Below are 72,089 nucleotides of genomic sequence, written 5' to 3' on the forward strand. Positions count from 1 at the left end.
TAGTACCATGGATGTTTCAAATTAAGTAGAGTAAGGCACATTCGAAGTGATGGCATGCTTTATTTTGATGAGTTGATTTTGAATTTCCTGGGGAAAAAAAACACAAAATTTATCAAAATCACATGGAACAGAAATTATCAAAATTTTCTCTCAATCACATCGATTCATCAATTCAGAGTCACAAGTTCATCAACTCCTTCCTAGGCAGTTTCAGACTACTATAACGTAGTTACCCATTAGACTCTATGCCCCACGAGCGCATATATACCACTTATTTATATTTTCTTTTCTTTACATTTATAAATTATCTTCGGGTCTCTTTTTTTTTTTAAAGAGAATTATTTTTTTTACCAGCATTTTTTTGACAGCATTTTTTAAAGAGAATTAAATAAAATAAAATTACAAAAATATTATTAAATATCTTACAAGTGACTTATAACAATGAAACTCAGTACTAATTAATCTTGTTAATATTGATATTAATGAATTAATTAATATAATTATAAAGGTTCCACTCAAAGACTAAACACAAAGTGGAGGCTGTTGAATAATTAGTGGTGGATTGGGTACATACCAACCGTGCAACGTCATCACATTTACGTTCACATACGTATTACAAATGCATGAATGCTAGTCCAAATCTTATATCATACTCCTCCGGTCCTTAATATAAGACCCGTTTAACTAATTTGATTAGATTAAGGAGTTAGGTAAGTTAATTATAAGAAAAGTGACACATTTTTCCTAAAACACCATAATCATATTTCTTAATACCCCTCTCTCTCTCTACTTGATTATAGTTGAGGGAGTATCCATAAGGTAATTTTAGAGAAAATTGATAAATATGAGAAATGTTTCTTATATTTAGAACCAAAATTAACTCAAAAATTGAGTTTATATTAAGGACTGAGGAGTATTTTACCTTGTGCAGCTTAAAAAAAAAAGGATAGTTACCATAAAGCTTCTTAAATTGTTAATATATCAAGACCTGTTGTTATTTTCTGCGCTATATCTTGTCATTTTGGTACTACCTAACTGTTGTCGTTTTTTTTTGATTGATTAGATTCTCTTCTCAAAACCTCCTACTAATATTTTCTTTTAAAAAAAACCAATTTTAAAATGCTTCTTTTCTCTTGATGCTCTTCTAAGAAAATTTATGGTTATTTCCATTTTATTGGATTTTTTTTTTTTTTGCATTACAAAGAAACTTAGCCAGTAAGTTGCATTATTCTTAGTTTCAAATTTTTAAAAAAATAAATATAAGGTGTGAAAATTGAGGTTGAATGGGAATTGACGATGCTTTGTTTTGCATATATGAATGCAAAGTACAGAGTTGTCACATGCACACGAGTAAGATGTGGTGGTGATAAATTATAACTCACATCAATCAGTTTAGGGTAGGGTGATTACGTGTTGACGTGGATGACATTTATTGGCCAGAGCTTTCCAAGCATGGCGTTGGTTGGCCAATGAAGCCACCCCAAGGAGGTACCGCCCCCATATTAATTATACCTCTTAATTCATGTGGTGCGGCTCTCCTTTTTACACGTGGCTTCAAATCGTTCGTCTCCAGAGTTAGCTTACCATGTCATCCCCTTCTGTTCGATCCACCCAATCTGACTTTTCTTCTTCTTAATTAATTATCATTGAAAAGTACTACTAATATATTAATTTTTGTTTTCCAAATATAATATTTTAGTCTTTAATATAAAACCTATTTAATTAATTTAATTGTATAAAAAAATTAAATAAGTTAATTAATTATAAAAAATATAACATGTTTTTCTTAAAACACCATAATTATCTTTGTTAATATTTTTCTTCTCTCACTTACTTGATTATGTTGAGAGAGTATCTTAAGACTAATTTAAAAAAAATTGATAAATATGAAAACTAACTCTTATATTTAGAACTAAAATTAACTTAATAATTAAGTTTTATATTAAGAATCGGAGAAGAAGTATACTCCTATTTCCCTTCTTGTTTTTGTTTTTTGTTTTTTTTTTTGGCGATACAAGAGAAAACAGAAACTTAAACTATAACTCTACAAGATGCAGTGACCCCATTTAATCCTATTTCCCTTCTAATTACAGTGTAAAATTAACTAATTTTATGATGGTTAAGAAATAGTAGCAGTTAGTATTCTTAAACTTAGATTTTCAAAAAAATTTCAATTTTTCCCTTTAATTTATTTTATTAAATCAGTGAACTTTATTAGAGTTAAAAACATGCTTATAACTTGTTGCAATTAAAAATGGAAAGTGATGGTAAAAAGAATTAAAAACAGGTAAGATTAAAAAAACTTTAACCATCAGATTTTTGCCCGATATTTAGGACACCAGGTACCAGTATGGCTTTAAAATTTTGCCCGACTGAAAGGAGTATAATTACTGCAATTATTTTTTCGAGCTTATTAATACTATTAATTAAATCATATTTGAATTCCAAAATTTATTACAAAAATATATATATAGATAACTTTACTCGTATATCGTTTATTGAATTTGCCCCAGAAATATACTAATAAGTATGAATTTGTCATTGTCAACTTGTTAAATTATGGGAACATTGTTGGAAATGATTTTATTTTTATTTTAAAAATTTAAATGGTTTTAAATATATTGATAGAGTCCGTATATTAAAAATTAATAAGGTGAAATATTCTCTTCATCATTTGAGCTGTCTCGTCTGCACTATTTATATTTTATTATCTTTTAGAGGAAAAATAATATAAAACTAACCATGTGAACCCAAAACATCCAATTGGTTGAATGTGATTTTCATAAAATCCAAGTTCCTAATTGATCCAACCTTTAAATGTTTTCTGGATAAAGTCATAGATCTGTATAAAAAGGAAAGTCATAAATTTATCTGGGAATTGAAAATTTAAATAACCTTACGGACAAAATACTTTTACATAATCAATTAGTAGTTGGGTCTAACAAAACAAGCTAGTCTCTTACAGCATGATGAACCAAGATTTGAATCTCATCTGAGAAAAATATCCATAATTGGTGTCTGACAGTATCTCAAATAGAATTATCCAGTGCTTAGGGGGAAAAAAAAGACTTCTGCCATAAATTTTCTTCTGAGCTTATGCTGTTAAATTTTTTATTCATCCTTATATGATTTTAAAAATTTAAAATTAAAAATTTTTATATAAACATTTATGATTATGTTTTTTTATTTCTAATTATGCTCTATGTAATCTTTCCTTCATGCAATGCCAATCACTGTTAAACTCTGCATTATTAGTGGGGCTATTATTCATTACATAAGGATTGAAGTGTTAGCTTACCTAACTCTTTAGCACATATCTCGAAAACTCATTGATATATTATATATATATATATATATAGATATTTGTATAGCTTTTGTAATCTAATTCAATTTGTGTTTGAAAATTTTTGAAGCAACATATGGTTGTTAAAATGTTGTTGTCCTTCGCTATCTTGTTTGATTATGTTGGAACTTGTGAGTTTGGTAAATTAATTAGTAGGGGAAAAGAAAAATAATTAAGATATTAGTGTTTGGTTTCAATGAGAAATTTTTTAACATGTTGCTTGTTTTAACTTTAGCATCAATATGTGTAAATTATAATGACGATAACTGGCAAAAAAATATATAATAACGAAAATGTAAAAAGAATTGACGTAGAGTCCCGGATGGCTTTTGAATAATTAGTTTTTAAAGGTATTATTTTTATTAGGTCAATTATCTTATAATAACCATTTTTTTCGTGTCAAAAAATAACCAATTAACCATTTGTATGTAGTTGAAATATTTTATATATAAAAATATAATATGGATAAAGATAAATGATCTCCCCCCCCTCTCTCTCACGCACACCAATCATTTTTATTAACCTAGTAATTTAGGAAACCTCGAAGGAATCAAATGTAAATCATTAAAAAAGTGACATCTCTTAATTATCAATTTAGCTAACCTCTATATTCTTATATCCATACGATTTTCTTTATTGTGCAATATTTAATTTTTTTCTTTCCATAACTAAAGCTTGCTTCATTGAACCCTTAGGTTAAACACACCAACCTAGTGAACCCAACTATTTTGAGCTTTCGATCAAGATTCTACGAAAAATTGTTTATATATGTAATTATTTAATTTTTTTGAATGATAAATTAATATGTAAAAAAATATATATATAATCAAAACAAACTATTTCTGACTCTTAATATAAAAATTAGATAACTAATTTACAGATATTAAAAAATAATTAAGTTAGTTATTGTAATAATTGAATAAGTGTTGGAGGCAAAGTAGATTTTTTTTCTACCTAATGACACAAGGAGATTGAGGATATTTATGGCCAAAACATTTTTTCCCCTCAAATTAATGGGCTAAGCACTTCCTGAGCTTATAAACCCTACAACTTCCTATTTATAGGAAAGTATTAATGCTACCAAGCTACGACGCTTCTGATACCTAATTGAATATTTAACTAGAAAAATAGCATACTTTATTGATTTTTTGTAACTTGTAGCGAAGAATAATTTATAAGTTATTTTAGACTTTTTTATTACGAGGTTTATCATGACTATGATTTTTATGATTCAACTTATCTATTTTTTTGGAAAAGAAAATATTTTATTCTTCATAATTATAGACTCCCTGGGTTAAGGTCCATATAATTTTTTTCATGAAAAATCAATCCTTAGAGTTGTGTTTAATTTTAACTTGGTCAAAATTTATACTATTATTACTAAGCATTGTTATCATACTCTTCCGGTCCTTAATATAAGACCTATTTAACTAATTTGATTAGATTAAGGAAGTTATGTAAGTTAGTTAATTATAAACAATGTGACACATTTTTCCTAAAACACCATATTCATCTTTTTTGATACCCCATCTCCCTCTTCTACTTGATTATAGTTGAGGGAGTATCCATAGGAGTAAGTTAGAGAAAATTGATAAATATGAGAAATAGGTCTTATATTTAAGATTAAAACTAACTTAATAATTAGGTCATATATTAAGAACCGGAAGAGTATTAGCAACATGCCACATATAGGATTCTGCCTAAGTTGATTATATCCCTACCATATATTCTTAAATGAAAAAAAAACTACAAGAATCTTTTATAATAAATAAGTTGAATACAACTCCGCTGCAAAAAAGAAAGTTGAATACAACTCTATGAATTAAAAACTACTTTTTTTTTTCCTGGACAGAAGTAATTTTGTTTTATTGAATAAAATCAAAGATCAAAGATCATCAACGTAAAGTGTGAACAAAAACAAAAGCACTTAATTTGCTTATCAGCGAAGTATGAGATTACCATTCTTTAATGACTGAAGAGAAAATTCAAAATCACAAATATGACCTCATTAATGTTCTTCATTATTTTTCTGATTTTAAGTATGTGAACTAGTTAGAGGGTTAATTTCATATTAAAAATAAGACTTCAATCTATTTAATCTGTATTAATTATTTTGGAGTGACCAGATCACACTTGTTATAATTAAATAATTAATCTCGATTTCTAAATATATAAATTTGTGAGGTTTTTTAATGTATATAAATTAGTTAAATAGTTATTATATTAAAGTTAGGATAAGAAAAAAAAAAGTTTGCTTTCCCCCCAAGTTTTATTTGGTGTCAATTTCATTCAAATTGAAAATTGGATATAGAAAAAAAAAAAATAGGGCCTCAATTCGTGATGCATCACATTCCACTGAATCCATATGAGATTCTTAACCATAAACTTTATATTGCAATTTCAATCCATTTTCATTCGTTGCTTCTCACAACGAAACCTCACATCAACTTTAAGATATGCAAATTTACGTTTGTTGTCATTTGCTTTGTTTCTTCTTAGAAGCTTAAGAGTTAAGATATAAATAAATTGCATTAATGCAAATACACTAAAGTAGTAAAATGTGTTTAAATTAAACATTATTATCACTAATACTGCCTCTTTAAATAAGCAGTGAAAGGCAGTTAAAAATAATTATCTTCAGAAGTCAAAAGTAATTGTAAAATCTAAAAAAATTACCGTTTCGATGATTTTGATAAATTATGATCAATTGGAGTTTTGTCTTCTTATTGCATATTTAGCAAGTGTGAATGATAAGAAGATTCTTGTGAGTATCAAAAGTTATAATGAGTTGTACACTATTTTTTTTTTTTAACACCTCTCCTATCGCTTTTTCTGGCATTAAATTATTCATTTTAGTATATGTTTTATTTGAATATGAAGCCTTTCATTTAATATATGCATTTTACATGAAAATAATGATTTTTCTTCCAAATTATATTTTATAGCTATGAAAGTTAAATATTAATAATTATGAAAAGTTGCAGACCTCTATACAAATTATATTCATTTTAGAAATTATATATTTAAAAGTGATTTTGATTAATGCGAGTGAAACAGATTCAACTCTTTAAAAGACATCTTTAGAAGAAAAAGTTTTTTCCAAACAAAAGTTACAGTTAATCATAATCACTTGAAATCAAAACTACTCCGAACAATCTCAATTATTCAAAATCTCATTGGCATAAATCTAGCTAAATAAAAAGGACTTTTTTTTGTTGCAAAATTGATAATTTGAACCTTGAAAAAAAATTATGGTAAACAAATGTTTTCAATTGGGATCCTTTTTTTTTTTGTGGTCCAAAATTTCAATTGGGTTCAACAATATTTAAATCTAAGTAAATAACATCAAGCATTAATAATAATTGTACATAGAAGGAATAATAATGAAAATAGCAATGTATCAAGGTTTTGGTTTAGTTGCTGGCAATAATCAAATTTTATTCCTCTCCAATAATGATCACTGAAACTATTGGAGAAATAGGTTATATTATAAGGCTTAACAATAAGATAGCACATAATTATATATTGATTTGATTATTTATATAAGAGTTATTTAACTAATTTTAGTAATCTAAATAAATTACTTAATTCCAAATAAACTACACTAAAAATTATATCTTATATTTGGGAGAAAAGGTAACATATCAATTTATAAGTTAAACAAATTATTAACTTGGAAAACTGATAAATATAAAAGATAAAATATATTATAACTTTACATGCAGGACTAAAACTAATTTTCGAATTAGCTCATATATTTGGCCAAAATAAAAGTTAGCTCCTATATTTATAATTGGATAATATATATATATATATATATATAAGAAAATGAGAATATTTTCTATTTGGGTCGAGATGTTGATTTCATTTTTTTAATGCATAAGATTTTGGGTAGCAAATTAAAGAACAATAGATTGCTAATTGTAAAATGGTTTTACTTTTGATTAGTTGATAGCGTAACATGAGGGCAAGTCCTTTTGAGTTGGCTCCACGAGGGAAGCTGGTCTATTTTAAGCAAACTTTCTCAAAACATCCCTCCTTAAGCTATCACATTCATCTTAAGTCCTCACCCTCTTAAAATTTCTTAAATATCTTTAATTATATACTACCTTCACATCTTAATATAAAAACTAAATAATTAATTTATGAATATTAAAAGAATTAGTTAAATTAATTATTGTAATAAATAGATTTCATCTTTTCTAAAATACCTTTACATGTGTATTTGAATTAACCTCTAATAATAATGATTGTTACCAAAGAATATCATTTGAAACTAGTGATGATAATATCAGAGGATTGGAAAAAATATTTTTTTAAAATTAAGTGATCAAATTAAAATTTTATATAAAATTAGAAGACCAAAGATCTATTTTTGGCTTTTAAGAAATATTTTTATAAAAAAATATCACAAACTCTCTACCTTAGCTATAATAAGAAAAATTACTATGACGTTAAAAAAAAGATAATTAACAAAGTCTCACAACAAGCAAAAAATTTGAAATACTATCTCTACTTCTAATTATAAGAGCTAGTTGACTAATTTGAAAAGATTAAGGAAAGAAATTAAATTAGTTATTTATAATAAATATGTGTTGTCTTTCCTAAAATATTCCTACTAAACAAGTGTATTGGCTAGAACTATCATTGTTAGAAGGATTATTTTGAGAAAAAATACATAAATATAAAAAACAAAGTGGATTGAGGTCTTATATTTAGGATCAAAATAAAAATAAAATAAGATCTTATATTAAGAACCGGAGACAGTAATAAGTTTCATAACAAGTTTTTACCTTAAGTCCTCATTATAACTTTTCCATTATAATAACAATGTTAATTTTTTTAAAAAAATTATGAACATTTAGGACGGAATATTTGTCCAAAATTTTTCCATGGTAACAATTCTGACTTAATATAATCAAGGGTTAAAATTAGTAACCAAATATCCCACAAAACTTGGCGTCAAATTAGATTATATACAAGAAGAACTAGTTAATGAATTTAAATAAATTAAAAAAAATATTAAATTAGTTATTTATAATTAAAAATATTATTTTTTTAAATATCATTACTAATTAAGTTTCAACTATTATTATTATATAAACTACTTAAAATAAATAAATAAATATAAAAAACAAAATAATAGATTAGAGTTTTATATTTAATTCTTTAACACTCCAATTTTGATGCGCAATCCTTGGCTACGTGGCTCTTGCCAAGCAAACCATTCCGATGAAGACCTAGTAAAGTCAGTACATCCAAAACTGGGTTCTGATTAAATTTTAGAGTCATTGACTCGTCTACGCGTGTTACTGTTTAGTGTGTTTCCATTCCAATCAATGCCTTCTTCATCAATGGCACAATCTTTCCCCGCCATGACGGCGCATCTCTCGTCCATCGATATTCAATCGCCTGCATTAATTTTATTCATCTTATTTTTTTAATTAATTTCCACTGAAAAAGAAAAAAAAACCTTTCCGTCTCCTTCGATTGTCACTCTTGCATGTCTTCTTCTGCTTTCCGGAGTTCTATGCTCACTGTAATGAAGGTTTTTTTTTTTTTACCTGGAAGAAGACAAAGTCTGAATTGTACAGTGTTTTTTTTTGTTTTGCAATTTTTTTTACCGGTTTTTATTTTTATGGGGTTAGATACAGATTGGAAAAAAAAAAGTGATACTTTTTTTTTTTAAAATTTAAATTCTTCTTCTGTACTATGGTGTGTGAAGTTTCTTGGAGAGAGAGTCTTCTCGGTTATAGTCACCCCCTTGAAGACTTCCGTCTCCATCGCTTTCCCGCGAATTGGAGAAAGTAATACCTTACCCTGCTTACTTATGTTATCTCTTCCGTAGCTATTCTGCAACTGTGTTTGACAATTTTCATCAGGACAAAAAAATCAAATTATCCGTATTCTCAGTCGCCGGCGTGTGATTTTGTTCGTTATCGTCACCTGCCTTCTGGGAAACTAGTCCAATTTGAGTTGTCACGCTCAAAATGGAATGCGCGTTTTCTGTGAACTCGGAATGCGAGATCCAATTCACAGCTTCTTCCAAAGCTTCAAATCTCTTCCCCCATCGTTGCAGATTCTCTCACATCTCCGATTTAGTCGTTCCTTGTTTTGGGCTCCGCACTGGGCTTCGCAGAACTTCCTGTTATTGAGCAAAAAATCTTGTCTTCTAAACTCTGAGGTGTGCCTGCTGTGTATTTTTCTCCTTTGGGACGCAGATTCTGCATTGTTGCCAACAAGAGTATATTAAAGAGGATTTTGCAGGCCTGGGTCTTTCTGTTTTTGGTTGTACGTATCGCTTGTTTTGTCTGCACTTGCGTCATCTTTTGTTGATCAAGATTATTCTCTTAATTTTTACTTATTTTTGGTCATTCATAGCTGGTTTAATAAATTACTCATCTTTTGATCTTCTGGTGTGGAACCTTCCTGTGGTTCTGTATTCATAACCTATACAGCTTTTATTCTTTTCTTTCTGGGCATTTGTGTTCTGAAGTTTCGGGTGCTTGTGTGTGATTCTAGGTGTTTCTAAAGAAGCTGTGCATTGAGGATTTTGGCCTGCGAAAAATAGCTACTTTAATTCAAATATTCTAGTTGGTGGGCTTGCTCTGAAATTCGGGAGGGTCGGAGTTGGCTTTGGAGGTAATCTCCTCGGAAGGGCAAGCAATCGGAACTTCATCTTACTGGTTCCCTTGCCTCGTTGATATTGGATTAATTTGGTAAAGTGGGGGAAAAAATGAAGGGTGGAAAAAGAAGGAAGCTGCATTTCAGCAAGATCTACTCATTCGCATGCGGGAGACAATCATTTGAGGAAGACCATTCACAGATTGGGGGACGAGGTTATTCCAGGGTGGTCTTCTGCAACGAACCAGACATCCTTGAGGCTGAAAATCGGGATTATGCTGATAACTCTGTGAGGTCTACAAAATATACTCTTGCTACTTTCTTGCCTAAATCACTGTTTGAGCAGTTCAGGAGGGTGGCTAATTTCTATTTCTTAGTTACCGGAACCTTAGCCTTCACCCCTCTTGCTCCCTACATAGCTGTTAGCGCTATCGTTCCTCTGATCATCGTTGTTGGGGCATCCATGATCAAAGAAGGCATTGAAGATTGGCGGCGGAAGAAGCAGGTACTGTATTTTGCCTGCTCCTTTATTTTGTTGTCCATGACATTCATTTTATGAACTTGCCTACTTCCCGCCATGCTGCAAGCGTAATGGAACCAAAATGGATCTGATTGGTCCTTGCCTCATAATTGGTTTGCAGTGTTCTATTTTATTTTATTTTTTAATTGCCTTCATAATTCTCAGAAGGCCTAAATAATTTATGGGGCTAGAGGGGTCTTCCTTAGACTTGAATAGATTTGCTGTTATGCGGTCCTTTTACAAGTTCTCTATGGAAGAGTTTAATTATAGACACCGGTTCATCTTTGATGTAAGCCTTATCAAGATTGTGGACAGAAAAGGCATTATTCATGATTCGTGATTCATGGAAGACAACTTGTGAAAGAATCTAACTTTTCATCTGGATTTCTGGTATGTGTTAACAGGATGAACTGCAAGCAGGATAAAGTGCAACTACTAAGTTCTTTGTTCATGCAGTTTTAATATTTGCTAATGTTATTTCTCAGATTCTAATAATTGATTTATTAATAGATTTTGAGGTTCTTGATGACTTGTAAAAATTGACAATATGGTCAGAAGCAGGAATTTCCAAAATGAGTCCATATATATACATAATTTGCTACACTATTTCCTAAATTTTAGGTTGTGAACATCTTGCAATGGTTATCTGTATATGTGAAAAAAAATTCTCATATATATAGCATAGTCTAGTTGGGGGCAGAAAGTGGGCTAATTAGCAAAGAAAAGAATTATTGGCCTTTATTGCAAGATGCCAAGTCAATATAAAATTTTGCTTTTGGAATTCTTTTTCAGGATATTGAGGTGAACAATAGACTGGTTAAAGTGCATAAAGGTGATGGTGTATTTGAATTTACTGCATGGAAGAATCTGAAGGTGGGAGATATAGTGAAGGTAGTGAAGGATGAATTTTTTCCGGCAGACCTACTATTGCTTTCATCCAGTTATGAGGATGCTGTCTGCTATGTTGAGACCATGAATTTGGACGGGGAGACAAATTTAAAGCTGAAACAAGGGTTGGAGGTAACTTCTTCCATGCATGATGATCTCTACTTCCGTGATTTTAAAGCTACAGTTAAATGTGAAGACCCAAATGCCAACTTATACTCTTTTGTGGGGAGCACTGAGTTTGAAGGGAAACAATATCCCCTTTCTCATCGGCAACTTCTCCTGAGAGATTCTAAACTCCGTAATACAGACTTCATATTTGGAGCTGTCATTTTCACTGGTCATGACACCAAGGTTATTCAAAATTCTACTGACCCCCCTTCAAAGAGAAGCAAGGTTGAGAGGAAGATGGATAAAATAATCTATTTCTTGTTTTGTATTCTTTTTCTAATGGCATCTGTTGGATCTGTTTTCTTTGGAATTTCAACTAAAGATGACTTGGAAAATGGGTTGATGAAAAGATGGTACCTCAGACCAGATGATTCTACGATTTTCTTTGATCCAAAAAGATCACCATCTGCTGCAATTTTTCATTGTTTGACAGCCTTAATGTTGTATGGCTTCTTTATTCCAATCTCCCTGTATGTGTCAATAGAAATTGTTAAAGTCCTTCAGAGCATCTTCATCAATCAAGATATCCATATGTACTATGAGGAAGCTGACAAACCAGCACGTGCCCGTACTTCAAATTTGAATGAAGAACTTGGCCAAGTTGATACAATACTTTCTGATAAAACTGGAACTTTGACCTGCAACTCAATGGAGTTCATCAAATGTTCTATTGCTGGGGTACCTTATGGTCGTGGTGTTACAGAGGTGGAAAAAGCTATGAATAAAAGAAGTAGTTCACCACTGATTCATGAGCAAGATAGTGGATCAGATGACGTCAGGGATTCTACTGTCACAAAAGCCCCCATCAAAGGTTTTAATTTTACAGATGAAAGGATAATGAATGGAAACTGGGTTAATGAGCCTCATGCGGAGGTTATCCAGAAGTTTTTTCGCTTATTAGCAACCTGTCATACAGCCATCCCTGAAGTGGATGAAGACACCGGAAATATCTCATATGAAGCTGAGTCCCCAGATGAAGCAGCCTTTGTCATTGCGGCAAGAGAACTTGGCTTTGAATTCTACAAAAGAACTCAGACAAGTTTATCAATGTATGAGTTGGATCCTGTTTCTGGCAAAAAAGTCGAAAGGTCAGTTCTTTGATTTGCTTGTTTCTTCAGTAACAAGGGATTTTGATTGCTGCTTTTTATTTTTGTGAAAAATGATTGCTCTATTTTTCATAGCCAATGAAGAGAGAATTTGTTTTTTTTGGATTCTCAGACAAAAGGGCTCATGTAATGTAATTTAATAATAATTTATAATGAGAATAATATTTATATCATCACAAATTTGCTACAAGAACAGCATGGAATAGCCCAATCGATTCTGCCACTCATCTAACCATGAGCTGTGTGGGCATGTTGAGTTTAATAGAGACATTTTTTCCTTTCTGCCCTGATTTTCTGAACAAGTGGATTCTGGCAGCTGATGCTCAGAATGGGTGGGTTTTGCCCTTGGCTAACACCAGTGGACTCTAGTGTTTTAACTTGGAAGTTTACTCGATGGTTTGATGTCATTCTTTAATATCTAGAAGGTGTTGTGAAGTCACTTTTTCTTTGCTGTCGTTTTGTTTTTGATTGAGGACATGCCTTCCTTCATGGCTACTAATGCTTATCTAGTGACTTCAGAAATGCTACGTGCCTATTCACAGAAAAAGAAAAGAAAAGAAAAGAAAAGAAATGCTACGTGCCTGATTAGATTATTGATACATATACTGTATGTGGGGATTTAATGTCTTCATGTCAACCAATGCTTAGTGAGAAAGTCTTAATTCTGCAGGATGTATAAGCTCCTCAATGTTTTAGAATTCAACAGCTTGAGGAAGCGAATGTCAGTGATAGTGAAAGATGAAGAAGGCAAAATTTTTCTATTCTGTAAAGGGGCTGACAGGTTTGTGATAAATGGCCTCTAGCCTTTGATGATTTTAATTTAAAGTCCTTACCTTTACTTTTTTGCTATGTTGACCTGTTCTATATTTCCATGAAGTGTTATGCTTGAAAGGCTTGCCAAGAATGGGCGGGAGTTTGAAGAGAAAACCCTCGAACACGTGCAAGAGTATGCTGATGCAGGTCTAAGGACCTTGATATTGGCCTATTGTGAGCTTGATGAAGAAGCATACAGGGAGTTTGATGAAAAATTTTCTCTAGCCAAGAATTCAATTCGTGCAGATCGGGAAACACTGATTGATGAAGTATCAGATAAGATTGAGAGGAATCTAATCCTTCTTGGTGCCACTGCTGTAGAGGACAAACTCCAAAATGGGGTGGGTTAAAAGTAGTTCTTTCAGTTCCAAATTGATGGAGGTCAATGGGTTGGAACAGGGCTTAGTAATGGTTTCTTATTTTGTTAGGTTCCTGATTGTGTCGACAAGCTTGCCCAGGCAGGAATCAAGATTTGGGTTCTGACTGGGGATAAAATGGAGACTGCTATCAATATTGGGTATTAAATTGAAATCACAACTTTTCATGTTGGCTTCACCATGAGTGTTACTTTTTTAGATATCTGACAGAAGCATGCAATTTCAGTTATGCTTGTAGTTTGCTTAGACAAGGAATGAAGCAGATTATAATTCATCTGGATTCTCCAGATATTCAAGCATTAGAAAAGGCTGGAGAAAAGATTGCTATTGCCAAGGTAATATAAATTTTAGCCCTTCATATAATTGTGTCTACAGTAATGTAGTTTGCATGTTGAGTATTTTGTATTTTCAGCAAGCACTCTAAACTAAGTAGTTCTCTTGAGTCTTGGATATTGCAAGATCCTAATTAGATCCAATCACAAGGAGCTAGCATGTGAGCTGAACATGCATTAAATTGCTAGAAAAATGAACTCATATTACATGGATTCTCCCTTCCCAGTTTTGTCAATAAAACATCTTGGCAAAGAGACGTAAGAATTTCAATAACTTCGTTTGCCTAGCTTTCCTTAATTAATATTATTTCAAAATATACCTTGAGTTAGATGCTGCTGATCACGCTTCACCTGCATGCTGCAATATCTCCACGCAGTTCTCTTCCTTTTCATTTTTCCCTATTCAAATTTGTCGCCTTTTTGGGGCTTGGAAAAGGAGTTGATTGGTGCTTAAGAGAAGTTGCTGAGAATGAAATTAGAGTCCTGATGTTTTTATGCTGATTTATTGGTCAGGCATCAAGGGAAAATATCCAACGTCAGATATCTGAAGCTACTGCACAACTTTCTGTTTCCAGAGGGACTTGTCAGCAAGCATTTGCTCTGATCATTGACGGAAAATCACTTGCGTATGCTCTTGAGGATGACATGAAGAACATATTTCTGGAGCTTGCACTTAATTGCGCATCAGTTATCTGCTGTCGGTCGTCACCAAAGCAGAAAGCACTAGTATGTTTTCATCTATTCTGTAATTATTACCCTCTTTTGACATTGTGGCATATTTTTTATTTTTGGGATAATTCTTGGTAGATGTATGGGATAATTTTGATTGGTTCCTCTCTGAAAGGTTACCAGACTTGTTAAATCTGGAACTGGCAAAACAACACTAGCCATTGGTGATGGAGCCAATGATGTGGGAATGCTTCAAGAAGCAGATATAGGGATTGGAATTAGCGGTGTTGAAGGAATGCAGGTAATCATGTGTGTCATGTTTCATTTCAATTCACATCTATTTTTTTCTGTTTAAGGAATTCAGGTAACCACAAAATTTTACGTTTTATCTAATTGATTTTTTCTTCCATATTCTGTTATCTTATAGCTTTTATTTTCTCCTTCTTTCCCCTCTATTCTCTTAATCCATGCCCAGGCTGTTATGTCTAGCGATATTGCAATTGCCCAGTTCAGGTACTTGGAACGGTTACTCCTCGTGCATGGGCATTGGTGTTACCGGAGGATCTCGTCAATGGTATTGCTTTTCTTATACCTGCGATGTTACTTTCTAGTTCTAGAAGATAACAGATCCTTCTTTGTTCATTATAGCGACTAAGTCATTCTTCTGCTGGCAGATATGCTATTTTTTCTACAAGAACGTCACTTTTGGATTCACTCTCTTCCTGTATGAAGTGTATGCATCATTCTCTGGAACACCTGCATACAATGACTGGTTTTTGTCTCTCTACAATGTCTTCTTCTCATCTCTTCCTGTTATTGCTCTTGGCGTATTTGACCAGGATGTTTCTGCCCGGTATTGTCTCAAGGTAAACCTACTTCTAATTTGTGTTTATGTTTTAATGAAGAACATCAGGAGCCAGTATGCTGGCTAATTATGGATCAGGGGAAACTCACACGCAAAAATCCCATTAGAAGACAGTATATTCACATTAACTCTTATGGGGGCATCATATCTGCGTCACATCTCAATTTGATGAAAGAAATGTTGTGATTGAGAAAAGCTCAATTTTTTGGAGGATGAGAAGAATGACCGGGCCCAAAGGAAAAAAAGGCTGAGGGGACTAATCAGACTGAAAACAGAACAAAATAACAAAAATCCTAGAAAGTTTAATAATTGTAGAAGAGCAGTATTAGGAGACCTTTTGGCGGAGCTCAAAGAGAAACAGTAGACGCAATTCTATCCCTTAGCATATGTAAGGGCAAAGTTAGACCTTGTAAACTTGCTTTTTTTTTTTTTTTGGGGGGGGGGGGGGGGATGTTGTTATCTAGGAAGCCCACCTAAACACTGTTGGCAGAAATGGCCATCACCACCTTTATTAAATGCCAGAAATTCACTTTGCTCATTTGATTTGGCTGGGTACTGAGTATTTTCTAAAGGATTTTGAATCCACATTGTGATAAATTATTACATATTTTGTACTCTTTGCTCAGCTTGGACATACTGGCACATTCTGTTTCTTGAATTAATATCTTATGTTTAGCAATCATAGTTATGTTTTGCAACTTTTGAACTGACATCAAATGTTCAGTATTTATCTCAAAGCGTGGCACTAGACATAGGTCTTGGTTGACATATGTAAAATGGGTAGCTTGTTGCCTAAAACACGGCCACCACTTATGTCTTCTTCTGTACGAGGTGCTGGGGCCGTATTGCTTCTTACCTGAACGTTGGCACCTGAAGTTTGACATCATAAGCATTGGTTTACTTTATAGGAAATTCCTGGTTATTGCTTCTATAACGATCTCTTGCTTATTAGTTCTATTCAATGTGCAGTTTCCTCAGTTATATCAACAAGGAGTGCAGAATGTCCTCTTTAGCTGGCGCCGTATACTTACCTGGATGCTGAATGGATTCACAAGCGCAATCATAATTTTCTTCTTCTGCACAAAGGCAATGGAGCTTCAGGCCTTTGATGAGGAGGGAAGAACAGCCGGGAGGGATATACTGGGAGCAACCATGTATACCTGCGTTGTATGGGTTGTAAACTTGCAGATGGCACTTGCCATAAGTTACTTCACCTTGATTCAACATATTTTCATCTGGGGTACCATTGCTTTCTGGTATCTTTTCCTCCTGATATATGGGGCGATGCCTCCGGGATTTTCCAAGAATGCCTACTATGTGTTCATTGAAACGCTGGCCCCATCTCCCATGTTTTGGCTTGTGACCTTCTTCGTGGTGATCTCAACCTTGATACCTTACTTCTCTTACTCAGCACTCCAAATGAGGTTCTTTCCTATGTACCATGAAGCGATACAATGGTTAAGGTATGAGGGGAAGGCGAATGATCCAGAATATTGCGCCTTGGTGAGACAGAGATCATTGGGGCGAGTAACTGTCGGTTCAACAGCACGCTTAGAGGCTAAGAAGGCTAACCACAGTAAAAACAGAACTTCTAACCTTAAATGATCTTATTTTTAGGTTTATTGTTTAATTCTTATGAGGTTGTAGCTAGCTTGTTCATGTCAGCCTGGAATATCTATCTTGTTTGACCATAGTCTTGGAGTTGTTATTGGCTCCTCTCGGCCAGGGAAAAAGCATGTTTGCTTCCCATGAAAATGGTGCTTGGAACCACCATTTGGCTATGAAGTTCAAAAGAATAAATCTCTGTATATTTATTCTCTGGCCATTTGGGTCTGCATAGTGGTTCGTTTATTGTATCATAGAAGAGATTAGTGTATAGAGATGCCCAAGTTTTTTTTTCCCCTTTGGTAGGATTGGGTAGAGACTTGGAGTTGCTTTATCCAATTTATAGAAAATAGAACAGAGTTCCCCTGTTTCTGAGGCATTTCAGTTTGTATTTTATTTCAAGTCCTATCTACCTATCATTTCCTCCCCTATCTTCCTGCATCTCAAGTCTTAAAGAAAACAAAAAGACAAAACGCGCGAGCGCGCGCACACAAAAGACAAGCCACAGCAAGTTGAAAGACAGATAGCAAAAGAACCGAATAAGACAATATAAGAAATGGTTTATACACAAACACACACATACTGTTTCTGGTTCTTAATATAAAAGTTAGTTGACTAATTTGAGTAGATTAAAGAAGTTTGTTGAATTAGTTATTTATCATAATTAGGTACTGTCTTGTCTTCTGTAAAATATTCTTACTAATAATGTGTATTAGTTATAATTACCATTTGATTGAACTTTTAACATATGCAATTACTATAAGGATTATTTTTTTAAAAAAAGATAAATATGAAAAACAAAGTAGATTGGGATCTTATATTTAGAATTAAATTTAAAGTCAAATTAGTTCTTATATTAAGGATCGAAGATAATATAATTTAAAGTTTATGAAATATAAACAAAGATAATAGGGATTCATGAATGCATTACGTGATAAAGACAAACTTTGAAGATACCTAGTGAGGGAACATGTGAAATACAGAAAAGTCAGATTCATTTCTTCTGTTCAAACCAAATACCAAACGGAGTTATATATATAATCTACAAGCTGCATTAATCTGAATAATAAACTATCCTTCGTCATGTTGACCGGATCATATATTGAAAGAGGAAGTAGCAGGAAACAAATTAAACCCTAATCTGCTTCCATGAATCTCATTTGCGAACCAATCAAAATAAATAATTAATAACGCATTACCCTTAAAATGAGAACGAAATGTTCTTCCTTTTGTGGGGAAATATAATAAAGTTATGCAGAAATGATCAGATTCATTTCTTCCCTCAAAACCTGATAAACAAAATACCAAAATGAGTTCTTTCTGTATATAATTCACAAATAAATATACATTAAATCTTCATTTAATAAAAGAGATCATCAAATAAATTGTTAATTCTCGTCTACGCAACATACACACAAACAGAGATTGGGTAATACGCATTTGATCGATTTGCATGTTGCATTAATTTACAACTGACAATCTTTTTCCACCCTCAAGAGATCAACTTGATTAGAAAAGCGAAGGGTTTTAATTTATTTTTTCCTTGCATCTTTTATCCTAAGAAAGAAGAAGAAGAAGATAATATACACAGAAGTTAATCAAACCCTTAATAATTAATCTGGAAAATGAGAATTAATTAAGCTCCTAGGCGACCTTGAGGCCAAGAAAATCAGAGGCAGATCTGGCCATGATGTTTGCGAACTCATTGAAGCTTATGGCGCCGTCGCCATTGGTGTCGGCTTCGTTCATCAAGTCGGCGAGTTCTTGGTACGTCAAGGGATGGCCCATCTTGGCCATGGAGCCGGCGAGCTCGGCGGCGGTGATATAGCCGTTACCGTCACGGTCGAATGACCGGAAGACCTCGAGAAGCTGCTCCTGGGTCATGAGGATCTCCTCGCCTTGCAGGTCGGGGAGGATGGCCTTGGCAAGTTCATCAAACTCGATGTAGCCGTTACCGTTCTCGTCCATGTTGGACAGAAGGGCGTGGAGCTGGTCACCGTCCGGCTTGATTCCGAGCGACCGGAGGAGGGCGGCGAGCTCCAGAAGGGTGATGCTGCCATCGGCGTCCATGTCGAAGTGCCTGAATATCTCTCTCAACTGCTCCACCTGGTCGTCGTTTTGCAGCCTCGTCATGATTCTGCAACGTTAATATCACAGAGAAAAAAGAGAAAGAATCTCTCTCTCTCTCTCTCTCTCTTCGTTCTTCTCTGAAACGTAGGTTTTCTTCTGTGAATGATATTGTGAGGCTTACAAGTTGCTTGATTTTTTACGTCAAATTTGGTGTCCTGCGATCACAACGAGAAAATTATCTTCCAGACTGCACATACGAACCAAGTCATATGAATATATAAATGTCAAATTCTTCTTTTCCCTTTTTGTATCCCAAAATGTCTTAGTTTATAGGTTCAGAATTATTTCGAGGATTATAGACAGATTATGTCCAAGAAATGGCCGATGGGCTCGTGGGGTTATATATATATATATATATATATATATATATAGGCGAGAGGGTAATTGATTTGTGATGTTGGTGACGTGGAATTATATAGTTGGTTTTGTACATAATTAGGTTAATTGAGTCAAATTTGTTTCGAAGTTAGTTGATGATTGTTGACTTGACTTGGTTTTGTATAGGGTAATTAATAGATAGTAATGTTTTATTTATTATGAGTTAATTGTTTGACTTACACATGTTTGGCTCAATCCTAAAGAAATAAGAGAAGGGATTTTAATGAAGGAAAGGAGAGGGGAGGAAATGAGAAAGTAGCTACAGAGGGGAAGGTAGGGAAGAGGAAGGAAAGGGATTTTAATAATCTCTTGTTTGGATTGATCGGAAGGGAGGGAATGTGAGGAATTTTAACAATACCTTATTTTGTTCAAATAAAAAACTATTTTAATCTTAATAGATTTTTTCACATTTTTATTTTATCAAGGTATAAATATATATAATACAATTTACCAACTTTGACTTAAAAGACACCGTTACACTACACACATATAAGATATCAAGATAAAAAACAGTAAGTGATGGGTTTCAATTAAAGAAGAGGCATTGAAGGTGAAAGAAAACATCACATAAAACAATGAAATTAGAACAAAAGAAAAAAGGTCCAACACCGTTCACGAACTTTGGAAACAACTATCTCGACAACTTCTTACTAGTTATTCAAAGAAACTTTCTTGCTTAGAAATGTTTACAGGTGATCAAGGGTTAACAAAGCAAAAAGATATATGAAGCATTAAAGTATTTTAGTTAGGCTAATTTTAAAATTTAAAATTTTATCTCTCATTTCCCATCCCAAAAATCCCACCTTTAGAGGGGAGACTAGAAAGGAAAAGGAGGGGAGAAGAGCCTCTCCCTTTTTAAAGAAATATCTCAATCAAACAATAACCCCTCCCTTTCAAATACTTCACACCAAACATAGTGTATCTCATGCGTGTTATTTTTGATGATTCGTCACTTTAGTTGATTAGATTGATGCTTTTTTTTTTTTTTTACCAAAGATTAGATTGATGCTTTGATTTAGGAGAGTTGGCATTTTGCCCATTTTGTTCATTTTTTTTAAGGTAAACTTTGCATGATTCGTCACTTTAGTTGATTAGATTGATGCTTTTTTTTTTTTTTACCAAAGATTAGATTGATGCTTTGATTTAGGAGAGTTGGCATTTTGCCCATTTTGTTCATTTTTTTTAAGGTAAACTTTGCATTCAACACTTTGATTATTTTCTAAGTGCATTTAACATTTTAATCTTTTTGATTGTATATGGAGCACTTTATTTTTATTTGTAGTGCATCTAGCACTCTAATCTTTAGAGTGTGCTGAATACACTTGAGAAATAAAATCAGAATGTGGAATGTAACTTAACTTTATTACTTATTTTTCTATGTACTACTACCCTTCCTATTATAAGGTGGGAGTACTTTTTAGAAGGAACCAATTGGTAACTACTAAGTGGGTGCCATTATGCTGTATTTACAAGTTAGTTGTACAACAAACGTGCAAATCAAGAAATGCATTGAATTAATAATTTTTCTCCATTTGTCTTTATTAAAAAGTATTAAAAATATGTTTTATATTTTTTCTCACATCTCTTTTTGCATTTATTAAGTCAATAAGAATAAAATAAAAAAACTTATTCATTATTTTTTAAGTGATTTATAAATAGCAACATAGTGTTACTATCTCCGGTCCTTAATATAAGACCTCGTTTGACTTTTATTTTGATCCTAATTATAAGACCCCAATCTACTTTGTCTATTATATTTATGCATTTTTTTAAGATAGTCCCTCTAATAATAATAGTTCTAGCTAATAAACTTGATTAGTAAGGATATTTTAGGAAAGACAACACCTATTTATTACAAATAACTAACTTAACTTATTTTTTTAATCTCTTCAAATTAGTCAACTAGTTCTTATAATTAAGACAGGAGGTAGTATTAATTACTAATTCTTATTCTAATTATAAAATCTCATTTGTAGTTTATAAATAAGATTTTATAATTAGAATCAGAGACAGTATATTCTAGTAAGTTGCCGTTATCTCAAATTTTTGCGATTGGCCATCTCCCATCTAGACGCTTACCTGGTTTTCTCGTACAAAACTACAAATTGGTGGGGGGCCAAAACTATCTTTTGTTTTATTTGGACTTTTCTTTATTTGACGAGGAATCTGATTGCCCGGAGTCATTTTGCGATCGAATAATTTTATAATAAATAAATTTTTATACATAATATTATTAAAAAGAGGGGGGAAAAAACTGAAAAGGAGCTATGATTAGTCAACATAGACGGACAAACCGCTTTTCTTTTTCGTTTGATTTTTCAACATATAAAAAGTTTTAAATTATGTTACATTTTGTAATTAGATATGTTGAAAAACATAATTACAATATAAAGTTTTAATGAAGTTTAAAAGGGCGCTTATTCGAGATACCCACATTTAGTTCATGTTTGTGACTCAAACAAAATTATTTCTGAGGAATTATTTGTGAGCAATTAGAAAAGGCTGCTTATTATAAGTATTCCTAAGACTTTAACTAATTATAAATTTTATAACTGGTAACAAAACTCCTCCCAGTCTCCAACTAATACTCTTTCTGATCCTAAAAAGATACTACCTCCTCTCTTTAATATAAGATTTTGTTTGACTTTTATTTTGATTCTAAATATAAGACCCCAATCCACTTTGTTTCTCGTGTTTATGTATTTTTTTTCAAAGTAATCCTTCTAGTAATTATAATTCTAGCCAATAAACTTGATTAATAGGGATATTTTAGGAAAGACAACACCTATTTATTACAAATAACTAACTTAATTTCTTTTCTTAATCTTCTCAAATTAGTTAGCTAGCTCTTATAATTAGGACTGGAGTAGTATAATTTTTGGAGTGGTCTAGTCCTACCTATAATACACAATTAAAAAAGATGTACGAAATTTTAATAATCTTTTTATCATTTTTAATTTGCCTTGATTATCCCCTTGTTATATTATTTTGGGCAAAAAAAAAAACATGTTACATTATTGTATTAATTACTTCTCACATGCATCCTTTTCCTATTTATTATCTCCTCAACTCTCTCTACATACATAAAACTATTTTTAAAAAATAAAATTATTTTTTAACACATTTATTACTGTTAATTAATATTAAGCGACTTTTTGATGCATGCAATTTAGTTATGGATATCCTATATAAAAAAGTGAAGGGAGTGATTTTTATTGAGTATAATTTTGAGATTTTATGGGAAATAATTAATTTTAACTCAAATGGACTATTTAATTGTTGCTTATAAAAAGGATTAGAGGAAGCTATATTCATTTGTGTATATCTATAATAAATCATACTTAAATCCAGGTAATTATGAGGAACCAAATCCAAACTAGTATTACCTTCTATCCCTAATAAAAAAAACTCATTTAAATTTTATTTGATTTTAAATATAAGATCTCAATTTACTTTGCTTCTTATATTTATTTATTTTTTCTTAGAATAGTTCTTATAATAATAGTAGTTCTAGCCAATATATTTGATTAGTAAAAATATTTTAGGAAAGACAACACCTATTTATTACGAATAGCTAATTTAACTAATATTTTTAATCTAATCAAAAAAATCAATTAGTTCTTATATTAATAACGGAGGCAGCGCAACGAAGAATTTAACGAGCGAGAAGAAGAAAGAGAAAAAAAAGAAAAAAGTAAAGTCTAGCCATTTATGTTTTGCGCGATGAACCTGCCGTTTGGATTATTTGGTATTTTACAAAATGATCATCTCCTCCGTCTTCTACCTGCTCAATTTGACTCAGAGTACTCACATTAATGGCGGGAACAGAACAACCAGACTCTTCCCCTTCCCTTCCTCTACCCCAGAAGCTCCCAAACCCAAATTCTCCCTTCTCGTATAACTCCATCATCACCTTCTCTACTTCCTCTATACACTTCCCACACCTTTGACGCCCTTCATCTTCCTCGTCGCCTCCAAAACCGCTCTCCCTCCCCGCACCAACCCTAACACAGTGCTCTTCCTCCTCGATCTTCACAATCTCCCCCGATCTCCTCCCTCGATTAGCTTTCTCTTAACAAATTCTCTGGTTCTCTTCGCCAATTTGGCGGGAAGCCCGAGCAGAGCGAAGACCAGGACCTGCAAGATCAGGCACTGACAGCAGCAGCAGATGACGACGCAGTCGGCAGCGATCGTGTTCAGATCCTCCATGGCCGCGACTGCGAGGCGCCGATTCAGAGGAGGAAGAGGTAGAAGAAGCCATGGATGATGAGAGTATAAACAATTAGCTGATGGAGGTTCCTTGTCTTGTGAGGAGACGACGGAGGGGAAGAAGCAATGGAGAGCGAATGAGGAAAAGCAAAGCAAGAGGAATAATTGAATTCTCAATGATGAAGGGTGACGTACTGAACGCAAACTGTGGCTTGTGACCCAAGTAAGCTGCCCACATCACTCCATCAATTTCTAGTTTCCTGGATGCTATGCTACTCTTACCTCCAAACATTTCTCTCTAAGCTTCCCAATTACTAGCTCCGCTCCTAATTATAAGAGTCAGTTGATTAATTTGAGGAGATTAGGAAAAGAAGTTAAATTAGTTATTTGTAATAAATATGTGTTGTTTTTTTAAAATATCCTTACTAATCAACTATTTTAGTTGGAACTATAATTATTAGAAGATTACCTTAAGAAAAAAATGCATAAATATGAAAGACAAAGTGGATTGATGTCTTATATTTAGAACCAATAATAAAAATCAAACAGGATCTTATATTATATTAAGGACCGGAGGTAGTATTTCCATCAAATTCAAATCACATAAATTATTTTACTTTTATCAAATGATGCGAACCAAGGGAAGAAGGGAGATGGAGTGATGTTAGATGTAGCTGTGTTAAAACTTGGTCCTACACAATTTAATTCGGATTAATCGGTTGTTTGGATACCAATAATAAAACTCACAAAAAGCATTGGATACCAAGTGGCCCAAATGGTTGTAAAAAGAACAGAGAGATAAAGAATCCTTATATTACTTAAATTCATGTTCCAACAACAAATTGTTAAACTTGAACCATTACGTTTACTCTATTACCCATCCGTTGTAAATAGACCATCCATTTAACGAAGAGAGAAACTCTAGCCAATAAAAATGAGCTGCTCATATAGAGAACTTGTAAATAAAACAACTTCATATAATAAATTATTCCATTTTTTTCTTTTTTCTGAACTTCCAAGAAAAATGTTGATACTTCTTCAATAATATTCGAAAGGTTTAATTAATTGGTTGGTTGAAAAACACAAAAGTCTAGTCTAGGGAAATTGAGGGGTAGAACTAGCCAGAGTCAATCTCAGATACATTACAAATAGAATCCCCCCTTCTTTCATTTCATTTCATCGTATTTTTGTTGAAATACAATATTTACATAAGAAAATTGAAGTCGCTATCGAGGAAGTTTTCCCCCCTTAAAAAGGACTTGAATTGAACGAATGCAATTCATTCTTAATGGCTACAATTTTTTTTGACTAAAGTATACATTTAGTCTTTTAATTTTATACAAAGTTTCAATTTGATCTCTTAACTTTAAAAAGCATACATTTGGTCTTTAACCCTAAAATCATTAGTATTTGATGATGATTTTTTGTAACAATTATAGATGTTTTGAAAATTAAATTTAATATGTTAGCATTTGAGAATATTTTATCAATATTTAAGATCTTAATATTGCCATTTTTTTAAAAAAAATTGTAGGGTTAAAAGACTAAGTATATTTTTTAAAGTTAAGGGACTAAATTGAATCTTTATACAAAGTTAAAGAACTAAATGTATACTTTAGCTCTTTTTTTTTTTAAAAAAAAAAACTGTTTTGCATATAGTTGAATATAGGTTTAAATAAAGTTCAAGTACTCTTGGGCAATAAATATTTTAATGGGAATTTTCCACCTATTGACATTGTATTGGATATCTATATTAATAGGAATAAGAAAATTCACGTAGCCCTTATTAGGTTATCATAAAAGATGAAAACGAAACTAAGCTATTTGAGTCTTAACTCCTTAACTACATCAGAATCTCTGCAAGCAGCTCCGAGTCCCTTAGTATTCCTTTGGACCCTCTCTCATGGTTCAACCTTCTTTAAGCTTTAATTGTAACATATTGGTTCTGTCCCATTAATCATCTTAAAATTACTCTTTTTTTTTTTTTTTGCTTCCTCTTGGTCCTTGGTCAAAGAAAATTCATCGAGGTATTGAGGTATTGTTTTTGTTTTTATTATAGTGGTGATGTTTCCTCCAAATGTAGGACTGTACAGACTTCAGTGGCTCAATTGCTTTCCCTTAGAAGACATGAGATATGGACCATGAGGGAAGCTAGATTCATTCAAGATATGGATAACTCACTAATGTCCAAACTACGGAAAATAAAGTGCTTGATCGTTGAAAATCCAAATTCCAAAATTAGAATCAATATAATTAAGAAATCGACCCAAGACAACATCTTGAAAAGAACCATCTGCATCAATCAAAATTCATGTTCTGAACTAAACTAAGCAGGATATCAATCAATATTTAATGTTTAGAGACAAAAGAAGCAGGGCATCAAAGTTAAATATCAAAAGAAAAGACCAAATAATCATGATGATTGGATCAAGTGGAAAGGATTTAATTTGACCTAAGTAAAGTCAATGAGGTTCGAATAAAAGAGAAGAAGAATGTGAGACCAAACAATGAGAATCCAATGTAAAGTTTAGGGAATAAGAGGGCAGAAAGAGGTTAGGCCATGGGCTGTGCTCGAATCCTGTAGCCAAATGCGTTATCAGTAGAAAGGCAAGCAAATGAATACACTTTTTAGCGTAGCCTACTTCATGTTCATATGCTCATCCATGATTAACGGCTACGTACTCTGCTTCCCAAACTGCCTCAAAACTACTTAAAAATAACAGTGGCATAATTGTGGACTTCTCATATGCGAATTTCTTTTCTAAACTAGGTTTAACCATTCTGGCTCTCAAGGATCTGGGTAAGGTTCCAATTTGCATCAACATTTCAGTCTGTGCACAAAGCTGTCTATAATAGGAGTCACCTCACATTTGATTTCCTTCAATACGCAGTCTGTTTCTATCCTTTTTGTTCGTCGAGGTTGTCTACTTTATCTACCGCAGTTTTTTCATATCCCTTTTCAGAATAGAAATATAATGAAGACATATTATATTATATATACCTATATAGATATATACATAAATTGTTAGTCATTTTTAGTGCATATAACCCCAATGTTCCCGCAAAGTCCATCTCCCTTCTCTTCTAAGATGTAGCATCATGAGTCGCCAGGAAAAAATGTATCTTGGTTGTCACTTCTCATATAAAACCTCAGAGTATGTAAAGGTATCCAAGAGCAGCACAACCATTTTATGTGAAAAAATCAATCAATTAATATATAAATATAAATACATATTTATATTAGCTTATCGCGAGCGTCAGCAAACAACTTGCACATTTTTTTTTTAATTACAAAAGATACAAGAAATGCCACAAAAGAAAAGCTAATACTATGGGGGAATAAATGGAATATTACAAGAATCAAGGTTTTGAACCTGATGCCGTCAGTTCCAGGGAAGCATGTCAGCCTGAGCCACTGCAACTAACAAAACTCAGCTAAGGATCTCTACCCTTGGCTTTTCTTGACAAGATAGACTGGTCCAAAATGAATAATAACTCTGTAGTATGTACATAGCCTTCTATGTTGAATTCAAACTTGTCTGACTAAAAAAGTCTGTGCTGTAATCTTGGCTGCCAAATGCCATCCTCCGAAACATTCTTATTTCTGCAGATTGCTGTGCAGAGTTAAATGCTTCGCTTTCCCCTGGCCTCATCCCGTTGTTCAAATCTGAATTTATTAAGCTATCAAAAGCTCTAACAACCTGAGAAAGATTATCCATTTCAGGCCAAAGTGGGGGAGGAAAAAGATGATCCAGTGATATTATCATTATTGTTTTGTTTCTTGTTATGTCATTTTAATAAAAAATCACGATGAATTTATGCTGATAGTTAATGACATGTTTTAAAGATTTTCTGCCAATGAAATTTATTACCTGTCCCATTCGAGGTCTCTTGGCAGCCGAATGTCGCACACAAGTTGCAGCAATTTCAATCATGCGAAACATCTCACTTTCAACATAGTTTTTTTCAAGCCGAGGATCTGTTAAACCTTCAAATTCTTCATTATCAATTGCATGACTCAGCAGAGGTCGAGCCTGGAAAATACGGTGATATCCTTAATCAGGAAAAGATGAGCCATAGCACTGTTAAGGTAAAGATGTTGACTTATCCAAGACTTTTACTTATACGCACCGTCAAACGCAACCCCCCCCCCCCCCAAAAAAAAAACAAGAGGAAAAAAACAAAACAAAAACAAAAACAACAAGCATGATACAACAGCAAACTTTATAGTGCTGTCCTCCTTTCTTTTCTTTCTCCATAAGGTTTGAAGTTAAAGAACGACAAATTAAATATCTTATCAAGCACCCTAATACCTAGATAAAGTCGCAGACGGATCCAGCTATGCACACTAACCCTAAGAGGCTAAGACCAAAACATTAAACTCTTGATGAGAAAACAAGATAAACAAGCAGAAAATTTCTTGTCTCAAAACAATTTCAGTACGTTATCATCACAAAAAATAAAAATTCAGACATTCTAACGACGACCACAACAAGAACAAAAGCTCACATTAAACAGAGAGCAGGAAAGAAAAAATCATAAATAAGAACATTTTTTGGCCCCAAGGAATGCCCAGAGTTATTTGAGGTTTTTGTTCCTGGATCTTTGGATATATAACGTGTCACGCAGCAATCAAATCCATCAGTTAGATAAATAGATAAACACGGCAGAAGTGGAAAAACTGTGCAGCTATAGTTCTAATAACAGGTTCGCAAAATCATAAACATTTTTACATCCTATGCAAAACCGATTACGATTGAAAGAAGAAATTCAGAAAAGAGAGCAAAACCACAAAAAGTATAAATTAACGGCTTCAAAAAACCAAGAGTTGCAAAAGATGGCAGCAGTAGTAAAAGAGAGATCATAACAACACTAGCATCTAGGTTTACCCATTCAACTAGGCTCTCATCCCCCAAGGGTTGAGATGCATCTACAGGCTTTCGTCCGGTAATGAGCTCCAGAAGGACAACCCCAAAAGAGAATACGTCAGATTTCTCACTCAATCTGCCACTTGATGCATATTCAGGTGCAACATATCTTTAAAAGGAAAAAAATGGACATAGTTAATATAGCTTTTTAAAACAAGAAGAAACCTAATACCCGTGCCATGGTTAAAAATGAGTGGCCAACTCCCTCTCCCAAAATGAACAGAACCTCAGAAAGACAATATGTTAGACCAATCAAAGATTACCCACCCAAATGTTCCCATGACACGAGTGCTTATGTGTGAAACTGTATCAAGAGTTAATTTGGCTAGGCCAAAATCTGAGACCTGGAATGCGAAAAGTAGGAAGAGTAAGATAAAGAAAGAAACTAAACGATTAATATCAAACTTTGAAAGAGTAAAGCAGAACAAACTTGAGCATCAAAGTTGTAATCTAAAAGAATGTTTGAGGACTTGATATCCCTGTGAATGATCCGAGGATTACCTGAAACGTGCACAACAACCAACAGCATAAGTAGCTAGCTCTTGTTAATAACAACGAATATTTTTCAAAGACGTAGAACAAAAAAGTTGTAGTTTGAAAGAGTTCCATGCGTAATTCTGTTGCCTGTCCCACTTCCTTTTTTTCTTTTTACGTAGCAAAAAGAAAGCACAATAAACTTACTACTGTGCTTCCATGAGCATATTAGGCGAATAGAGAAGATTAAACAACTCTACACAAGAGAAGTTTCTTTTTTCTGGTAAAGGGTTAAGATTAAGATAAATTACTATCTTTGCCCCAATAAATTCGTCGTATGAAGCTTGGATTTATACATCCATTACTGCATATTCCAATTATATCTTCTTACATATCAAACTTACCATCACATATTTAGTAGAAACTACAGTCAAATGTTTAAGTGATAATTCATCCAAATTTTTAATGGAAGAGTATCTGATTTAATAAATGCAATCAGAGATTTTCAAATGCTTTAAAGGCATTTTACGTATTTGTTCAGAAGTGTACATGCATGAAAGCCAATCTAAAATAGTATTAAATTAGGGATTGGTAATTTACAATCTTCATGAAGGTAAGCAATTCCTCGAGCTGCACCAGCAGCAATCTTCACACGTCTTTCCCAGCTCAACACCGGCATACCTTCCCCTGCAAAATTCAACTAACATGTCAAAGTTAATCACAACATCGTGAGCCAGCCTTCACAGCCCATCAGTAATGTTACCATGAAGATGATGATATAGGGTTTTGTTGGGGACATAATCATAGACGAGGAGCCTTCTGCTGTCTAAAATGCAGTATCCCACCAAAGAGACTAAATGGCGATGATGAATGCGACTAATAATCTCCACTTCAGCTTTGAATTCCCTTTCACCCTGACCTCCCCCGGCTTTCAGCTGTTTGACTGCTACCTCTCTCCCATCTGGTAGGCATCCTTTGTATACAGAACCAAATCCACCCTCACCCAAAAGATTTTGAGGCGCAAAATTATTTGTAGCTTTGATTAGTTCTTCGTATGTAAACCATGTCCTTGAGTTGCCTAGTCCACCCGGCTCAGATGGTGTGTATACAGAGTCACTACCGGAACCACTTTGTACAAAAGGAGCTGAAGAGTGTGTCTTAAAAAAGGATGAATCTGGACAACGTTAGAGAATTTAATCAGTTTAATGGTTTAAAGCCTGCAAGGACTTTGTTTTAGATATTTGCAACCATGTCCAGAACAATTATTGAGGGTGTTTTCATATTATATTTCCAAAGCACCAAACCACCAAATCAAAAAGGACCTGATAAAGAAGGGATAGTAGGAGCCACTAAGCATATTAAAGAAATAAAGATCTTAAAGTTCACAAGTTTACCTGACTCGGGTAATGAACCAGAAGTGGATGGCATGACATAACCACCACTCTCAGGCCCCCGTTTCTTTTGCCTCCTTATCAGGCACCAGATAAGCATTCCAATTAAGGTAAGCGCTATAATCCCCCTGCCACACCAATAGCCACTGCAACGCCCGTACTGATGCCCTCATTTTTACCGGCGCTTGAACTTTCTGTTCCGCTTTCTGATGGTGGGGAGGAATTTTGAGAAGCTGGTGGTGACAAAAGTGAGGACGGAGGTGGAGCCATCCGAATTATGGGTGGCGGCGGAGATGAGTTGGGGGTGGAATTTGGAGGAGATGGACTTGGTTGAGAAGTGGGTGTACTCATCTGAGGCGCCTCAGGGGCGGGCAAATTTACAGGCGGTGCTGATGCTGGTGGTGTAGATGACCCTCGCGGTGGCACAGCCACCGGCGGAGGTGGTGAAATACTCGGTGGTGGCACAGATGATGGCGGTGAAGATGAATTCCCCGGGGGGCTTGCTGTCGGTGGTCGAGATGAGTTTACCGGAGGGTTGGACGATGGTGGAGGAGGCGTGGGCGAGTTTTGGGGAGGGTCTGACGATGGTGTCGGGGGTGGAGGTGAGTTTCTTGGCGGATTTGCCGAAGGCGCAGACGGCGAAGGCACCGGAGATGGGTTAGATGGCGGTGATTGGGATGAATTTGCTGGCGGAGGAGAACTCACCGGTGGAGACGTTGACTGTGGTGGTGGTGAGGGGGAACGTACAGGAGAAGTAGGCGGCGTAGCATTAGGCGGAGGTGGTGGTCGTGACGCAGGGGCAACAGATTGTGGAGGAGGAGACAATGGCGGTGGAGTGACAGACGGAGGGGGTGTCGATGCCTGAGGTGGCGGTGACTGTGCTGGCGGGGGCGACCGGACAGTGGGAGGAGGTGCAGACGGAGTCACCGGAGGCGGTGCTGATGATGGCGGAGGTGCCGAAGGCGGCGGCGAAGGGGAATTGCCTGGTGGTGCGGGTGAAGACGATTGTGGTGGCGGAGTGGTGGCAGGCGGCGGTGCACTACTATTGGTCGAGGGTGTTGGTGGTGGTGGTGGGGCGGTGGCTGCCGCCGGAGACGGTGACGCCACCGACATCGTAAGCAATAATAATACTCAACAATGGCGTTCTTTCTGGAAACTCTGACGTCACTCTCACATACAACACACACCAGAGTTGAAAATTTCAAAAATCAAACTCAAGTGCAAAATTTAGGCCTGAAGCTAAAACGCCTAAACCTAAGTTGAAAAACCTCACATGAAGATGAAAGCTGCTTGTACCAAACTCTACCAACCGAAACCAATGTCTGAACTCCCACAACAAGCTATATCGAATTTCACAGAAACCCAAACGTTTCAGTTTCGCTGAACTCGCTTCAGACCGAAACCCAGATCACAACACACGTTGAAGCAAAACCCGAACCAAACCAAAAAGATCGCCGTGGAATCAAAGCTCAACCAACATCAAGAACAATCAAGGGAGATCAAATTTCTATTGGAAAGTTCATCAACTTCAATCCATATAATCTAAGCCAATCACAGCAATGTCCGAAGCATGCAGATACCAGAAAGCATCACCGACTTTCAAAATTCTCAATCGAAGTATATGACAGGACCAACGAATTGACTCGAAAAGAAGACGCGATGTGATCAGACTTCAAAACATCAAGTAAATCCCCATCGAATCATCGAATAACCCAACGAACTCCTCGAATTCGTTCTTTTTTCCAATAGTACATAAATGAAAATCGCTTCCTTCCTATGACTCTGTTTTGAAAATACGCCTCTGCGTTGCTGAAGCTAAAGCTCAGGACTCGAAGAAGAAGAAGAAGAACACGGATTGTGGGGTCCCAAATCTGCGAGCCATGTGAAAGCGACTAGAATGCGTGTATAGCTCTGAGAAAATATATAGAAAAATGTCTTGTACCATTGTGAATGGGGGAATAAAGGACCATATTCATTCAAATGAAATGCGGCAAAATATTAAAAATTTGGAAAATCAATATATTTAATATTTAATTATTTATTTATTGCTTATTTTCTCCTATGTCTTATTACAACGCCAATGGGATTCGATTCAAACTTTGACAATTAATTAAATCATAATTAATCCTTTAATTAAAAAAGGTACTACGCAAAGTAACGGCGCCGGTGACATTTCAACGCTTTTTAGATATATTATTAGCATATAAAAATATTTTCTCTGTTTTTATTTATAATCTAATTATTTACTATAATAATGATAGAATTTTCTGTTAAAAAAATAATAACCAATAATTTTAAAAGAAATTTTTTTTAAAAAAATACCTCTAAAATTTTAAAATCTTAAATCAGAAATGAAGTGTTTTCATTTGCTTTTTAAATGTTATTAGTTATTATTAAAGTGTAACAAACAAAGTTGATTTGCAATTTTAAAACTTAAAAATATTTTTTTTTGAAATTTTCTTATTTTTAAAAGTTTTGATAGCAATAATTCTTCCGGACTAAAAAGACATAGTTATGATTCAGATTCTTAAAAAAAAAAAAAGTAATGATTCTTAACGAACTTATAATTTTCATATAAAAAATATTTTTATGTAACCTTGGCCGTGACTCGTGATGGCTTTTGTTTTTTTTGTGTCTAAAAACTGTCCATTTTCTGTCACTTTTCTTTAAATTTTTAATTATACAATATCCTAAAATATTTTTAAAATAAGATATTTTTATAATACAATTTATAATTTAAAGCCACCCTCACCAGCCATTGGAGCTCTGGGTGCTCGCTCGTTGCGTTGTTAGGATCCCACCCCCCCCGGCAGAAAGTTAGTTAAGGTGGGATTTGATCACACCATTTCTTGAATCTAGGACCATTCAAACAGTAATCATTTACCTCATTAGCTAAATACTATATTTTATTGGCTATTCACAGTGCCCATTTAGCAAATTCCATACTTGGATTATTTAACATAAAATGCCATTATTTTAAAATATGTATTACACTTCATTCACTATTCATTCTACTTATGTAGTACTCCTCTAATCTTATTATAAGATAAAAAGAATGTTTTATTAGTTCTATTTATAAGTCACTTCACTAAATTTTTAACATGAGTACATTATTTTGTTTTTTATTTATTATAATATAGATAGTTATTTTTTTTAAAGGTGTATATAATAAATAAGAGTAAAGTTGAACAGTTGTTATATTTTAATAGAAAATTAATACAATTTAAGATTTTTCTTGGTCTATATGAAATATGTTAAAAATATTTTATAAATAAGACCAGATGAGTAAATAACAACGCGTTCTAACAAACTTGATATTTTGATAATTTAATTAAAAATTTTATTATTCCATGATATTTACTTTATTAATTGTTTGCTACACTTTTTTTTACCCAAACTATTTACTATGCTTTACCAGTTCCTCCTTTTGATTTTTATTTTAAGTTTCAGATAACTAATTCATGAATAACAAATAACAACAATAACAAGCCTTATCCTACTAGGTAGGGTCGACTACATCAACCACACGACGCCAATGTGCTCTATCAACGATGCTAATGTTGTTGACCAGGAGGTTATGTTTAATGACTTCGTTGAGCGTTCTTCTTGACCTTCCTCTACCTCTTTTGTATAAGATTCCAAATTGTCTAATCTACACTTCTCATTGAGGCCTCACATAGCTTTCTCTGCACATACCAGAACCACCTCAAGTGATGTTCAACCATTTTCTCTTCGATTGGCGCCACACCTACTCTTGGTTGGATATTTTCATTTCGAATCTTATTTTTTTCTTGTGTAACCACATATCTATCTCAACATCCTTATTTCTGCTACCCCAATTTTATGCTCTTGTTTTTTTCTTTATCATCCAACATTCACTATCATACAATATAACTGGTCTGATTGCAGTCTGATAAAATTTTTTCTTAAGCTTCTTAGGTACGTTTTTATCACAAATAACTCCGGTTGCCTTTCTCCACTTTAACCAACAAGCTTGTATTATATGTGAAATATCACCTTCAATTTCACCATCCTTATGTATAAAGGATCCTAGATATTTGAATTTTGACACTTGAAAAATAATTTGACCTCCCATCTTCACCTCCAAATCACCATTTCCTTGTTCCCCCTAAAATTGCAATGCATATATTCCGTCTTACTCTATCTCAAGTGAAAACCTTTCGACTTCAAGGTCCTTCTCCATAATCCCAATCTATAGTTAATCTCTTCTTTTGATTCAGAAGACTATGTCATTTGTGAAAAGCATGCACTTAGGGATTTTTTCTTGAATAAGCTCAGTTAGAATGTTTAGAACAATATTAAACAAGTGAAAACTCAAAGAAGATCCCTGATATAGACCAATCTTAATGGAAAAGTCATTTGTCTCACCTCCATACATTCTTACCCTAGTAGTTACCCGCTTATACATATTTTGTATGGTTTTGATATAAGCAACCCGTACACGTTTCTTTTTCAAAGCCTTCCGAAGTACTTCTCTTAGCACATGATCATAAGTTTTTTTTCAAGTCAATAAAAACCATATGTAAATCCCTTCCTTTACTCCTATATCTTTCCATTAAACCCCCTTAATAAATAAATTGCTTCTGTTGTGGATCTCCCCAGCATAAATCCAAATTGGTTCTTCGAAATAGAAGTCTCTGATCTCAACCTATGTTCAATTACTTTTTCCCACAACTTCATCATATGGCTCATAAGTTTTATACCCCTGTAACTTGCACATTTTTTAATATCTCTTTTATTCTTGTAAATAGGAACTAAAGTACTTTTCCTCCATTCATCCGGTATATTCTTGGAGTGTAAAATTTCATTAAAAAGCTTGGTCAACCACCCTTCACCCTCCTCGCCTAAACATTTCCAAACTTCGATAGGAATACCATCAGGTCTAACGACTTTACCATTATCCATTTTCTTAAGAGCTGCCTTAACCTTTTCAATGTAGATCTTACAGGAAAAAAAAACCAAATTCTGATCATCTTCGCTAATTAGTAAGTCCTCCAAGTTTTGAGTCACACATTCGCTTTTCTCATTGAACAACTTGTAAAAAGTGAACCTCTCACCTATCCTTAATATCTCTACCAGTAACTAGAACTTTACCATTTTCATCTTTTATACACCTCACTTAGTCCAAATCTTTCTTTTTCCTCTTTCTTTGCTTTGTAATTTTGTAAATATTTCTTCCCCCAGTCTTTGTTCCTAACTCGTTATAAAACTCCTCATATGCTTTAAATGTGCTTCACTCACTACTCTTTTTGTCTTTTTTTTTGCGCCAAACGATACTTTTCGCAACTTTTCTCACTATTGCACAAATGTATAGCCTTAAAACAAATTCTTTTCTGCTTGACTTTCTCTTGTATACTCTTATCCCACTACCAACTCTCCTTATCTCTTTGACGACGACCTTTAGATTCTTCCAAAATTGCTTTAACAACCATAAGAACCTTCTTAGCCATCTCCATCCACATAATGTCAATATTTCCCTGCAACTCCAAGAGCCCCTCCTCCAGAAGGATTCTTTTGAAAAACTCCCTCTTCTCACCCTTTATTGCCACTACCTGACACTGAGACTTACCATTTGATGATACTTTTGTCTAATACTCTTAAAACGCACATCAAGGATAAGTATCTTATGATGGGCAGTCACCCCATCCCAGGGATCATTTTGCAATTAGTACAAAGTCTTTTGTTTGGATTTTTAACCAAAAAGAAATTAATTTGTGATTTAGAGGCTCCATTCTTGTATGTGATTAAATGCTCCTCTCTCTTTTTAAAACAAGTGTTAACAATCTTGAGGTTGTATTTTCATGAATAACAAACAATTAGTTAAAATAAGTTTAAAATAATAAATAGGTTAGAAATATACTTTTATTTTCAAATATGCTCTTATAATAAATGAGAAAAAAGATGAAAAAGAACGTATGGGGATGTGAAAAGGGAAGTTTTGACAAAGAAGAGAAAATGAATAATGAAAGACAAAATTAAAACAATACATTAAATATTAAGATAAATAACAAATTTGAAGGTTATAAATACAAGTATAGGACTGGAGGAAGCATTGACTATGCCTGTTTAGCAAATCACAACAAGCTCCGCCAACTTAGTAAGTGTGTCCTGAGATTGAAAATACACAAAAAAAAAAAGCTTAATGAACTGTAAATATCCTTAAATACTGGACTTTAAAATTAAATTATCCAAGCGTAAAATTTGCTAATAATATTGTTGTCGCTCACTAAATGTTATGGCAAATATCTAATGAACGGTCTCATCAAAAAATATCTAATGAACGGTAGTAAATAGTTAATGAAATGTTACAAATAAATGTTGTTTGAATGGTCAATATTATTATTAATAACAAAAATAGGCTTTTCTTGTTTTGGTTAGAGTAATGACATTTCGCTTAATTATTTGTTTAACCAATATGATCATTTTCGTGTTAATTAATTTATATGATTTAATTGAATGAGGGGATAAGTTATTTTAGTGAAAAAAATTGGAGGATGACATTGTTCAAACAAACTGTTCTTACCTAACTAGGAATAAAAAAAACAAATACAATTAAGTGAAGATTTATTTATTCATTTTGTTTTTTCCGGATGAGATTAAGAGTATCCACTTTCAACCACAGAATTTATTCTCTTTTAAAGTTTGGAAGGCCAATAATAAACGTCTCTAAATTAGATATATTATTATTAGCACTTGAGATGATGAAAAAAGACCAAGAAAAACTAAACAAAAGAAACAAGAAAATAACTAGAGATAGTTATGATAACATGTTGAGTTTTTGTTCAAGTTGTTGCCATGGTTCATTCAATAATTTATTTCCATAAAGATTGATGTTATAATTAATAATATAAAATTGTAATAATTAATATTAAGGTCATTGTATAAGCAACTAGAGATAGTTTTACAATTTGTCACTACTCATGACTTTTGGTTGAAGCCACATGTGTATTATATTTTGTTGTGTACATCAAATGAGATGTAATGTCATCAAGTTGATAAGAATTAATTTGATATTTTTTAATAAAAACGTGATTTTGAATTTTATTATTAACATGAAAATTTTATCAATAAGTTATTTTAAAAAAATTAATGCATTTTTAAAAAATTATTTTTAAAGGAAGTTTAAAAAATTGCCTTTGTCCAAACTCTAAACTGAATAAAAATATTTGGAAATAGAATATGATATCAATTGCATCATAATATTATTTATTTTTTAAATCCCGAATATTTTAAAAATAATATTTTTTAATTGATTTACATCTGAACCAATATATATTTCAATATTTAATAAAAGGTTTTATATTATATTTCTTTATATTTTGTACTATCGTTTTTATTGACATATTTTGAGTGTTTTCATTGATTTTTAATTAAAGAAATGATTATCTACTTTCATTTTTTTAACTGAAAAAAAACTGAGCGCAAGTTCTTAATGGATTATGTCAACACAATGCTTCGTGAATTATAATAAAGTCCATACGAAATCCAACATAAAGTTTTCATAGGCTTACTATTTTAAAGCTTTGAGAGATCCGGCCAAAATAAAATACTTAGAATAAGCTTTGGGAGATAATAAAATAATAGACTAAATTTATCATTAAAATAGTTTGGTTTATCAAATCTGAGCCGTCCTTAAATTTAATATAATTTTATTCTTATATTCTAATAGTTTAATATTTTACTGAGTGGAAAATGTAAAATAAAAATATTTTAATTTGTAACCAATTTCAAATAAAGATTTTCTATTAAATGTTATTTTTTAAAAAAAATTATATTTCAAAAATATTAGTTAAAAATTTTAAATATAAACTATTAGAACTGTCCATGAACAGTTTGGTTCCATTTATTATTAATGTTTTTGCCGAATAAGTTTTTAATTAAGTACAAGTATCTTTTTATTCGAGGCACTATCGCTACTAAGTATAGATAATTCTTTCAGTGGAGATACAGACATTAATTTATCACATCGTAAGGAATTAATTTTTTGTGCTAGACTTATAATCCTTAGTGGTTTTTATCAATCAAGTTGAGAGAATAAAAATTTTAAAGTAGAGAGTAGAGACATTACACATACATACGCTTAGGAACAAAAGACAAACCCAGCATACATTAATACATACGGCTTGAATTAATCAAGTTCACACCATTTTTAATAATGACAAAGATATAATATATTAAAATTCCGGGAAAGGAGACAATCAGCATCTTTATTATGAATTGATTACTTATTTATTTCATGAGTTTTTGAACCTGTACTCACAGTTAGCACCCCTCATATATATATATATATATTATTTGAATTAATATCAAGTGGCTGAATTGTTTGTTTTGTACATTTCTGTCACATCAGACAATAAAAATTAGATTTTGAACTTATCACTAGTATGCATACATAAGTTTTTAGAAAATCTGTCGGCTTAAATTTCAAAATTTCAAATTTAAATTTTATTAAGTTATTATCATTCTTAAGTTGACAATTGAGAACTCATTTTAATTTTATATTTTAGATATTTCAAAATAAAAAAAAATTCTTATGATGATTTGATTTGAATTAAGTAATGGTTAATTCACATTTGAGATCACTTTTAGAAATGCAAAGACATTTGACAAAAACAACAAAAGTGTTATTTTTACAAAAATATTGTTTTGATGAAATCATGTCAATATGGTTTCTATATACCAAAATGTAAGAATTTTTTTTTGAGAAAAATTAAATCATTTTGAATTGCCTAAATTATATTAACCATTTATATAAGTAATGAACAGTAATGAATATCAAATTTAATAATTACAAAATCCAATGTTCATATAAACATTTCTCTTGGTAGCTTTTAATTGTTATTACAAAAGTTTGAGATTTTATCGCTTGATCAAGAAAATTGTTGTGATTACACAATGAAGTCAACCAATTATTGTTTATAATCACAAGCTATTTTAATTTCTTTGCTTGTTTTATTGACTTGGTTTATTGGGCATTAGGTTTTGTGGTGTTTGAATTTATGCTAATTTTATTTTACTTATTTTATTGTTTAATTGAAAACTAAGTTGTCTATTTGTTATCTGGAAGAATGCCAATATTCAAATGGTATATATTCTAATTATTAAATTAACCAGCATGATACTCGTGTAGTGCACAGAGAAGTTCCCATAAATTATGTCTAAAAGATTTTTGAACAACTGAAAATTGGCATATGATTGCTGTAAATAATAAATAAAATTTTCACCAAAAATATAATAATAAATATAACAATAATCTAAATATCAGTAATTAAAAATTAAGTATAAAAATGATTTCTTTCATTTATTACTTTCAAGAAAATATATCAATGAAATTTTAAAATAAAAAACTTATTACGTACATTTTATAATGAATAAATAAATTTTCTAGCTCATAACCTCATCTGACCCTTATCATTTAAGCTAGTACTGTATGACAATTCTAATGCTTTGATAATGTTGTTCGAGATTTTTAATTGTTTATATTTTTAAAAAGTTGTTACAGACAAGTCAATCACTCTTTCTAATAAAGTTATCCTGAATTAATAAATATTTTGGTATAGGGTATCTTCTAGCTAATATGTATCTTTTTGAAATAACTTGTGACCTTTAGCTGGTTGCAGCCTCAATTTCACATTGATTTATGATAAATGATTTTAAATCTTGTTATCGAATTGATCATTTTCACTAGTCTGGTGGTTTTGATATTTATTGTTCGATTGATCATTGAAAAAAAGTTGTTGTTATAACATGGATTTATAACCTCTCATAGTACTCCTTTTCCTTTTCTTGTCAAAATTCTTTCTCTATCCTCAGATGAAAAAATGAATGGTTCAGATGTAATATCTTATAAAGTATTATTAAAATATTAAAAAATAAATTTAAAGTATTAAATTTTAATTTGGACAGTTTTTGCTTGTAGTATTAAAAAATTTAACTTCTAAAAAATTTTATTAATAATTTTATAAAATATTATACTTGAACTCTCTATTTTTTAATCTAGGGAAAGAGAAAGAATTCTGAAAAGAAAAAAAGAGAGAGATGATTCTGAGAAGAACCTGATCCGTTGTAACATAACACACTTAACAGTCACTATTATTTATCGTTATTCACAAGCTATTTTGTTGGCTTGTTTTATTCACTTGATTTATTAGCTATTTTGTGATGGTTGAATTTATCATAAGTTTATTTTACTTAATTTATTTTTAGTTCAAAACATAAGTTGGCTGCTTGTTATTATTTGGAATTATTCCGGTCTTCTTATATTTAAGGGAGAATCCCATTTAAATTCAGTTAAAATACTGAAAATCAGGCATTCACTTTGAATAAATTCTTAATTAGGCTAAGAGGTCTAATTAAAGATTTATGAATATTATTAAAGGACAAAAATGCCCCTCTATAATTAAAATATGAGTTGATACTTTCATTTTTTTCCTCACAAATTAAAATATTTTATGTTTGTGTATATTAGTAAGTATATGCAGGGTGGATCCATATTAAAACTGAACAAAAATTAAACCCATCTAAAATTAAAATCTATTAGTTACCTACACTGTTACATTGATGATGGTGATGGAGTAATTATTAATGTAAATCAAGGACTATGTTGTAATTTTCTATCATCTACTGAAGATTTACTATTTTCAAATTTTAGGAAAATCCAAAAAAAATTTCAGAAAAAAATTTGTGAGGAAAAAAATATAAAGGTAACAACTCATATTATAGTTATAGAGGGGTATTCTAGACTTTAACAACATTTATAAATCCTTAATTAGGCCACTTAGCATGGTGAGGAATGTGTTCAAAGTGTAGGCCTAATTCTAAATTTTAGTATTTCAGCTAGATTTAAATGGGATTATCCCTATAGTTAAATTACTCCTTTTGGCCTTATTGATGAGATAATTGAAGGAGGAATTTTGTGGTTCTTTTTATTAAGTATTACATTGATTATTTATTATAATTTTTCCTCTTGCCCTAATTCAAGGTTGACGTAATGAAAGTAAGAAACTATTTTAGGAATTTACTTAGGACAAAATCGGAAACTCAATTTTTAAATAGAGTCAATGAGTTTTGACTTTTAAGATTTTCCTTAACTTTTGGTTAAAAATATTGGAAGTCATTTATAAATGAGAAACAAGGGAGTATTATACAGGGGAAATGACAATTAAGACCCTGTTAAGCTATTAATTTCATTCCCAAGTAACTTACTTTGATGTTCTCAAATGTTTTTATTTTTAAATTCACAACTGATTATAAGCAATTTTAATAATCTCATTCACAAGTTGTGAAATCAATTTGAAATTTTTGGTAGTCTCATTCTCAACATTTATCTCAATGAAACCCATATGTACCCGCAAAACAAAGACCACACAAAAGATCAGTCAATAAATTGAAACGAGACTAATCAAGATGAGTATCAGATAAAACATGTACAGAGATGAAGAATCTGCTTGATCAATCTTCAGTTATCATTTTTTCCCTCCTTTGCTAATTAGGGTTATTTCAGTCTTTTTTGTACATAAACTTATTCTCATTTCAGTTCTGATTAATTTCTCGGTTCTGATTTCCATATAAACTGTAACATCAGTATTCTTTTTATTGAAATTCTCCCATCATAGTATGACATATGTATACGGCTTAACTAAAGAAAGACAAAGTTATCTTAAAAACCATCATCTTTATCATTGTTGGAAAATCATGCATTTATATCTGGTTTTGATCATGGAATTTATTAATAAAAATACCTGTAGATCATTTTCTTAGAATAGCACAACATTTTTAGATTAAGACGGAAATTTCTAAAAGAAAAATACTCATGTTAGGTTCTTTATATTATTATGGCGATTTTTTTTTCAATTTCTCTTGAATAGTTTCGCTGAAAATAATTAATACAAATGTGATCTGATGTGGACTTTCCTTAACCTCATTAATTACTATTCACAAAATTATGGGTGCGTTTTCGGATCAGCAAATTAGTGATTGCATGAAGCATTCACTCACAGTGATTTTGTAACAAACACCTAAAATACTGCACATTTAGAGCCCCGGCGTAGGGTCAAGAGAAGTTCCACAGAATTTTTTATTACTTTATAAAGTTATGTCTGGTATCTGGGTCCGGATTCTCTCAGCAGCAGCATCTCTCAGCGTCCCAATATCTACCATCAGATTGATCTAAGAGCTCACAATATGCCATATCATCATGCTATTAAAAATTAAAAATAAATCTAATTAATGCTATAAAATTGCCTTTTTTTTAAAAAAAAATCTGAGTGCAACACCTAATTTCTTGGATCTACTTGTTTTAACTGTAGAGTTTATTAAGAGTCTAAATTAATATAAATTGAGTCAGATAAGACCACAAAGAGAGGCAAAGTTCTGCCATCAAGTAAAAATACTTGATATAGTTTTGCCACAATTTATGGTTTTGCCTGACTTGATCTGTATTAGATTGAACTTAGATAAATTTTCTAGTCTAAGATGGATAAGTCCAAAAAAATTATATATAAATATTTGATGGTTAAGTTTTTTCATTCTTTATGGTTATCTGGATAAGTTTAGAGTCTGAACGTCTCATAGATTTTCTAACTAAAATGAGCCAGGTGAAAAAAAACTGAATATTCCATGCTAAAAATAATTCCAGTTGAAATCTAGTAAAAACATTTACACCACAGTTCAGATTTATTTCTAATTTTTAATAACATCATGAGGTGGCACAATATGATCTGTGTTGATGAATTTTAATGGCTGTGATTGCGCCGCTAAGGGAAGAGGACGCTGAGAGCATCCTCTTCCCTTGTATCTCCAGCTTTTCCTGAACAATATTTCCCAGCTTAGTTATGGTTTCTTTATTTGTTGATTATGCGTTATTTCTTTTCTTTCCCCCCCCCCCTCTTTTATTTCAATCTAACTACGACTCTGATCTTTAATATAAAAACTAGTTAAAAAATTCAATTTGATTCTAAATATAATATCCTAATATACTTTATTTTTAATATTTATCTATTTTGCCCACAAGTAATCCTTGTATAATGATTGCACGTTTAAAGACTTTTCATCAAATGATAGTTCTAATACACATGATTAATAAAAATATTTTATGAATCACAACATCTATTTATTACAAATAACTAAGTTAACAAATTTTTATAATATTTACTAATTAATTATCTAACTCTTATATTAAAGAAGAGAGCTAGTATTTGCTATCTAGTGCGATCAGGTTGGATTCCTTTAATATTGTTCGATTATTGGCAGTTCTCCAGAGTCCAGTACTCTTTCTTAATTTATTGCTGCTCTTGTACAGATAGAGTTAGAAGAGAAATGATTGAAGGAGTTACTTATTGAATACACTACCAAGTTACTTGTTGAATGGAGGATACTTCTAGTGATAATTAATTTAAAGATATTAAAAAATTAGTTTAGTTAGTTATTTGTAATAAATAGATATTGTCTTTTCTAAACTATTCTTAGTATCAGTCATATGTATTGTTTCCATGAAATTTTTTTAATATGTATAGTCACCACAAGGATTACTTTGAGGCAAAATGAGTAAATATTAAAAACAAAATAAATTGATATCTTATATTTAATAAGCAAAACGAGTAATTATTGAAGATAAAGTAAATTGATGTCTTATATTTAAGACTAAATTAAAATTTTAACTAGTTTTTGTACTAGAGATAATATTTTATTTTTCACTTTTTACAATAGTGGATAATGGATTATACGCAGTGCATCATTGTGGATTATGGCCCAGGGTTTTAATCTTGGATTTTATTAAGAGAAATAGTCCGTTCCATTTTATGCATTGCTTTTGTTGCTTCTCTTGAACAATTGAAGTTAATGAGAGAGATAAGTGAGCGGGTAACTTCTTGTTGACTATTCTCTTTTTACTCCTTAATATAAGATTTATTTAACTAATTTAAATAGATTATGAAAATTAATTAAATTAGTTGTTTATTAAAAATATGTGTTGACTTTTTAAAAATATTCTCTTAAATCATTTGGATTGAAACCACCCTTTAATGAAAACTTTTTTTTTGCATATACAATCAATATGATTTGTTTGCATAAATAAGTAAAAAAATAGATTAAATTTTATATTTAGGATCAGATTTAATCCCTTACTAAATCTTATATTAAGGACTAGAGGTGGTATATAGACATCCGATCTTAAATATAAGACCTATTTTGTCATTTGTGACTGGAGGAGTATTTTATGTCATATTCGAACACTGATGTTACATTTAATTAGGGATAACTATCCTAGTTCAATTATTTTTATTCACAAATTTTATATACCTTTTGCTTAATTAAAGAGAATCAAGTATCTTCTATTCTATCCCACCACCAATGTTATTAATTGTTCCTTCTACAATCGTCGTTAGCTTCTCTTGTGCAAAGTTAGTTAATGAGGGAGAGAAAATTGACTTTTGGGGGGGGGGGTAAAATGATAGGGAATTATACCTTTCGAAGTAGACAAAACTAAGTGGGGTTGCAACGTGGAAAAAGTAAAAAAAGGGAGGGGGAATAATTCATAATACTGTCCCACCATGTTTGGCGACCCGTGAAGACCAAATCACAAGTCAAATCTCAAACTTAATAATAGAATCATGATCACAGTTTGTTTAATTTTCTTTTGTCCTCTTATTGGTTCTTTATTTTCCTTTTAACAACCCTCTTTTCATATTCACTTATGCTTTACGAAATATGTTTTGTTTTATTGCCTCTTTTAAAGCTTCTTTATTCTCTGTGTAGTTAAGTGCATGCATATGATTAGTGATTTTGTTTGTACTTCATATTTATTATTCCCTTTGATTGTCAATCTAAAATTTAAATAATTAATTTGTACAGAATAAAAAAATTAATTAAGTTAAATATTCATAAAAAATATGTTAATTTTTTTTCCTAACATACCCATTTTAATGGTTTGCATTGAAAACTACTAATCTAATAAAAAACTTCGATAACATGTGCAATTAATAAAAAAATATTAAAATAAAAATTATAAATTTTGAAAACAAAATTATCCGAGTTTTTACACTTAAGGATCAAAACAAACACTTTTACTAATTTTTACATGGGGAGATTTAGATTAAACTTTGAACTTAATGTCCAGACAAAAAATATGTCGGTGGAAGTGGGAAAAAGCTAAGCATAGCTAATGAGGCATCCGTTAAAGAAAATGGAGGCAAACATACTTAGGGCAAAGTACAAACATTCACTTTTTTATATAGTCGCTCCACATCCACACAAGAAAATATGTTCATTCATCATGCTCAATCAATATGTGTTCAACTTTTTTATCAATTAAAAAAATCATATAAAAATTTAAACTATTTAAATTAATTGAATGATTAAATCAATATATCTATATGTCGCATAAAATCTTTATTATTTATAAGTTATGTATAGTGTCTATTATTTATTAGACTTTAATTTGTACAATATAATGCTGGCGAACCCCATATCCTGCCCACATTAAAGTGAAAGTGTTAATGGTCCCTCGTTTAGCTGGTTAGATCGTAGCATACAAGCCAGTGAACTAATTCAATTTGCAGACTACTCTTATTTATTATAAGCTTCAAATTTGAAGATAAGTATGGTCTATTTTATAAGTTTTAATTTGGGATTTATCTTAACATTTACTCACATTCTTTTTTATGTTTTTCATTTATTACGAGGATATATTTAGAAACAAAATTATATTTCTAATATATTTATTACTTTTAGCTAATTTTAACTAATAGATCGTTATGTGTAAATTAATTATTTGAAACTTATAATATGAACAAGAGAGAGTACTATTTATAAGTCATAAATAATACGTAAATTGTTTCTTATAGTTCAAAGGAGGGAGCGTATCATACCATACCTCGAGCCCGAATCCTCTTGAAACATTCTTAAGGAATGTTCCAGAAAGCCACGAGGGAGATTCGTAACTTACATAAATTGATGTATAGTTACTTAAAATTAGGTGTTATTTGTAACGTACCAAAATTATCCTCAACAAAAATTACTCCATCCAGCCTGTAATATAAGAGTTAATTAGAAGGATAAATTAGGTCCTAAATATAGTCCTCCTATTCATTTTGTTTTTTATATTGATCATTTTTCTCCAAACTAATTTACCTCACTTATAAACTAATATATAATCTAATGTTATAAAAAAATTTAGAAAGATCATATTATGTTTGTTATAATTAACTAATATATGTCATTTTCTGAATCTACCAAATTAATTAAGCAACTGTCACATTAAGAACCGGAGGTAATATTAGTTAGAGGGGTCTGGTGAACTAGTTAGGAAGTTTTGTATAGTTGGTCAGGAATATATACTAGGTGAAAAATAAATTAATTCTTTAGACGAAACATGCTATATTATAAAATATGCTAGAGTTCTTTATAATGAAAATGAGAGGGATTACACTCCATATAAAGATAGGAGGAAGTATAAATAAAAGTGTTAAGTGTTGAAATAGACTAAATTCAGCCTTATATATAATTCAGTTAATTCATTCAGTGTTGTCTAATTAAAGGAGGCTTGGGTTTGGTCAGAATTGGGGTTTTGACTGACTGTATTAGACAGTAATATAATCTGGCCCAACTGATGGCATGCTTTTGTAATTTGTAAACATATAATTTGCAAAGATCAAACTGAGGTGGCGCGGGGGAATCTAACAAGGCCATTAAAAGATAATGTTTGATGGAGAAAGGTAATGGTCCTGATATGCCCTTTTTAATTAACCACTTATGGTTGGCCTGTGGAGCAAGGGAAGTTGGAAATTGGAACAGAGAATTGCTAAGGAATCTTACATGTCAATCATTTCAAACACATTTCTTTCTATTGAAACGAAGAGATAGTCTGATTTGGAAACTTCATATATAAAACATTTTCTCTATGTTTGGTATGAGGGAAATAGAGGGGAAGAGAGGGAAGAAAAAAAATTCTAATAAGCTTTATTTAAAAAAATAAAAAAGTGGGGTTTTAAAATTTTAATAAAGATAAGATATAAGAGTAATAAAAATTAATTAAAAACTTTTAATCTCACTTTTTAAATTTTTTAAAAGGAGCCTATTAAAATTTTTCTTTCCTTTTCCTTGCCCCTATTTCCCTCATACCACACAATCTTCAATTCTAACATGAATCGATATACTTGAACCTTGAGAAAGTCATTATAGGAATGGCAGGCCCCTCCGCATTCAATTGAAGGATTTAATAGGGACTAGACTAATCTGAGTTGAGCCAAGTATCTTAAGCTTGCTCCATTTTCAATTGAAGAACCCAACAGGGTTTTGACTGATTCGAATTGAGTCAATTATCCTAGACTGATCCCACTTTTAATAAAAAGATTTAACAGAGTCTAGACTAATTTAGTATAAACCAAGTACTCTAGACTTGCTTCACTTTCCATTGAAGGATTGGACTTAATGGGATGTAGACTAATCTGGATTGAGCCAAGCATCTTAAGCTTGCCTTGCATTCAATTGAGAAACTTAGCAGGGCATAGACTACTTCGGATTGGTGGCGAGAATGGCCCAAATTTTAAATGTTCGATTTAATTTTACGCATTCTTCCTATCAGTATTGGAGATTTTTTAAAAGAAAAGGAAAGCCATATATATACACACACAGTACATGCAGCGCATTTGAAAGCACAAGTCATATTACATATAGGAAAAATTATACACGGGTCCTAAACAACATAATTTATTCATCTAAGGTCCCTTGGAATCTAAAAATAGATAGGAGGTCTCATGAAACTGAGTGTAAAACATTTAGAATAAAAAATTACATCATTGTCCCTGTCTCCAGTTCAAATTAAACTGAAGCTCTCTCTCACTGTCACTGTCTCGGCAAATTTCTTCGCTCTCGTCATCTCTAGCACCCTCTTCCTAGCTTCTCGTCTCTCCCCTTCGGACCGTCTTTCCTCCTCTTACTGTCTTATACTCTCTCCCCCTCTCGCACTCTTAGCCTGGTGTCCTAAAATCTCACTGAAAGTTTTGCTTCATACCATAAGCAAGGTTAGTGTGAATTTTGTTTTCATTGTAATAATGCTGTCAAAATCTCTGCTTTATTTATCTTTTGAAGATTGGAGATTTTGAATCTCTTAATGCTGTATTTTTGTGTGTGTGTGTGTGTGTTTAAATCTGACATATAATGAGTTATTACTTTCTATCACAAGAATCTGACATTCAATAGGTTTAAATCTCAATATGCTGAAATGTTGTTCCCATGATTTAGTTTGTTTGAAAAGCTTATACGTGTTTAAAAATCAGAAAAATATGGTTTTCAAAGTTTGCAATCCCTTGAATGTGAAGCATAATAAGGACGATGGATTTCATTTATGTAACAGGCATTATTGTATATATGAAAAGAAATATAGAAAGCTTCATAGTATAGTTTGTTATTATTAATTAATGTTGAAGCTTAATAATATTGTATCTTATTTGAATGACTTTATTAAAACTTCACGTATGTGATTGTTTGAACCAGAGAGAATATGAACTTTGGTTGTTGACTATGACAATATAATTTTCTTTTGACGAGTATTGTTTAATATAGTGACAAGTAGGTGAAAACTTGTAATGTGATGAAAGTATTTTATTTTATTTTTGTTTTAGTTTAAAAATATGGTTAAGAAGACAAAGAGAAAAGATGGATAAAGGGTTGAAACCTTCTTGGTATATACACTCTTCACAGAAGAATTTTACAAAAAAAACAACGCGAAGTTGAAGTCATTTAAAGATGGAACTGATTTAGTAAAAAAAGCTTAGGAGAAGTTAACAGAGAAGGAGAAAGAAGAATATAGTCAAAAGGCTAAGTAGATTGCTTGTACTTCTTAATAGTAAGTATGAGTGTCATTTATTTATTTTGATGTTAGTTGAATTGTCAATGTGCTATGCATTGTTGTCATTTGCTATTGTGTATGTTGTCATTAGCTACCATGTGTGTTGTCATTGTGCTGTTGCTAAGTTGTCAGTTGGTATTGTACATGTTGTCAATGTGTTATGAGTTGTTGTTACTGGCTACCATGCATATGTTGTTATTGTGTTGGTGACAAGTTGTTATTTACTTGATGCAGATTTATTTTTTTTTTAAAATGTGGGACGACACTAAGTATGGTAATGAGAGATACACAATGCTTAAGTAATCCACGAAAAAAAAAAAATCCATGACTTGAAAGTGGATGCTTGTGGTGGCTTGTAACTCATCAAAACAACTTGCATAGTGATGAAGTGCTGTCTTTACAATGTGGGAATCCTCAAAACAAGAGTAAGAAATAAGCATCCAATATATATAGTATTTGGTATTTTGAACAATGATTGAATCTTAATTATTTCAAAATGTAATGATATCGATTAATGTAAGGTTCATGCGCATTGACATCATTAAGTGGTTAACGAAAGTAATTTTATGTAGTTCTTGGGTTTTGATTAGCATGTTTATATGAGGTTCATATTATAAATTAGTAGAATGCCATTTACAACTAGTAGGTTATTGATTGACAACTAAATGTGAATGTCCATATTGACAAGTTAGGGAGATTGTGAACTAATAATGTGAAGCGGGAGTTGTTAACAAGAGATGAAACTGAGATGATTAAAGTGTATTAGAAACTCAAATTATAAACTCTTATTCATAAATTAATTGAAAAAAAAAAGGTTTCTATTGAATATAAAATAAATATGGTTAAAATATTAAAGCAAAATAATTCAACTTAAAATAAATTGACCATTTTAGATATATTGGATAATTTGTTTATCACGCAATTATATGAATTATAGTTAACTGAAAATATATGAATCAATGTAAATTTTCAACAAAACTTCATTCATTCTAATTTATTGGCATTTAAATGAGATTTCCATTGTGAGGGTGTTGATTGACAACTCAATAAGAACTTGTTGACAAGGTAAAGAGTGTATGTTGACAACTAAATTTATAAGAGAACATAACCTTCACAAATAATCACATTATAATCAAATAGTATTATATAACAACTTTTAATATGAAATCATGCATGATCAAAGCATTCACATTAATATTATATGAAATGATGTGTTTATAACAATATTTTGTTACAGAGAGTCATTGGCAAGTTCAAGATCATGGGTTAATAACTCAATGGGAATCTGTTAACAAGTTAGGAAGTGTACATTAACAGTTAAATTTATGGGATAATATAACCTTCATATAATGTCAACTTATAACCATATAGTATTATATAACAACTTTTAAGCTAAAATCATGTGTGAATAAAGCATTCATATTGATATTAGACAAAATGATGGGTTTATCACAGAATTTTGTTGCAGATAATTATTGATAAGCTCACAAGCTTCGATTAACAATGTAATGGGAACCTATTGACAAGTACAAATGTTGAATTTGAAAAGTGCCGCAAAATGTAAATATGACTTTATATCATATTACTTTCATGTGTCATGTACAAATAACTAAGATAAACATGTGCAATGTGATTACACCAAATTAACAAACTATCCAAAAAATCATACAGGTTGCATGTCTATCTAATGACTCCTTAACTTGAGGTGTATGTAATGATATTTACAAACAAAAAATGTCACATGCATTAAGAAGAAAACATAAAGAAGCCACAAACATAGCACAACTTAGATTGGGGTTTTTGCAAGTCTTTGTAGTGTGGCAAGGCTCATGACATCTTCCACAATGATAAATCTTTTTGTTTTGAAATTAAGATTCAATCTTTTTTTCCTTTGGCTTTCTCGAGGGATTTTTAGTGGTTGGTGGCCGTATGGATGTTCTTTTTATTATCAAACATAGCGCAGCTTAGATTAGGGTTCTTGCAAGTCTTTGTACTGTGGCAAGGCTCATGGCATCTTTCACAATGATAAATCTTTTGTTTTGAAATTAAGATTCAATCTTTTTTTTCTTTGGCCTTCTCGAGGGCTTTTTAGTGATTGGTGGTCGTAAGGATGTTCTTGTTATTATCAAACATAGCGCAGCTTAGATTAGGGTTCTTGCAAGTCTTTGTATTATGGCAAGGCTCATAGTATCTTTCACAATGATAAACCTTTTTGTTTTGAAATTAAGATTCAATCTTTTTTCCTTTAGCCTTCTCGAGGGCTTTTAAGTGATTGGTAGTTGTAAGCATGTCCTTGTTGTCATCAATAGCATAGTCAATGTATTTGTACCTTTGAACAAGTCTTCCATCCTGTAGAATAAGATAAGGGCTTGTTAATGATAACTTTTAACCATGGAAATAACAACCCAAGCAGCAACAAATTACATGATCCCCAATATATACATGATCACTTTCTCCATTAAAGTTAATTAAATATTTCATATCTTCATCATCTACAAGATCAACAAATGTATACTCATCAAAGGTAACTGTGAATTTCATAACAATTTGACTCCTTATTTTTCCTACCATTGGTGCTATCATTACTCTAAATTCTTTATATATTGTGCCTTCATTTAACATTTTTGTTCTCATAACACCTCCAACATATTATATTTCATTTTTTTGGCCATTAATAAATTGTCCCTTATATGAAGGAAATAGAATAAACGCTACTTACTTGAACGTATCATCTTTCATATGAGCCTGTGACAAATACTTGTCGTTGACAAGTAAACCAGTTACATTAACAACATTTGATGTCTCTATTAATAACATATTTTTCCTCCACATAATGGAGGTTCTAACAACAAAAGTTTGTAATATTGACTCATTTTCACCAATAATTATGAAAAAATAAAGCATAAATTTGTAGCCCTACCCACAGGTCATCAAACCACACCTAAAATGATTAATACCACATATGATTAAAATAGGTAACCTTTGATAATTCATGTGAGCTCAATCATATTCTCAATAACCACACACCCACACCCAATCAAACTTTCAAGGACTGCGAAAAATAAGTAGATAAATGCTATTAATAATGAGACATACAATGAAGATGAAGCAAAACTACAGCTTCTTTGAAATAACGGAGATGATCAAGATGGTTGCAGAACTCCTTTCTTTCTTTGCCATGCTTCTCTCCATCACCCAGCAAAAAAAAAAAAAAAAAATTGCAAACTGAACCCTCTTCCCATCTCTTTTGCTTTCTCAATCAATGAGGACGCAATCATCTTTTCATAATTGTAATGTTTTGCTTTGAGGTCGTTGGGAACTTAGGACTAATTTTAGGATTTTAAGGACTTTAGATAAATAAATTGTGTTGTTTGGGATTTGTGTGTAATATATTAATATATAAAAGTATAGTACAAGACAAGAGTTACTGGCAGCACGACACATGGCATCATCTATGAGTAGATAAATGTTCTTTTTTTAAAAAAAAAATCCCACTTTTTTTAACCATTTTCTACCCATGTTTTAAAAACTGATTCAAATCCTAACACTTGTACGTGTGTGCCTAGAGGGATTGTGTTTGGTTTAAACCAACAAACCCAAAGTTTCTTATGTTTTCAAATTATTTTATATGATCGTGGGTATTCAATTTGGAAGTTTTTGTTTGGAATTATGCAATCTTGTCATATATAAATATATTCACCAGTTTTTGGGGACGAACTGCCGTGTGGCTTGATTTAGATATGAGTATACCTTATATGATTATAACTGATTAATTTTGCTTGATTTAAATATGAGTATACTTGATATTTAGGTGGTGAATATATTTATCTTTTTGGGTATATATCTAAATTAACTGAGACCAACAGACACAGAATTTCTTATTTTTTCAAATTATTTTATATAATCATGGGTATTCAATTTGAAGGTTTTTGTTTGAAATTATGTAATTTGAAAGTTTGTGTTTGAAATCTAAAACACGGTTATGTCACTTAATATCTAAATTGGCCACTTAGTATTTAAACTGATTTATAGATTGATAAATTATAGGAAGAGTTGTATTCACTAAATCCAGAAAGGTGTGGCAATTTTTTATTATATATTTATGGGCATCATCTATGAGTAGATAAATATTCTTCTTTTTTAATTAAAAAAAAAGCCCACTTTTTTTAACTATTTTCTACCCATGTTTCTAAAAGCAGGAGTTGCTGGCAACTTGACACGTGGTGTCATTAATGTGTAAATAAATTGTCCTCATTTTTTCCTTTTTGTAAGAGCCACGATTCTCCTCATTTTCCCCTATTCATGCGTTTATGTTTCTATTCATGTTCTCCTATTCATATGTTTTTGTTTTTGGCAAATTATTCGCAGAAAAAAATTGGTACTTATAAAACTTAAAATTTAAAACATGATCTATCTCACAATTATTTGGTGGTTAGTTACAAGGTAAGGTTGCAAGCCAAGGTGTGAATGTTGATCACTAGAACACATTGTTCCAAGTTTTATGGCTTTGTTATCGGCAGTTTTTTTTATTCCAATTAAAAAATACTTCCGGTTTAAAATTAAATTCAATAATCTTAAAAAAAAAGCTCTTAATATTTCAAACTTGAAATTAAAATTAATAGTTCATAAAAAGTGGTTATTTGCCCCCCAATTACATCATTTTGAATTTACAAATATATTTATAAAATTAAAAAAAATAATGAATAGAATTATATGCCATGTTGTTACGTTTTTGGGTGAAATTTTCTGAGGTTGGTTACTTTTTTAGATTTCAAATCAATATTTCATATTTTAAATTCAAATTAATATAAATCTTTAAAGTGGATATGAAGTTTTACAACATTCAGCCTTCATCAACGATCAATAATCTTCTACAACGTGCCACGTGGCAGGTTGTAATCTTAGATTAATAGAGGATTTTTTAATTAAAAAAATGAAAATGGGAGCAGTTCCTGTTGGTATTCTATATTTTAATTGAAAGTGAAGATTGGGAGTAATTTCTAATGTTGTGAGTTTTGATCATTGCACCCACATTGCACCGTATTCTAAGGCTTTGTTCTAGGCAATTTTCTAATTTCAAATTAATATTTCATATTTTAAATAAAATTTAATTAATAATTCAAATTTTAAATTTAAATTAATATTTCAATTAAAATTAACATTTCACAAAAAGCGGCCATTGTTTGGATTAATTAGATTGACCTTAAAACTAATTCCTTTCAAGTCTGAAACAGTTAAGAAATAACCCTCTCAATAAGTATACTTCCATTTGGAACTTAAACTTGTGTTTCTCTTCCTTGTTATGAAAGTGAGACCACTACCATTTCAACCAACAATATTAATGGTAAATACTTTTAACTCTTTCTCTGTTTTTTTTTTTTTACTTTTTTTTTGACCGAGGTAAATACTTTTAACTCTTGCACCATCGCCGTTTTAGTTTCTTGCATTGCAAGTCTACTTGAGTTAATGATAACCCCCAGTTTACCTCGAGAAAGCAACCATCACAATCAATGCTGTGTTTAAAGAGGAACTTGAAAATTTGAATTGATAACGTCTAACAAGGACCTAATTAATCAGTTATCAATGTTTTAGTTAGAATTTACTTTGAGAACAAAAACTCTAAATCTAGATAATTATAATAGTAGTAAAAAATTTTAAAAATGTTTTACAAATACTTGGAACACTGGAAGACATCAATAGCAAAATTATATCTATGATTATCCGACACTCTCTCAGAATCATTCTCACCTTGATTGAATTCCTTTTCATTATAACACCAGAGATGCCAAAATGGATGTTTATTTAATACTACCTCCGTTTAAGAATCAATTGAAAGCATATGATTGCAATATCCACAATTTTGTTCCTTAGAAGACAAAGCACCAAGGCATTTCAAAAAACATTTCTGAGACTGTTAATAATTTACACGGCATTAGATGCAAAGAAGTTAAAAAACGGGTAGATCTAATTTATTAGAAACAGGGTCAAATCCAAAAGAAATCAAATGAAGAAGGATCTAGTCAAAACTACAAAACTAACCTAAAGAAGCAAGGCTTGCCTTTTCAGCTAAATTATCGCCTCAACCTTTGTGCTGATAAAGATTTTCTTCTCAAAATGATCTCAGCTGCCCAACTTTTTCCTATTTGGGTCTGAAATTTCCCTGAAAGCCATTTAAAAAACCAAGATTGCTTTGCATCAAATAAGGATCAGAATGTTTGACAGAAGCTCAAACGAGTTTTTCTTAAAGGGGAAAAAACTGAACAATTTTTTGAAAATGGAAATCAAACATGCCCTAGATCATCCTAATTAAAACTCAAATGACTCAATAGTTTTCTTGAGTACAATTGAGAGACTAAATGTACAATAAAGTCATGAAAGGAAATAAGTACTTCTTTTAGACAGTATACCTGCTGTTGAAATGAAAAATTCATCCAGCACCTTCCCATGTTCTGCCACACAATACAACAAAACTGAGATACTTGCCATTACGAAACATGTCAGATAGAGTATATCATAAGGGTAACATTGACTTTATGATTTATAAACACACACACATATATGTTAATGCAAGACGAAATTTTATTAGCAAAAAAAAAAAAAGAAAGCAGAATTTTTTACAACTACCAGTAACAACAGTCTTTTCCTAAGATCATTTACCACAACTCACCCATTTCATATTCCAATGCTTGCAGAATCATTTCAACCTGATCAAAATTCAGAGGAAAGAAGTTCAATTAGAAGATAAACGCAAACTCCGCAGATTAAGACTATCATACAGAAGTAATGGACAACCGGTGCATGAAGCTGGAAGGGCCAGACCCCTTTTGGGTTAACGGTAAGCAGCTTTCCATGCATTGTTTGCAAGAGGCTGTTTTCACAACCTGACCCATGTCCACTAGGTCATGCAGTGACAACTTTACTGTTGTGCCAAAAACAAAATCTCTATGTGCTGGAACAAGAATTGTAATTTGCTATTGTCATGTTTCTTGATGTTAGGAAGCAACAATTCCTTATATTTGCTCAAATTTTCAATTCAGGGTTAGGCTTAGAGGCCCAGGAAAAAGTTAAGGCGACTTAGAGAAGTGAAGTTGCGAGAGTTCAGCACCTAAAGTTAAAGTTTTGTGATGCTACGCCATATTCCTCGATGTACTACTTATTATTCGTTCTCTCTATGTTTGCATATGCAGCATAATCATCATCTAAACAAATCTCCAGCTTGGAGATCCAGTCACACCCTTTCATCCAATAATATCACCCATCACCAATCACCACTGTTGCATATTGTTTACAGCCAGAGTAGCGTCCCTTTCAATGCAAAGAAAAGGTAGAAACAGAGGTAATGTTTTTTGCAATATTGCTCACGACTTTTTTTCCTGTCATTTTCATCTCTTTTTAATGCTTCATACTAAAGAAGAATATTTTCCAATAAAATATTTACAAAACCAGAAAGTGACTCAATTATTGATTCATCTGAAACCTTAAAAAGATGATAAGCTTTTTTCTTTGCAAGAGATGGAGTTTATATTAATTAGTTGGAAATTAGAATGTGTGTGGGAAGTGTAGACAACAGTTGCTAATGGGACACAACTACAAACCGGTATAAATCTGAAACAAATAATTTTTAAGGTTTTTGAGCCTTATGACTCGGTAAACAACCAGATGAGATCAGAAGAATGCGTTCTAAATGGAAGTTCTAAACCTAATTTTATTCACAACTACCAGATATTACGCAAAAGTATTCAGATATAGACACGTGTATATTTGCATATACACAAATGGTGATAGTAGCATAGGGTTTTTCTTTTCTATATGATCAATTTTCAATCCAGAAGAACAATTAGGCATCAAACTTGTATTTTTGATTCAGACAATATTCATTACAAGCAAAAGAAGATTAGACATCGAGTACAGTCTCTCTTGTTTGGGTCTGAGAGCTACTGCGTTACAGGCGATATTATTGACTACAGCATTTAATGAATTTAGATCATAAAATGAAGGGTGCAATATCTTTGTTTGAGCTCCTATTCTTAAATTCTAAAATCTGTGGCATTTTGATAACTTTACATTATTTTATCAACCTTTTAGTTGTCTTTTGTTTATCTACTAAATTTAGATTTCTACAATTTTTCCTGCTGCTCTCAACTAGACGGTCAAGCAAAGGTCATATAAAAGGTCGCACACATACCTTGTCAAAATCTTTAACAAGATTGGCCTCTAAAGAGGAGTTGTTTTCATACTCCGCCCAAAGTTCTTTAATCTCTTCAGCTGCAAATTACAAGTTGGTTCTTGGAATAAAATAGATCCAGAAATAGGAAACTCAAAACGAAAATGTTCTTGAAAAAATGGACATGAAAATACCTCTCATCCCTCCGCCAAGAATTTCACACATTTCGTTCAAAGCTGCCTGCTCCCTTCTGCTCTTTTCTTCTTTGGGCACACCATCAGATGGTGTTATATCTCCAACAATAGCTATTAAATGCAAAATAAAACTCAGCCTTTATACCATTTCTGTTCATGTGCACAAGATGCATAAGCCCATTTCTGTTCAAGAGTACACAAAAGAAATGGGGTGGGGAGCCGATGTACAAGTCAGTACAAAATCTATGGGCGAAAGTAACATAAGCCAACGCTTGTCAGTGGAAATTTGTCAAATGCATGAATAATTTGTCTAGTGAGAATCAACAGTATAATACTTTTTTTTTTTTAAGTAATGTTTATCCTTGTATTCCAGTAGGATATTTCGGGCAGTTCAATTATTGAGAAAGCAAAGTCATCAATTAACAGTAGTTACCAAGTGAAATTAAATATAAGAAGCTATCCATCCATCTTGTTGAATTAAGTTGGAGAACAGGATGGTCAATCACAAGAGATCAACACATCCTTCACAAGCACACGTTGTTAAAGCCATCTGTTGTAGCAGTGTAGGAGGCAATCACATTAGAGGAAATGTGTAAAAACTTCATATACACCAAACAGAGTAAGGGAATCATCTAGTATAAAACTTGAAAATTTAAAAACAAGCAACTTCAGTTACTATATAGTTAAAAATTACCTTCAGCAATATCATGCACTAGCGCTATTTTAATACATCTGCAAAACAGAACCGAAGGACATCATCAGAAAATTAAGGAAAATTCATCCGAAACCAAAACCAGGAAATATGAATAGCAGAAAGAAGGGCATGTGAACACAGAAGACAATTATTAAAAACGGTGATGCTGAATATTCATTTCTTGCTCTTCAGGACCAAAAAAAGGGGAAACAAAATACATAACAAGAAAAGAGAAGAGTATATAACTGCTTTCCCATAAGCTTTCTTTTATTTAGGCTAGAATCTTGGCTACATAGCTTACAACATCTATACTGGTTAGAGATAAGGGATCTCAGGGACAGAAATATTTCTCTAACAATGATGTCCACAACTAAAACTAAAGCAATAAAATAAAATAAAAGCAGTTAGAAGGCCTAATTTGAGCAAGCATTTCAAAAGCCAAAGGAATAGTTGTTAATTAAAATGACTCGTGTTTAATTCAAAGGCCTCTAACAGAAAACTACATAGTTAGATTTGAACAAAATATACCAAGTCAAACAAATATCTGATTAGAATGGGTAGTAAAAGGTAATAATGAAAAATGAAAGGCCATGGGTTTATCGCCCAATATACCCAAATAAAATGTTTTCACTTGAGGCAGAGATGTCAAATGATTTTCTCCCCAGTTATTTAGCACTATTTAGCCCACATTGTCCTAACAATCTGATATTCTGACATCCTTATCTGACCATTTCACAAAAACCAGGGTACCTAAAACACTGCCATGCTCTTGATTCAAAGTCCACAAAGACACAAACAAATCTAAGAACAAATAAATCTTATAATAGAATAAAACAAGGGACTCAATTTTTTTAAACAAAGAAATAAATTCAAATAACAAGAAAAAGTCAAACCTTTCTCTGTTCAATCCAGGCAGGTCAGCAGCAATCAAAGCCATTATAGCCATGCGGTACATGTGGTCAGCAATTGATTCAGCACCCCTTATGCCATGATTGACCCATCCTTTCCTTTTTGTCGTCTACAAGGTTCGCATATATGGCAAAGAGTGATTGTGTTAATTATTCCATTTTGCATGTTAGAATTGTAATGGGCATGGGTATTTTAGGCAAACATGGTAGCTGGCCGAAAAAGCATCTGAGACCCAAAAGCACTTTGATGCATCCCAATTATACTCCTCTATGTTTGTGTCAAATTAGCAACTACTAGTAGCAAAAATACCTAGTTTCCCACTAGGCATGTTGATAGAAAAGAAAGAGAAAACCTATGATAATAAATTAAGAAAATATGTGCCAATAATTACTTGATCTTGGTCAAATACAAAGCTAGGAACACTAATGGAGGCCTAAACCCATGTCTATAATTCTTCTATGTTCAAACTATTCTTCTCCCATCTACCTTGGAACTAAGAGAATGATGCTCGAGTAATACGACTCCTGCTGTCTTGGTAACTGCAGGTTTACCTCCATTATTTAAAATTATCAACATTTTCTTAACTAGAGCAGGCCATGTGCATTTGGCTGCATGATGCCCAAAATGAGCAACATGGTCCCTGGCTCATGAAAAATGCGGCTACCAACACCTTTTACATTTTATGTGGATGTGGATCCTCCCCCCCCCCCCCCCAAAAAAAAAAAAAAACATAAAACCCCCAGAGAACACAAGTTTACTTTAATATGATACATGGCATACAGACATGAAACTTTCAAAGATCTTTCACTATCACCGATGCCCAGACAATGCAAACCAACAGTCCATGCGCATACAAAGAGAAAGTTAAATTGACCAGCAGAGGCAGGCGTCCACCTATGGATGCCATATAGAAAGCTCAATTTTCCTCTTACACCTTCAGAAACCACTAGAGTCTTGCACTTGATGTCCTAGTAGACTAAATCACACAATAAAAACTTAAATAACAAGCAGCAACAACATTTGAGAGTAAACTACAATTTGGCACCTCAAATGCAAGTTCGACTTAACTAGTGAGTATTTGAGCTGGTCCTTGAAACTAATAAAATATTCCTTCGGAAAGTGACCACGGGATGTTAGAAGGCCTAGCACAAACTATTATTCTTGGAGAATAGCTTGTACAGTCAATATTATTCTGCAACTAAAGCTAAATATACCTAACAAGTAAAAGACCAAATTTGTGGTTTACTCTAAATTAGAAAACTATTTGAGATCATATATTTGGGAATCATTCTCCACTTAAAATCTAATCTCAAGCACGTAACTAAAAAAATCACGTGGCGGACAACATAGCAAACTCTACTCAAATATACACTTGACAGTTTCATTCTCTTATTGCTATTATAAAAGGGAATCAAACAGCATAACCCCAGCTCTCTTCATCCCAATTTAAATTTGGGGAAACTACAATTTACTTGATGTTCGATTACAGAATGGAAGTACAATCTTTAAAAATGAAAACATCAAATTCCAGTTATTTAAGAGGAAAACGTAAACATAGGAGGCCATGTGATCCCTTGCAATCAATTTTAAAGTTTTTGTTTTCTGTCCTATAACAGTTTTATGATCAAACTACCATTCAAGGATCGAATGCAGTTTCCTTCAAATTTTGCAAGTTTAGAAGCAAAGAGGAACCAAAAGGTGAGTCCTTTACAAACCTTAAGCCGTCTGCACAATGTAAGAAAATCAATCACCGAGGAAGAGTTCGCAATCCCAGCTGAGGGAGTAGACTCTGAGAAGCCAACCGATCTCTGCGACCCCGACCCATGATCCGAACCGGGTGTCTGAGACCGCACCGAGACGAGTCTTGGGCTCGGTGTTGCGCCAAAGAAAACAGATTTCGTCAATAAGGAGCGATTGAAGAAGGCGAGCGCAAAGCGAGATGGCAGCGACTGATGATGCAAAGGCGAGGCGCAACGAACTGAGGAATTGGTCATCATCTTTGACAAGAATTGCGATGATTATTATTATTATTACTTCGAAATCTTGTTGATGAGAAAACAGAAGCAATGCTAAATAGCCGCCAACTACAAATTTTTAGGCACACTGTGGAGCGGTTTGGTAATGCCTTGGGAGTTGGGAATCCGGCGATACCGTGTTGTGCGTCACTTACTATTGCCGCTGTATCTGTGGGATACCTCGGTGACACAAGAAGCCAAATCGGAAATCTCTGTTTTAGCCCTGTTCGACCGGAATGTCCCCTTTCTTTTCCCAATATATGAACCTTAATAGGCCAAGATTATGATTAAGATAAAAACTAAATTATAATTTTAAAAATAATTTTAGGACATAAAAAATAAAGATATGAGAAGAGTTTTATTTTGACTTATATAAAAATACTTTTTAAAAGTATTTTTGTTAGAATCCAAACACCTACTAAATAAATTTAAAAAAATTACTAAGAAATTATAAAATTTATAATAATTTTTAAGTATTTGAATTATTATTATCAATTTTTTTCAAAAATTATTACCAGCTTTACAAAGTTTGGTTTTGAGTGTGTTTTCTAAAATTAAATCATGTTTTTTAAATTTAATAATGGGCTCATGATCATTTTAATTTTCAGATATCATTGTTATTTTTAGGTGTATTTAAGCTTCTTTTAAGCTATGTATGGTTACATTAAAAAGAGAAAAGATCATTTACTAAAAGGATAAAATACTTAAATACCTAGAAAATATCATGGAGGAGCACTTAGTACCTAAAATTTTTTTTCTACTCTTATATGTCTTTGGAAGTTTTATTTTTTAGCAGTTAGGTTTTGAACTGTGACCATTAAAAACACTGACCAAACTATATAATTTAACAATCAAATTTAATAACAGATAACAGCTAAAAAAAATTCTTCATGAATGTTGGGTGCTTCTTCATGAATATTTTTGAAGTATTTAAGTACCTTATCATTTTACTATAAATAATTTCAATAAAAATTAAAATTGAGAAAAGAATGAACATATATATTGAATACAATTTATTCAATAGCTATCTTATTGATTGGGTTAGATTCAAAGCCCAACTAAAAATAGCTCTCCTGGGTTCACAAAAATTCGAACTCCACCACCGGCTTCTTGGCCGAGTGGTGTGTGTGTGTTTGGATGTGTGTGCGGGTTCGAGCCCACTTCTTGTATCACCAAAAAAAAAAAGCGAACTCCAAATCTCACACTTAAAAGCCATCAAAATTCTTTCATTAAGAACGCCTGTTGGTACAATTTTCTTCTTATCATAAAGTCCATATATCCTGTCTTTCTATTTTAGTTTGTTCTGAATTTTTGGCTGCATTTTTGCTCATTGGCTTAGAAGGGAAAAAAAAAGAAAAAAGAACTTGCTTAAAACATTAAATCTTGACAATTAAATTTCAATCTAAGAGGGGTGCAGATGGGTAGAAAGGGAAAGTGAATGGAAAGGGTAGAGAAGAGTAGCCAGAGTAAAATTTAAGAATAACAAATTCGTTCTAAAAACCTTACTTCAAGTTTCTCTTATTGTACTAATACATGGCCATCATTGAAGTCATAATAATCACAGAGATACTGAATATTGCATGTGAGATATTTCTGCTTGGACATAAAAATAGAGATGGCTGATTAATTTAGGGCAGAACATGCATGCATATGAAACAAATACTGTTTACAAATGTAATCGCATGAAATAACTTGCCATTTTTTATTTAATAGTGCAGGCACAACAATATAATAAGCGTCCCTTGTTAAATAACATGAAAGTGAAACTTCAAATTTGAAAATACATATACACGTATATATTAGTCTCATGTTGTAATCATGCCACACAAATACTACTTTTTTCCGGAAATAACAAAAGGAAAGAAAATGCCTTAAAACAATACTCCTCGGTAATTAATATAAGATCTAATTAACTAATTAGTATATCAAAGATATTAGTTAAATTAGTTAATACAATATATATTTTTTAAACATCATGAGTATTTTTCTTAATTCCTTCACACTTCCTCTTATTTGATTATTGTTAGGAGAATATCAATATGGTTAATTTAAAGAATTAATAAATTTGTGAAATAAATTTTATATATAAGATCAACATTAACTCTACAATTTGATCCTACATTAAGGATGTGGCTTGTGGAAGATATAATGAGAACTCACAGGGTCATACTAAATACTCCTCCGTCCTAATTATAAGACCCAATTGACTTATTTGAGGAGATTAAAGAAGTAAGTTAAGTGGTTATTTATAATAAATAAGTGTTGTCATTCCTAAAATATCCTTGCTAATTAAGTATATTGGCTAAAACTATCATTATTAGAAGGATTATCTTGGAAAAAAATGCATAAATATAAGAAACAAATGGATTGGGTCTTATAATTAGGACCAAATAAAAGTCAAATTGGGTCTTAATAAGGACCGAGGAGTATAACATTATACAAATCATATCCCATAAGATTTCTTCCTTCAATTGCCTCTCCAAAAATGACTCTAGGCTCAACATTCATATCATGGATACTAAAGGCAAATTATGTTATAACTATTTTATTTGTGAATCAAAAGAGGCTTGTACACAAAGTGTGTGTGTGTGTGTGTGGGGGGGTGGGCGTAGTAATATTATAAGATTAATATAATAGTATGACGGTCCCATCATGATTTTGAACTAATACAACCTTGAGAAGCTTCATTAAAGAAAGCTAGCTAGATATATAGGAAGGAAAAAAACTAAGACACAAATTATTAGCAGCTTCAACATAAATAAAAAGCTTTTTTTTTTAATATATGAAACCATATCTAATGGCACTCTTTCAACTTGCTTCCATGACTTCTATTAGCTTGTTGGCTATGGCACTCGCGCACACAGAAGAACCTTCATATATCTGCGATATCTAGTAGGAACAAATCAGTCATACTTGCGCGGTCTTAATGGGTCAACTTCATAGGAAAATTAGGATTCATAGAACCATATATTCTCATCACTAACCTTGCTGTTGAACAAAAAGCTGCAGAAATCGCCAATGTGGCCACCAGCAACATGTTGGAGATCAAGCTCAAGTTCATCCAGAGCCTTGGAAGCATACAGCAAGCAGTTAGCGTTCTTTCTCTGAACAAGCTTGATTGTGACATCGTCATCAACGATTCGAACATCAACCTCTGTGTCTTCAGATTTCTTCTGAAGCCAAGCGCTCTTAATTATGCATCTATTGATTGGAAGAAGACGTTGATGATGATCTGGTTCACTGAGCGGCTTCAAGTTGCAGCTTTCCAAGTCCCCTAAAGCTTCTTCTTCTTGTTCTTCTTCTTCCTCCTCAACCTTTTGCCTCTTGATCCTTTCTTTCCCACATGATGATCTCTTTTTATTCACTAATAATGTGAGATTATGCACTGATCTGCGAAGCTCTTGGATGTACTCAATAGCACCACAAAGCAGAGATGCTCTATCATTCTTGATTTTCAGTTCAGACAAGGAAAAAGGGAAAAAAGATTGCCAACAAGAATCAGCCGTTTATGCATGAATTTGTACTTCAGAGAGAGAGAGTAGAGAGATACTGCAATGTAGACAAGCATATTTGACCAAGTAATGATCTCACTAGTATTGGATTGATCTATGATACTTGGCAGGGGAGGAAAAAAATGCATTACCTTGGTGGGATTTGGGATGAGCTCTCTTAAGGCATCAAATTTGCTAGTAAAATCCACTCTCCTTTTCTTCTCAATAGTGACCTGTCTGACCCTTTTGCCTCCTGTTCCTCCTCCTCCTCCCTTTGATCTGCTATTAGGAGCCAAATCGTGGGAAAACTTGAGGAAATCATTATTACTATCACCAGATTCTCTTCCACGACCAGCATTTAAATATGAAACAACCCCACTCCCTTCTTTGTCATCCTCCCCACCAAACATCAGAAGATCATTTCGTGCAGGAAGAGATTGAAACCACTCTCTGTTTGCTGGACAACCTGCAGGCAGGTTCATTTGCAAAAAGGGATCCTGCAACAAAAGAGAGGACACGCTTGTGTTTTCCAATCCCAGTGTTGGGTGGCCAGAAGGATTAATCTGAAGTTCAAAATTCTTCAGGGTAGCTGGGTTTCCTAAAGAGATCAAGGATGTTGAGTTGACAAATGAAGAAGTGGAAGAACTACTGGGCAAGCTGCAGTGAAGATTACAGTGATGAAGATCTGCTGTTAAAGGGTAAGGAGGCAGTTGATGTTGAAGCTGATGATGATTTTGGTGATGGAAGTTCACATCAGGGTCCCATTTAGACTGGTCAAGGGAAATTACTAGCTGATTCGAGTCATGATGAGTTACCTCTTCCATCAAATTGGAAATCATAGCGTCTTGTGAAGCGAAGGCTAAACTTTCCATAGAAAGACCCACATTCTCTGGAAAGCTAGGGTTGTGAATGTGTGAGGCGATAGAAGAAGAAGCGATTTGGGAGAAGCAGTCTTCTGACAACAACGAGTCCGTTCCTGCAGAAAACCCAGCTGTCGCCTCTTCGTACATTATTTCGTCTCTTTTGTTGAGAAAGGTTGTTATCAATTTCTCTGCAATAGACGCAGAAGAGAAAACACAAAAAAGGGAAAAAACAAATAGCAGAGATTCATAAAAGCACTAGAAAGTAGACACTAATGAACCGGGCAGAGAAATAAAGATGAGTAAGCATGAATTCAAATAAAGAACACAGAAGATTGGAGAAACCTGATAACCGGAAAACGCTTCCTGAATGTATAAAACCATTTCCTCACACAAAATGCAGAATATATATATATATATATATATATAAAGGTCAATTATATTATCCCTGTGTGTCTGTGAGAGAGAGAGTGAAAGAGGCAGGGAGGAAAGGAGAGAGAAGGTAGTTTCAGTTACATGGGCCCCCACAAATGATATTCGAGCTCCTGTCCGTATAGCATTAGCGCCATATCCTTACCCGCACTCTCCTCTCTGTAAATCATCCTAGTGTTAATGTAATTTTTTGTTCATGAATTTTGGATTTATTTTAATTTTTGTTTCTTAAATTTAAAACTTATAATTTAATCTATCTTAAAATATTAGTCCATAAAGTTATAATGATGTTAAAATCTATTGTAACATTATGAACAGTGTTAAAATATCATGTGGACTCACTAGACAACAACAACCAGCTGCATTTTATATGGATAATAAAATGATTATGTAGAGAGGGATGAGTTTTCAAAACGTGAAAAAGGAAGGAGAAGAAGAGCTAAACAACTATGTTTTGAGGACATGTTCTTTTTTTTTTTTCCTTTTTTATCTACGTGAAATTTAGCTCGTCTAATGAGTTTATATTACTACTTTAAGCTGTTTTCACATTCTAACATATTTTAGCACTCTTACATCCCCAGGATTAGAATTTTAAAAACTAAAATTATAAAATTAAAATTTGAAAAATAAAAAATAAAATAAACTTAAATTTTAAGAATAAAAAATTATATTAACTAGAAATTTTCAGAAATATCTTGGCACGATCAAGTTCAAGTATTCTCTAGGAAATTGTCAAAATAGCCTCTTTCGTTTTTGACCAAAAAAAAGAAGCCTTTTTCGTTGGGCAGGGAGGAGGGGAGTTTCTGTTACATGCTGCAGAAATATTGGCGTCACATGGGCCCCATAAAATGATCCGTTCCGTACGTATTCTGATACGATGCTGTCAGTACGTCGCCGCATTATTATCCCTTCCAGTGCCACATATTCCTAATTTGTTTTTTTTGAATTATAGATAATACAAATATTTTAAAATTTATAATGTTTAAATTGATTTTTATACATGTCTTCTAAAGTAGAAGGAAATATAATTAAGATAGAAATAGAATAGAGGAGGGTCAATCCATTTGACTCCTTTTCTTATCATTTACTTTATCTCTTTTCAAATACTCTTCTTTTTCAATTTAATTAAAAGGCATACCATAAATTTGTTAAAAGTTTAACATACTAAAAATTGGGCAAGAATTTTTTTCTTCGTTCTACCCATTAGGAATATTCATATATTATGGTTAAAACCCTAATGCATCTTAATCAAAATATAATCAAACAATTAATATATTGAATCTGAATCATTATCCATCACCCACTGTATTATTAGGGACGGAATTTAGTTAGTGATAGGATTTTTCCTTCATTGCCACATCATCTTCTCATTATTATTATGGTTATTTTCATTACTAATTTCTTGTTTTTTTTTGTAGTGTAAGCATCTTATTATATATGTATCACACCTTAATTATTATTTATGATTAGTCAAATCATCATTACTACTATATCTTACAAATCAATATGTCATTCAAAATTTTCCTTTTTTCTTCTTCCTTTATCATCATCCTTCGATTTCTTGCAATCATTTTCATCCTCAAAATCCAACAGACAACATTGTGCCTATACTTATAGATTCATTGCATGTCTGAATAATGCAGTTATAGATTCATCAGACCTTTCAAATGCTTCTATATATTTTTATTTTTATCTCTTCCAAAAGGATAAGAAAGCAATAAATTTGCATTTTGTTTTTGGCAGAGTTCATCCACCAAGTAAATCCTACACGCACACATGTGCATTCTTCTAAGGTGCATGTCTGTTATTTTGTATTTTGTATATTAATTAACCAGAATTAACCATATATAAGCATGCTTATTGGATAATATGAACCATGATTAGAATTATCCTAACCCATGACGTGGAAAATGATTAAATCCCACAATAATATCCTATCCCTTCACACAAAATCCACTTTCCCTGAAAGAGACATTATTGATATTATTAATTTTATGAACTATTTTGCATGCTCAATATGCCTATAAATACAAGCCATCCCTAAAGAACATGAACTCCAAACTTTATACACTCAAAATATATACACGAAGTTCTTCTTCGAATCCTGAAGAACATGGTGACTAGTTTTGCAATAATGATCATCAGATTTTGTATTCAACTATTCAGCATCCTCTTCAACTGCTTCAAGCTAGCTTATCACCATTTCAAATGGTTCTTGGAATTTCTTACCTACAGCCCATTTTACAGCCTCCATGTTCATCATCACCATCTGCCTCCTGAAGAGTCGTTTCAGATTGTTGCAGAAGAACGGGTCGAGATATGGCGTCCTCGTGAAGGAGAAGAAGAAGTGGATTGTGCAGTGTGTCTGAGCAAGATTGGTGAAGGAGATGAAGTTAGGGTTCTGAGATGTGAACATGTTTTCCACAGAAATTGTTTGAATCAGTGGGTTGGATTCAGGAACTTCACTTGTCCTCTTTGTAGGGACTTTCTGGGTTCTGGGATTAGAAATGTTGTTCATGGTGATGGAGGAGGAACACATGTGATTTTCTTTAGGTTTTCTTCGTTCTTTGAGGATAATTCTGAGCGTGAGAACTGGTGGCTTCGGTGAGTTTTGGGACAGACCAAAAGCAGTATCAATCTAAATATATGTGTAATCATGATACGTATGGTGAGTTGTAAAATAAAATTAGTATATATTAATCTTTAAATTATTAATCATGGCTCTGAAACGTATTATATGTTTGATTTCTTTATTTTTATCATACACAGCCTTTTTTTCCCCTTTCCTCACACAAAGGGCTTCACACACACACACAACTATGCAGGTTCAAACTTTAATTTTGACATCTCATTTTTAATTTTATATAATTAAATACATGAACGCATACAAACATGTTAACGTAAAATTTGAGCCTATAATTTCATCTAAACATGGTGGGTAATGTTGCTATTGAAAACTTGCTGACATCCTCATACTTGAGGACCGTATACGCCATTATGCCCAACGGCTTAAGCTATTTATTTAAAACTCAGATTTAATTATGTTTCTTGTACCAAAGATTTAATTATGGTTGATTGTGTCAAGGATTAGTTAACACTTTTGTTATTTTTTATTAGGTTAAGAATTTGTTGTACATTTCTGTTATGTATCAACCAATATTAGTTGAATATTTCATGTATAATTACTTGTTCTACAGTCATGAAAAGGAAGAATTTCTTTTGCCCGAGTGCTTTGGTCACAGCATGGATCAGCTGGCACGTAGTCCTCCTTAGTGAGACGAGCAAGCGGGTTCGATCCCGCCAGCGACGAGTGCAAGTGTTGTGTTTTCCTTCTAACCAAAAAAATATTTTGGTTACATGGTATCTAGAGTCACATAAAATTCTCTATTTTCCTTTTCCCTTCTTACTCTCCATCTTCTTTCTTTCTTTTCCTTCTTGTCCTTTGTTTCCTTCGACTTTTTTCTTTTCACTTTCCATTCTTTGGGGGTGTTTGACTATTGTCACTTTTTTACAAATCAAAATAAATTCCTCTATATTTACTTCAGATACCATAAAATCATTTTTAAAATCATAATTTAATTTTCATCCAAATACTCCATGAATGGCCTCCGATTCATCCTCTGCCATTGATCAAACTAGCCCCTATTACATACACTTGAACAAAAACCCAGTCCTTTGTAAATTTTATTGGGTAACAACTCAAATAATGTGTCTGTTTTCTTGGGTTGTACTAACGAGTCTAAGTGGATTTTCACCACTTAGTCGCGCGGCTGTATGAGGCCTACATAAAGAGAGGCTCTTAGTCTTTGATAAACGACATTTTTATAATTATGACCAAAACAAAATTGTCATCAAAGCGTACAAACATATTTGATTAACTAAAAAGAGTTTTTTGTTGGCTAAGAAATATATTTGCACAATTAAGCCACCTTATTATCACCTTCATGATTTATGATTGGTATAATCATTATCGTGTCTTTCAATCAATATATTATTTAAACTTTTCCATTTTCCTTTCTTCTTCCTTTCATCCCCAGAATCCAACAGACGACAACGTATACCTAATTTAGATGGATTGCATCTAATTAAAGATATTTTATGGGGCCTGAATCCAGTTATAGATTTAGACCTATCCATGCATGCATCTTCTTTATTTTTAATCTATTTCAAAAAGATATGAATATATATTTACTTTTATCTGTCAGCAAAAAATCGAATGAATTTGCTATTATTTAATATTAATTAATATTTATATTGCATTGGTATTGAATTTCATAGATTAATAATCACAGACTGTTAGTGAAGGTCTCTTTCTCACATCCATCAATTGCTGGAAAAACTTCTAGTTCTTAATATAAGAATTAGTTGATGTTTAGGTTTGGTTCTAAATTAAAAAAAAAAAAAACTCAATCCATTCTATCCCCCATATTTATTTTTTTTTAAATTATTCTGATTGATTGCACAAGTCAGGAGAGTTTGCATCTATGGGTAGTTTCAATGCAAATTATTTAAGAAAATATTTTAAGTAAATCAACATATATTTTTGACAAATAACTAGTTTAATTTTTTTAAAAAAAATTATTCAAATTAGTTAAATAGTTCTTATGTTACGAATATAATTAACTAGCTCTTCTATTAAAAATAAGAGGTAGTATAACTAAAGTTCCTTTTCCTTTGATTTTGTAACCGAACATGTACGGCCTTTCAACAGTTAGGGTTCAACTAAAACACCCTTGAACGCGTTACAGGATTGACTTTTTTTTTTTTTAATGTCCTTTCTTGATTTTTTGTAAGATAAAAACCATATTCCCTTTTGTCCCAGACGTAGAAGATAAATAATTAATTTGTAAATATTAAAAAAATTAATTAAATTTTTTATTTGTTGCAAATGCATGTTAGTTTTTTTAAAATATTCTTTTTAATCATTTGCATTGAAACTATTCCTTAATGAAAACTCTTTTAACATGCATAATCAATATAATTAGTTTGAAAAAAAATTATAAAGTGAAAGATAAAGTGACACCATCTCAATAAAAATTATTTTAACACCGGATTGGAGAGATGAATTTAAGTAGCCAATTGGGTTTGGTAAGCCTTCATTGGACGGATCTTTTTCTGCCTCTTTAGGTGGATCGACCTGCCCATTGTACTTGGTTTTATTTAATAAAGTTTGGCCCCAAAAAAAAAAAAAGTGGACTGAAATATACTTACAACCAAAATAGACTGCCAAACTAATTTGTACATTTCGGATTGGAGGATGTATAATGTGACAATTTATCATTTAATAAGGGCCTATAAGAGGTGAGCTCAGCCCATTTAGTAATTTTATTGATTTGTTCTGTCCTAATTTTAGGTCCAACCCCTTATTTATTATGGGCTTAAAAGGGTCACCCTCATAGTTGGGCTCATTTTAACAAGTCTCAGAAATCTTCCGCAGTATTGCGGGGAAGTGCAACCCACGGTCTAGGTGAAGTGCCCTGCTACATGGCATAAGACATTTTGAGTTCGGTCCTCAGTGACATGTGGTTCATTTTTGTTGTGAACTATGGATTATATGCATCAAACTAGTATCAGTTCCACTGGCCTGGATCAAAAAGAAGAGGCTAGTCGTGTATTATTGTGAGGAGAGAGGGCGAAGTACC

The 72,089-nt window shown here is 32.3% G+C and overlaps 6 protein-coding genes and 1 pseudogene across 6 annotated transcripts; 2 read left to right on the forward strand and 5 right to left on the reverse strand.

The window, feature by feature from the left end:
* Positions 1-9,528: 9,528 nt before the first annotated feature.
* On the forward strand, positions 9,529-17,689 carry LOC114743915 (putative phospholipid-transporting ATPase 9). Its single transcript, XM_028932115.1, has 12 exons — positions 9,529-9,634; positions 9,866-10,472; positions 11,280-12,631; positions 13,320-13,430; positions 13,527-13,803; positions 13,891-13,979; positions 14,066-14,174; positions 14,685-14,897; positions 15,016-15,141; positions 15,316-15,414; positions 15,515-15,706; positions 16,675-17,689. Exons 2-12 carry the CDS (start codon positions 10,080-10,082, stop codon positions 17,308-17,310), a joined length of 3,597 nt encoding a protein of 1,198 aa, XP_028787948.1. The 5' UTR covers positions 9,529-9,634; positions 9,866-10,079; the 3' UTR covers positions 17,311-17,689.
* A 1,164-nt stretch (positions 17,690-18,853) lies between these two features.
* On the reverse strand, positions 18,854-19,590 carry LOC114743877 (probable calcium-binding protein CML15). The gene has a single exon (XM_028932085.1). The coding sequence runs from the start codon at positions 19,441-19,443 to the stop codon at positions 18,955-18,957; it is 489 nt and encodes a 162-aa protein (XP_028787918.1). The 5' UTR covers positions 19,444-19,590; the 3' UTR covers positions 18,854-18,954.
* Positions 19,591-23,513: 3,923 nt separating this feature from the next.
* Positions 23,514-24,053, reverse strand: LOC114743887 (uncharacterized; annotated as a pseudogene).
* Positions 24,054-27,261: 3,208 nt separating this feature from the next.
* On the reverse strand, positions 27,262-32,791 carry LOC114743925 (proline-rich receptor-like protein kinase PERK9). The gene is given in 9 exon segments (XM_028932124.1): positions 27,262-27,728; positions 27,900-28,061; positions 28,917-29,064; positions 29,223-29,299; positions 29,386-29,456; positions 30,030-30,116; positions 30,193-30,603; positions 30,824-30,944; positions 30,947-32,791. Coding segments are annotated over 9 exon segments (2,247 nt in total). The 5' UTR covers positions 31,934-32,791; the 3' UTR covers positions 27,262-27,545.
* Positions 32,792-55,471: 22,680 nt separating this feature from the next.
* LOC114743897 (HD domain-containing protein C4G3.17) lies at positions 55,472-61,777 on the reverse strand. The gene is made up of 8 exons (XM_028932101.1): positions 61,365-61,777; positions 59,634-59,758; positions 58,741-58,778; positions 58,047-58,157; positions 57,874-57,953; positions 56,356-56,392; positions 56,096-56,137; positions 55,472-55,848 (listed from the first exon to the last, which is right to left on the reverse strand). The coding sequence occupies exons 1-8, from the start codon at positions 61,644-61,646 to the stop codon at positions 55,760-55,762; spliced, it is 804 nt and encodes a 267-aa protein (XP_028787934.1). The 5' UTR covers positions 61,647-61,777; the 3' UTR covers positions 55,472-55,759.
* A 2,509-nt stretch (positions 61,778-64,286) lies between these two features.
* Positions 64,287-66,174, reverse strand: LOC114743936 (transcription factor bHLH10). The gene is made up of 3 exons (XM_028932134.1): positions 65,308-66,174; positions 64,649-65,110; positions 64,287-64,544 (listed from the first exon to the last, which is right to left on the reverse strand). The coding sequence occupies exons 1-3, from the start codon at positions 66,163-66,165 to the stop codon at positions 64,473-64,475; spliced, it is 1,392 nt and encodes a 463-aa protein (XP_028787967.1). The 5' UTR covers positions 66,166-66,174; the 3' UTR covers positions 64,287-64,472.
* Positions 66,175-68,560: 2,386 nt separating this feature from the next.
* LOC114743906 (RING-H2 finger protein ATL14-like) lies at positions 68,561-69,720 on the forward strand. Its single transcript, XM_028932107.1, has 2 exons — positions 68,561-69,051; positions 69,645-69,720. The coding sequence occupies exons 1-2, from the start codon at positions 68,561-68,563 to the stop codon at positions 69,718-69,720; spliced, it is 567 nt and encodes a 188-aa protein (XP_028787940.1).
* Positions 69,721-72,089: the final 2,369 nt, after the last annotated feature.

Source organism: Neltuma alba, unplaced genomic scaffold (assembly GCF_004799145.2).
Source record: "Neltuma alba isolate B1F8T4 unplaced genomic scaffold, ASM479914v2 tig00000675_pilon, whole genome shotgun sequence".
Taxonomy (NCBI): Eukaryota; Viridiplantae; Streptophyta; class Magnoliopsida; order Fabales; family Fabaceae; genus Neltuma; species Neltuma alba.

Excerpts from the sequence above, each read along its gene's own strand:
- LOC114743915 (XM_028932115.1), top strand. The coding sequence starts at position 10,080 with ATGAAGGGTGGAAAAAGAAGGAAGCTGCATTTCAGCAAGATCTACTCA. Across the intron at positions 14,175-14,684 it reads AAAAGATTGCTATTGCCAAG|GCATCAAGGGAAAATATCCA; the intron begins GTAATATAAATT and ends TTTATTGGTCAG. Across the intron at positions 15,142-15,315 it reads GCGGTGTTGAAGGAATGCAG|GCTGTTATGTCTAGCGATAT; the intron begins GTAATCATGTGT and ends ATCCATGCCCAG.
- LOC114743877 (XM_028932085.1), bottom strand. The coding sequence starts at position 19,443 with ATGACGAGGCTGCAAAACGACGACCAGGTGGAGCAGTTGAGAGAGATA.
- LOC114743897 (XM_028932101.1), bottom strand. The coding sequence starts at position 61,646 with ATGATGACCAATTCCTCAGTTCGTTGCGCCTCGCCTTTGCATCATCAG. Across the intron at positions 59,759-61,364 it reads CATTGTGCAGACGGCTTAAG|ACGACAAAAAGGAAAGGATG; the intron begins GTTTGTAAAGGA and ends CGAACCTTGTAG. Across the intron at positions 58,779-59,633 it reads CCTGGATTGAACAGAGAAAG|ATGTATTAAAATAGCGCTAG; the intron begins GTTTGACTTTTT and ends TCTGTTTTGCAG.
- LOC114743936 (XM_028932134.1), bottom strand. The coding sequence starts at position 66,165 with ATGTACGAAGAGGCGACAGCTGGGTTTTCTGCAGGAACGGACTCGTTG. Across the intron at positions 65,111-65,307 it reads TCATCCCAAATCCCACCAAG|AATGATAGAGCATCTCTGCT; the intron begins GTAATGCATTTT and ends CTGAAAATCAAG. Across the intron at positions 64,545-64,648 it reads GCTTTTTGTTCAACAGCAAG|ATATATGAAGGTTCTTCTGT; the intron begins GTTAGTGATGAG and ends TAGATATCGCAG.
- LOC114743906 (XM_028932107.1), top strand. The coding sequence starts at position 68,561 with ATGGTGACTAGTTTTGCAATAATGATCATCAGATTTTGTATTCAACTA. Across the intron at positions 69,052-69,644 it reads CGTGAGAACTGGTGGCTTCG|TCATGAAAAGGAAGAATTTC; the intron begins GTGAGTTTTGGG and ends CTTGTTCTACAG.